General features: G+C 38.0%; 1 protein-coding gene across 2 annotated transcripts; it reads left to right on the plus strand.

Moving 5' to 3' along the window:
• Positions 1-33,639: 33,639 nt before the first annotated feature.
• Positions 33,640-58,905, plus strand: ECI2 (enoyl-CoA delta isomerase 2). Of its 2 annotated transcripts, XM_079302759.1 has the most exons (11): positions 33,654-33,794; positions 43,167-43,355; positions 47,049-47,211; positions 48,458-48,556; positions 50,224-50,415; positions 51,163-51,232; positions 52,579-52,681; positions 54,316-54,436; positions 56,523-56,612; positions 57,451-57,594; positions 58,432-58,905. In XM_079302759.1, exons 3-11 carry the CDS (start codon positions 47,089-47,091, stop codon positions 58,585-58,587), a joined length of 1,098 nt encoding a protein of 365 aa, XP_079158885.1. In that variant the 5' UTR covers positions 33,654-33,794; positions 43,167-43,355; positions 47,049-47,088; the 3' UTR covers positions 58,588-58,905. The 2 variants fall into 2 exon arrangements, with proteins under 2 accessions (XP_079158884.1, XP_079158885.1); XM_079302758.1 differs by lacking the exon at positions 43,167-43,355 and having other exon boundaries at positions 33,640-33,794.
• Positions 58,906-60,948: the final 2,043 nt, after the last annotated feature.

Raw genomic sequence — 60,948 nt, forward strand, 5'->3', positions numbered from 1 at the left:
TTTCTTTCCAAGCGAAACAAAGAACCAACAGCTCTTCTGCTCCTCTTTTCCCTGCTCCATATAAGTCTACATTTTCTTCCTATTCCCAGCTTTCGAGTGAAATTCATGGGCTTCAATGCCATTAATTCTACCTGCTTTTCCCATGCGTGTCCTTCTTGATCTGCAGTATTCCTCACTACTTTTCAAATCCTGATATAAGAGAGGTGAGGGTGTGTGGTGGGGGTGGGTGCTTTATTCAGCAGGGAAGGGTTAAAGCCATGAAAAACAAATTGGTGTTTTCTTCCCATGTTTGCTTGCCTTTGGGAAGTAGAGATCATGAGCAACCTTCTTCCTCTTTCCTCTGAGAATATTTCTTAGAAAATGTCATTATGAATCCCAGCATTGGTCAAAAGGATAAACAGAAGTTTGAGAATTTCCAGAAAGATTGTAAATAATGTAATGAAAGCAGTTTTATGCTGCTATATGAATCCACAGTGCACTCACTGCCTAAATAGTGAATGTATTTCTGGTCATTCTAACCCATAAATATTATAGAAGTATTAGACAAGGAATAGTAGATGACAGAAAAGATGATAAAAACATTGAAATGCTTTTCGCAGGGAGAGGCTGAGGCCATCCAATCCAGAAAAAAGTACAATCCAAGGAGATTAGTAGATAACTAAAGTATCTTGAGTGGCAAGCAGAGGAACTATTCACTGTTTCTCAGAAAAAGAAGAAAGCAAGAGGCTCCCAGTGAAAATTACCAAGCCTCAGGATTCAAAAATCACAAAGGGACTGCAGAACGAAGCAGTGGGACTCACTAACAGAGCATGCAATAAAGGTTGAAAGAAAAATGGTTAAAAAGGACTAGTTCACTGCATAGAAAGGTCTACTGAGTCCCATTAATTGTGACGGGATGAATGTAAGACACAAATCTAAAAATCCCTCATCAACTTTTGTTAGAAGATTGAAGGAAGACCATAGGAAAAGCATATTTACCTTGTTTGTTATGTTTCCCTAAACATCCATTACCAGACCTTCTTATAGGCTGAAGGTGACCTTTCAGCCTTATCTGATAGGCTCACATTTCTGCTTCCTTTCTTTCTTTCTTTCTTTCTTTCTTTCTTTCTTTCTTTCTTTCTTTCTTTCTTTCTTTCTTTCTTTCTTTCTTTCTTTCTTTCTTTCTTTCTTTCTTTCTTTCTTTCTTTCTTTCTTTCTTTCTTTCTTTCTTTCTTTCTTTCTTTCTTTCTTTCTTTCTTTCTTCTTTCTTTCTTTCTTTCTTTCTTTCTTTCTTTCTTTCTTTCTTTCTTTCTTTCTTTCTTTCTTTCTTTCTTTCTTTCTTTCTTTCTTTCTTTCTTTCTTTCTTTCTTTCTTTCTTTCTTTCTTTCTTTCTTTCTTTCTTTCTTTCTTTCTTTCTTTCTTTCTTTCTTTCTTTCTTTCTTTCTTTCTTTCTTTCTTTCTTTCTTTCTTTCTTTCTTTCTTTCTTTCTTTCTTTCTTTCTTTCTTTCTTTCTTTCTTTCTTTCTTTCTTTCTTTCTTTCTTTCTTTCTTTCTTTCTTTCTTTCTTTCTTTCTTTCTTTCTTTCTTTCTTTTCTTTCTTTTCCTTCCTTCCTTGAGCTTCCTTGAGCTTCCCAGAGGAAGGGATGCCAGTGGGACACTTTGGAGCAGAGCCCTTGCTCTCAGATGCTAACAAACACTCTGGCTCACGATATGTGAGTGATGAAACCCAGAATATAAAGGTCAGTGTCTCAGCTTTGCCTTTGGCCAGCTGCATGCCTCACCCAGTTATTATCCCAAAGCTTGAAATATTGTGTGTAACAGAGATTTACAAAAGAAAAAACACACATATGTAGCCAAGAAAATAGGGATTTCCTATCATGGGTGCCAGTATCTTGGGAGATTCCCAGTAGAAGACTAATTCAGGGATTTAGGTTGATAACCTAGACACAGATGTTTTTGTTACTTTGGTTTCACCCACTTCTCTGCCTAGGTTTTCAGCCTAGAAGATAACAACAATTTTGGAGCAGGTGTTTTTGTTATTATTTTCTTTTCTTTCCTTTCTCTTTTTAATCCTGCAAAGGTCTTATGTGGCCAAATATGTCAGATGCTTTGATAACAAAACCATAAAAATATCTGATCTTATACTACATATCTACAAATGGATCTGAAGTCCAGCTCTGACATTTCCAAATGGCTTTTGAGATTCCCAGTTTAATGCACATAGCCTTTTTTAAAAATAAAAGTGAAATCTAGCATGGTTCACTAAGAATACTTCTTTAGAAGCTAGAGGGTGGATTTGCCCCACTTCATAGCAAACCGTTCATACCAGATGGTTGCAATGTCAATGTAAGGACAAAGTCAATGCAGATTTTAGAAAATAGCAATGCTGTGGAAAAAGTGCTCCCTCTGGTTATTTTGCTGGAGAATTATTTGCTTACAGCAGAAGAGAAGTAGGGCAGAGGGCAGTTGGGTTTACCTGCATTGTTGTCACCGCTACAGTCAGGACGAGGGTTGTTTGTCAAACGGGATTTTTTTCCCCCATTTGCCCCAAGGGCACACGTTTCTGACACGGTGTGTTAGTTTTGTGAGGAGGTGAGGGCTCTTTCTCAGGGGCCGTGCATTTTCTGGATGCGGTGGTCAGGGGAAGGACACAAATTCATTTCCAGTGTGGGTTTCAATCACTCTTTTCACCTGCTACGCCATCCATGTTGTTTAGAGCAGAGACCCAAAATGACAGACGTGAGTGAGGCAGCGGCTGGAGCCAGCGCAGCCTCCTTCAAACCCCCCGATCCGACACAACAACAGTGCAGCGTGCTGGCAGCCCTGGAGGATTACAGCATCACCGCTGGCTGGCTCTTAACCCTTTGGAGCTCACAGCCAGCTATAGCCGGTGACAAACATCGACGACACCCAGCACCCGAAGGCAAAGCGTCTCTCCAGAGACAGGACCTTGAATAGCAGCACAATTGTACAGTACCTATTGACGGTGTGGCACCTGCAGTTCTACCTGCCTTAAAACAGTAACAAAACAGAAGTCTGTCTTCCAAAATGTTGTGAATTGAAAGAAAAACACATGAGCAGGTCATGCCAAGACATTGTGAGGAGATACCAGCAGTAACTTGAAAGGTTATCACTTCAGGAGGAGAGTTAGCATAAATTATTTGTGCATCCAGACGGAGAAGTAAAGTGGGCATGTTCTGGGCAATGCCATTTAGGCCAAGTCAGCAGATACAAAATATTTGAGTGCTCTGTGCTTGATTGCTGAGGAGACTTCACTAACTAGTGTTTGCTATGTTGAAAATAAAAAAGAATAGTGTCCAAGAGAAGTGCTGAACTGAAACCCAGAGAAGAATAATCTCAAAATACATCTTTAAGAGTGCGAGTAGCCTGGAGACTTTTACACCACAACCATGTCACGATTCCAGGTTGCCCTCCCAAGCTAATGGATATTAAAAAAGGGTATCATTATGGTCCCTCCTAGTTAATGGCAAGCACACCTCTGACTGCAATACTTTTGCAGTCCAGGGCAAACACAGATTGGCAGTGCTATGTCTACATTTTACAGGGGTTAACACACCTCCCTGTAATGACAGCTTATTGCAGGAATACTTTACTGGCAACCTGAGCAAGGACCAGGAAGATGAACTTTTGCCTATAACAAACCTGAGCTGCTTTTGACCTTGGCAGGTCAAGGCTGCACCCATAACAATCTGCGATTCATGATTAGGAAAAAAAATGGCTGTTTTCTGTGATAATCCATAAGGGATTTACAGACAACTAACATGAAATATCAGGACTATCCTACTGTCAGTCCTAGAACCTGTTTAGTTTCAGAACGTGAAATGTAATTTAACTGATACCTTTATTATTGTTTATTTGCCCATCATCCTCTTTCTACTTCCTTCAACACCATAATGTCTACATATCAGCTGGTCCTTTTAAGTCTGTCATTCAACATCTATCCCCTTCTTTCCCTTCCATCTCCTCTTCCTTCTTTATAGGAATAAGAACACAGTTCATTGCCCATGCCAGCTTTTTCTTTTTCTTTTTCTTTTTCTTTTTCTTTTTCTTTTTCTTTTTCTTTTTCTTTTTCTTTTTCTTTTTCTTTTTCTTTTTCTTTTTTCTTTTTCTTTTTTTTTTTTTTTTTTTCTTTTTTTTTTTTTTTTTTTTTTTTTTTTTCTTTTTTTTTTTTTTTTCTTTTTTCTTTTTCTTTTTCTTTTTCTTTTTCTTTTTCTTTTTCTTTTTCTTTTTCTTTTTCTTTTTCTTTTTCTTTTTCTTTTTCTTTACCTCTCATCTGAAACTACTAGTAAAGATGACACAAATGATGTTGGGTAATGCTGGTTTAACAACATCACAGTTCTAATTAGTCATAGGCCATCTGATGTCCAAGACTCTCTTGTTCTTCTGGGTTTCTTACATTTTTATTTGAAAAAGAAGACCTTTTCCCCAAACTCCTAAATGTACTAATCCACAAAGCATTCCAACAATAAGGAAATGAATATTTAATTACTTTAATTCTACTATCTTATTGAAAGCACAGCTTCACGCAAGTTCATTTTACATGCAGTGATATTGAGGCAGTCGGTTTCAGTCCCCAGGTCTTGTCACAAGTGCTGAAGCCAAGAATAGATCTGGGTGTAAGTTGCATTGTTCTGGTACATTGAAATTCTGATTGTGTCTAGTTAGCATTGTTCCTAACAAGTGAAAACCAAAGCTCATCCTGTCTCTCCTTTGAAAAAGAAAAAGAAAAAAAAAAAAAAAAAAGAAGAAAGAAAAGAGAAGGCTTTGCACATTTTTGTTGCAAACAAACTATATTGCAGTGCATGCAGAGCACAGCTACTGATTGTATATTTTGTCCAACCAAAATAGGTCAGTTAGGAAGCACTCCAAAGTTGCACAGAAGTTGGCATTTCTGATTATTCGGGCTGAACGATTCCAACGGGCCAGTTGTCAAGCACAATTTGCAAAGGCTCCTGGCACTCTGGCCAGGGGGGAGTTCCCCAATTTATGTTATAACACAGACAACAGTAGTAACATTTTAATCAGACAGTCAAGCCTGCTGAGAAGCTCTGTTATAATCCATTGTTATGCCCAAAAGGACTGCAGTTAGATATGGATGGGGAGTCTACAGTGGGCTGTGGTTCCTTAGTGCAGCCACTGTGGATGTCAATGCAAAATTAAAGAAAAGATGTTTCCCCTCTCCCTTGACACACACTACAGTAAGTGACTGTAGTAAATTATTCCTGCTGCACATTATTCTAAGCTATTTTAAGAGTTCTCTGCTCTTCAATTAGATCAGGGAATACCTTGTATGTTACCAGGGGAAGTCGCAATTAGGAAGCAGAGACAGAGGTCTTTAGCTGGAGGACTCACAAGACAAGGGTGAAATCCTGAGAGCTCAGTTTGGGCAATTAAATGCATGTAAGCATGAGTTCTTAATCTATACCAAACTTCTAAGACATATTAGTCAACACATTTATGCAGTCAAGGCTTTAAAATCAAAAGTGAAGTTTTTGATAGGCTGTAATGACAAAACACTCTGTCTTTTAAAGATACTAAGAAATGGAAGGGCAATAATATCAGCCTTCATCTCATGGCCCCCTTGAAGAAGCCTCAGTATAAAACCAAAAATACTCCAAGGAAAAGAGGAGGAGCAAGAAGAAAGAACCATAGGGCTATGGATTTTCAGAAAAAGAAGTCGTGTATTTAAGAAAAAAACAAACAACAAAACACTGTTCAAATCAAATTAAAAATATATAACACTGAAATTTAAATACCATAAGTACAATAGCTCCTAAGTTTATATTTTAATTACATGAACTAGTATCCTTCTTGAAACAATTATAGTATCCATAATTAAATTGTGAGTCTTTTACAGTAATATCAATTAGCTCTTTGAAAACCACATTATTAATTTATCAAGAAGGCAACTTGATAACATAGTGAAGACATTCAGTCTGTAACACTCACTGCTAGAGGGAACAGACTTCATTCAAAAGTAAATGGACAGTGAATCTCCACTAACTTCTGAGGAGCTGCACAGATTCACCCCTCTCAGGATGGGATTTGCATTCTTAACAGCAAAACTTTCTTCTTTATTTGTTTTTTTGCCTCTTTTCTATACATACAACCATGAAGAAAATCATATTGCTGCCGAGTATGATATGTAATGAGGCTGTACCATACTAGGTTTTTCTTTGGTGTAAAATGCATCTTGGTGTGTCTAGGAAGAAGATAAGGGCATAAAATTCGGATGGACAATGAGAACTGAAGTTAAAACAAAACAAAACACAACAAAACAAAAAAAAACACCCCTTATTCATTGAAAAGTACTTTAGATACTGTCAACAACGTTTCCAGATGATCCAGAAAAGAGAGGAATATAGGAAATACCTCTGGAAAGTATTTCTGAACAGGAAAGAGATGGTTGGGATAGATTATGTGTGTTTGACAGCAGCTACTCTTTGGAGTAATAAAGGAATATTAGGCTACTGTTTGATCTGTTGGTGGGTTTGGATGGCAGAGACCTGTCTGCACTCAATGTGGCAACTACTTTATAGGAAGGAAAATATACAAACCCTCTGAAGAAGAAGGATACAAATAGTGCAAAGGGAGAAGCATGAAAATCTTCCCCCAGTGCCACAGAATTATGCAGCTTCTTGCTAACCAAGCTATTGCATTGGCAACTGTGTTGAGATATAGATATAAATATATAGATATAGGTATAGATGTTAGTATTTTTCTCAGTTCTGTTTGTTCCATCTAACGAATTTCATGACTCTTTTCTGTTTCTTCTTTGAACCAAATTTCTAACATCATTTCCTCTATGCATTCTTGTAGAGATAATTCCTTCATCAGGGCCCCACAAATATCTTCCTGATTTTCGAAAGTGCCATCTGTATTTACATACATGTTTGTGGGTCAAAAACCAAGCTCCCAATCACTTCAGCATGTGCCTGCAATGACTTGCTAATGTCAGCATACACCCACTTTGCCATGCACAGAAAGTGTAACATAGAGCTCCATCTGCTGCTGGAGGGGCCTCTTGCTTGGATCATCATCACACAGATTCCTACCAATGTACATAGGAAAGAACAAACTTTGTGTCACTGAATGGTCTCTGGGAGCTCTACACAGTCTGCCATTCATGCAGACTTCCAGATGAGCCCTTCTGCTCTGTTCCCATGCCCAGGACACTTGAGCAACATTAAAAACACTGTAGATGAAACCAGTCTCTACCAAATGAAATGTTTGGAGTCACAGAATTGATGTTTTCTGCAGGGAAACAACTACATTACTGGAAAAATTCTCATTAATTTTAACAAAAAAATTCAGTGGTTTTTTTGGTGACAGAAGATTCACCTGAATCTTCTGTAACATGTTGTAGGAAAATGGTTCCCACTCTTCCAGATATCCTTGAAAGAAAGAAGGATTGCAGGCTGAAGTTAAAGTGGTAACCAGATATTAAAGACCCACAAAATATTACTGCAGAAGCATGAATAATACAGCAAGACAAAAATAGACTGAAATTTAAAATATAAAATTCAATTTAAAATTTTCTCACAGAAAATTGTCTTTCTTCACTAGGAATCATCTACTTCACAAGACTATTCCCTATTCTATTACAGATATCTGAAAATAAAATAAAATTATAAAAGCTGAAAGTACATATGTGAGAGCAAGGCTTTTGTACTCTAATTGGTCAAAGCAATATTACTGAGGAAACTAGACACAAATTTTCAAGGAGAACCAACTTTTTGCAGAACTTATCAAGAAGTGTGCTTTCTAAATGATAGTAATAATACAGAAATGCAGCATGCTTAGGTAGAAAATTGTTTCTCTTCTTTAAATTTGAAAATAATCACACTGTGGAGCAACAACTTCAATATAGCTGATAAAATTTGTTGCCATCCATGACAGCATTCCAGATAATCAGATAAACTTCAAATAGTTCTTGGTTTGGATGAAAACTACAATTTCTGGGAGGTTTGACCCTATATAGAATGTACAAAACTCTGCATCTTCAGCCCATATATTGAAAATTATGCATTTAAGCTATCTTGTTTTGCAGTTAAGTCCCCAAACATGACTTCTCACACAACAGGATCAGGAGGCTGTAAGACTGTGAAAGGCAGCACACAGCCAGACTCCATCACAGCAATCACAGGGGATTGCAACAGAAACTTGTGCAATACACCAAGAAGGGTGATAAAAAGAGGAGAAAGACCTACTAAGCTGAAATAAATGGGATAAGTACATAAATCAAATGCTCGTTGCCAAACCGTTTTTGACCAAATCCAGGAAAGATGGAAACAATTTTGCAAATGGCAAGCCTCCAAAACAGTGATACCTTACATATGGTTTCAGGGAATGTTGCCTTTGAAGTTAAAAGGCAGCCAAGTGTGAAATCTGTGATCAATATAGGAAGCAGAAGGAAAAAGCTAACCAGACACAAACAAAAATTCCTGGTGGCATTTTAATTCCACATACATTAGACAGCTCCCAGGAAAAAAGACCAATAACTGTATATGCTTTAAATAAACTGCATGCAAAATATGTTGTGTTCATCCTTAATAGTATACCTGCTTCCCTTATCAGTTAGGAACTCCTTCATTGCCATTATCTTTTGATTCTCTTAAGTGTTGAAAGGATGGGATTTTATAAAATTAAATAAATTTATTCTTCTTCGCTAACCAGTATTGCTGATATTTTTAAAGAACATTCAAGAGATTCTGGTAGCTACAAATATTTTCTCTTTAAGCATTTAGCAACTTTAGGAAGCATCATCAACAACTGGAAGAATGCATTAAATGTGGAATTAGAAAAAACTTTATACTATTCCCACTGAAATTTCTCATGTTGAAATATCGGCTGTATGATTTCAAGAAGGCCTGGCTCCCATTGATACAAATAATCCAGTTGGGGAAAGCTTGGTGGATTGTCTGAAACTGTCTAAAACAAATTTTTCCTCTGCAATGAGTTCCAGAGATGAAATATTCCCAGCTTTGACTAGAGACAAATCTAAGGAACAAATCCAGGCTCCAAAGATCAATTTTCCTCAAAATGTGGCAAACATTTCAGTTTCTTTTTCTGATTCATTTTCTAAAAATGAGATACAACATTTTTGAATATGGTGTATTCTAGCTAATACCTGTTGTGTTGCCATTTAAAATGGAAGTTCTTCAGCACCTCAACTGAACACGTTTAATATCCTGCCCATTTTTAAACAGGTGAACAGTGTTATTGATTTCAATAGTATCTCATGTGTCTTTTAACAAGACAGAGAACAGAAGAACACCTGACCTCCCAGGGCAAGCTCAAAACATACACAGTAGTCCTTTCCAATGTGCATTAAGCTCAGTAGGCATGGCAGGAGGCTGTCACTCCCCTTTGATGAAGAAAGATTTGCAAAGCTATAGTCTGGTCAGTCTTCTCTCAGTTCCTGAGAACAAAATACAGCAAATCTTCCTGTACATAATTTTTGAACAAATTGAAGGAGACAAAGGTGATGAGACTACTTGTTCAGTAAACAAGGGTATGAAAGTGGATACAATTTACCTTGCCTTTAGTAAGGCTCTTGACAAGGTCTCCCAGAGAATATTTTCATCCCATCTGGAAAGGTATGGCTCATGTACATGGAAAACTAGTTGGACTGCCAGCCTCAAAGAGCTCAAAATCAAAGAGTAGTCAGTTACTAGCAATGCTTCTAAGTGTTGATCTTGGTACTGGTATTGCTTAACATCTGTCTTAAGAAACAGCAGAGCTAGTGACTGTCTGCTACCAACACAAAGCTGGCAGTAGGAAGTGTCTTGGCCACAGAGCCTCAAGGCTCCATGGAGATGGACACCATCTGAGTATAATGCTCTTGTCTATGCCACTAGAAGGCATATACAATAATTTCATAAAGAAATATAAAAGCACACATCCAATGTGTAAAGCTTACTTCATCTGACCTCGATTTTATTTTCATCTGCATGTCACAGCAGGGAACTAAACTACTTTTTAGTTTTTTGAAAACCAGCAATATCTCTTGTGAGTGAGGTCTTGGGGAAGTATCGCAGCATGTTGAAGTACTTACAGCCACAAATTAGGAATTTTTTCTCATTTTCATAAAATAGCCTCCTTGATTTAAGACTAGAAATCCAGGATGGGATTTTTTTTATGGCTCGGCAGGCTCATCAAAAATGTTTCAGATCTCTCAAATTTATAACGTGCCATTTAATTTTCATGGATTTAATGCACTGCTTTGACAAGTTTCTATTGCAGAAGTAAATCCTGAATAAACTAGATGAAAATCATCACTTTTCCTTTATATTCCTTTCTCTGTTCTAGTCTTTTGGATAACTATAAGTGTCCTGAACATTTTCTAAATATGAATTGGCACTGTGCTGTGCAAGTCAGGGCATCATATTTAGTTTTTGTAACTTCTCTATTCTCAAGTGACCAAACACATTTGACTAAGAATGTATACTTTACATATGAAAATACATATGAAAATATGAATGATTTATTGCCATTTCTCCATTTATTTAAATATGTGAATAGTATCCTAAGATATCCTATCAAATGTTGATGGCAGCATTGGGAAGAAAATCTCTTTAGCAAAGTTCTTTTTTTTAAGAACTAGAAAACAATTAGGTTGGGAATACTAATCATTACTCTTAGGCAAGAATGAAGCATTTCTACAAAACCAAACAACCCCAAAAAGAGACTTCATGCCTCCTGCTAGTGTCTGGAATGACTGAATAAAAGTTATATGAGACATTCCTACATGACAGATGGTGTTGGGCATCCCTCTTGACACATACCCCTTCAGTCTCTGACTGCTGAAAGAGACTTACGAGGCCTTGTAGCCTATTAATTTGTCTAGTTCTGTTTGGTGGTGCAGGACCACTGCAGGTTTTGTTTGTTCTCTTTGTATCTGCCCTAAGCCTTCACAACAAACACATTGTGAACATTGGGTTAGCAACTCCTCTCTGCCACAAGTATCCAGGCAGGTGTATACAACTCATCAAAAAAACCTCCTTCATGTCAAATACAATCATCTACAATAACACTTACAACAAACATCTTTTGAGACTGATGGGAGACTACTATGGACAGCACTGTGGATGAGAAGTATGGCATTCATATCCAGTTTTAGGTCTGCTTGCTCACTTTGTATCACTTGTATGCGTTAATGTCCTTATTGATGAGAAAAACCTTGGACACAAACCATAAAGCATCTGCTGCTGGACTCTACTAGAATGGATCTCCCTTAAACTATAAAATAACAATCCCCCTAATTTTCCTATCATGTTTATATTTGAATTCGTTATTTCAGGAAGGAATTTAGTCTGACCTCTATTAATGCAAATAAAAGACTCCTGCAACTTACCACTAACAGCAAAAAACCAAAGCAAAAGAAAACTGCCCACAAAAAGCAATTATACCACCCTTATGATGTACTGAGTAATACATATACTGCAAACTAGAGATTACCAACCTTGTGCAATGAATTTCCAGATCCCTCCTAAGGACTGTAAAAAATAGGTGACAGTACCACTAACATCCATTGACATCAGAAGAAGTGTAATCAGGGCAAAATGAAGCACATCTAAGCAAGTGTACCTTGTCTTTTAAGAGCATGACTACATCTAAACCAGAAACAATGCACTGAACTTCTAATCCAAAGAAAGTATAATTTGTTCCTGATTTGCTCTTTTCTAAGTAAATATTAAGAAATACAAATGGTTAAACAACAATATACACAATAACACATACTAATATAACAGTTCTTGAGAGTTCCCCATAAATTATAACTATACATTTTTATCCATGTAAACAATATCTTATGACTTATTAAGTGAGGTTCCTTCAAAAGGAACACCTGGATTTCAGCTGGCAGAGAAAAATTTCCAACAAAACTGAGGAGTATCAAATTTTTGATCCTGTGGATTTATCTTTACAAAATACTCAACAGACTGACTGAAGTTCCCTCCTTATTAATGAACGTCAGGTTTTGCAACTATAGGTGGGAGATTTCTTTCAGCCTCTGAAGTTTGTTTTCAAAACAACACCCTCTCAAATTAGTCCTGCAGTTTACAAAACATTGGTACACTTGACTTTTAGTGACTTAAGTTCACCATTCCATTCTAAAAGGCATTCACTGTCAACTAGTGATTTGGGTGACAAAATAACATGCATTTGAAGTTTACCATACTTTAAACATGTTGCAGTTGACTTGAGGGAAGGTACAAATACTTAACATTTGCAATATTCCATTTCTTGATTATCAGAAAGGATGCAAGGGCACAAATTGGTTTGTTCATAAAACTATTCATACAAAATACAGTTTTTAGAGGTTTCAATAGCTGAGCTGAGTACAAGCTGTTCTATTTAGTGCAATCTTTCTGGAGGGCGAGTCAAAGAACTGGGGAAGCCAAAGAATTCTGCCTTAAACTGGCTTTAAAAATATTAATATTCCTGGAAAGCTAAACAATAATTTGATTGCAACCATGGGACAATCTACAATAAAGTCTTCTGGCTCTCACAGTCTTGGCCCTGATTACACTTCTACCAGCAGCAGTGATGTGTAATTCAACTAGAGACAGTATAAAATGACAGGTCAGACCACAATCATGCCCTTTGAGTACAGTATCAACCTCTCCACACTTTTATTTGAAAAAAAAGTTTATTCCTCTTGATTCATATTACACTTTTCTTCCTAGATATCCTGGCAGAAAATCCGTCTTTCTTTCTCCTTTACTTTTTTTTTTTTTCCTCCAGAGGTACATGGAAATTACATAGCACATGAAGAAGCTGCCAAGGACAGTTCAGCTCTAAGTGTCATAACAAGCATCATATCTCATGCATTTCTTAACCAGCCTCGATGTACTGCAAGAATGATCAAAAGATCTTTGGTATGTGCAAGTGAAGGACATGCCAATATACCATGTCAAAGCTACAGCAGGAGGAAGCTGGTATGGATGCAAAGACTTTACTTTCTGGGAAATATTTCAGCTTTGAACCTTACCAAAAACTCCCAGAAAGAGTTTCAAATCTTAGAAAACAAGACAGGAACTGAATACTTACATCTTTTGCTCCTCCTGAATCTCTCTGTGAGTGGTGTCCCTTCCAACCTTAACCAGACAGTGATTCTGTAGGATTTCCTTCCAAACTTGAGATGACTGGGTTACTACACATGAGACTGACTCCTTGTTTCTTCCTGCTGCCTTCTTCTACAGGCTGTAGAGTAGAACAAGAGCCCCCAGGAATCAGTAGGCCTGCAAAGCGCACAAGAATATGTTAGAGGCCAGGCTGCTGGGATTCCTGGCAGGCACACCAGAGAGCCATGATCAGTAACAAAAAGGAAACAGGGAAATGCCTGTGACCTCCATTACAGCACAGAGCACCTTCAGTCTTGGTAATGCTGTGTTACTGACTGGTAAAGTGAACATGAGTGTCCAGAGAAATACTGATTAAAACAAAATGCAAACTGTCTGAGCCCAGTCTTTTTGCCTCATCACCACTCAGAAAGCTGGATTGGATCCCTTACCCCATTGGTTCCTTTGTGCCTGTCAGACACAGCTCCATCATCAAATGGTACCTGATGTAAAAGTGGACGAATCCCACATTTAAGAACAGCATCAGTTTACATTGGGGGATTAAGGAGACATTCTTGTCATTCCAGGAAGTAGCAATGACTACTCTCATGAGAACAACCTTAACAATTTTACAGAAAAATGTCAGAGAAGAGTGAATAAATTAAGAAAGGACATTTTTAACTTCAGTCTGTAAAAACCTGAGCCAAAACCCACTCAAGACAGCAGGAAAACCTGGTGCAGAACCTCTGCTGGTGCAGCTACACAGCTAGTGTCTGTACTCTAGATGCAGCCTGCAGACAAGTGTGGCTCAAGGGACTAATTTGGAGATTGCTGCGCTGTTATCTGTGATATCAGCAAGCTACAGATACAGATGGATTTTGATATAGCATTTTTCTGCTACAGTAATCAGTTGACAAGAGCAGGTTTTTTTCCAGGAAACTTTAAGAGGATTCGGGAGAAAATAGGACTGTCCTTACATTGATCTATTTGCAACACATGTTCCACAGCTTTTTTAGCATCTCCTCCCACTATAGATCTTACTTATTCGTGTATCCAGCCTCATTTTACTGCATCTCAGATTCCTATAAAGTCTTTTGCATCTTCTTAACTTTCCTAATTCTAAAAAACAGCTTTCAGGAAAAATAAGGTTTTGGTCTGCTCACAAGGACTTTCCTACATGAAGAAAGATTTTAAAAGTACTTAAAGTCCTGCATATTTTATTTAAATAAAATGTTGAGCCACCCATAATGAGATCAGAGGTAGTCAGTTTTGTGCTGTGATTTACTTCTTTGTACAATGGCTGATATATATTGAGACAGGAAGGGCAAGTTTTTACTGCACCACTTACAGCAGCAGAGAGGCTTCAGGGCACGTATGAAGGGAGGGAGGGAAGGAAGGAAATTAAGAGGGAGGAGCACTGTTTTTTGAGATGGGAGGAGGATAATAAACCCTCATCTCCTTTAGCAGAGAAACACAGGATCATTCACAGGAACATCCTGAGTTAATGTGTTCAATTGCCCTGCTAAGGCATTTTTGCTAACCTCAAGGTTATCCTATTGACAGCTAATTTATGATCATCTGTTCATTGGGCAAGACTGGGAAGATGCACTGCCTCACTCCTATTTAAAACTGAGTGATTGCTGGTTGATAATAATGGCAGAAAAAAAATGTGTTTCATTCTTATTTAACAACCCTTTTATTTAATTAAATCCAGTACATGTGCTCTCCTTCCTTCCACCTCCAAAATCTTTAGACAAAACCATCATAGTCAAGACCTTCTTTTCACTTGCATTTTGTTAAAAATGTTGATTTGAAAAAAAAAATAGAATTTCCTTCAAATGTCACTGAAAGTTAAAAATAGAAAGGTATCAGAAAAGCCTTTTATAGTACAATCATAACAGTACCACATCACTGTTAAGCACCACAATTAAAATGATCCATTGTGACAGTGATGTGCTATATCTCTACATTTGGTCTTTCAGGAAGCAGGAAAAGAAATAGTGCAATTTTTGTTCTGTCTGTTTACCAGTTTTTCAAATAGAGTATTCATATACTTTCAGATGCTAAAGTATTCTTTCCTTTAGATATTGTGATATGGGTATTTTTAAGGACATTTTTGAGATGTTTAAGTAACATTATTACATAGCCAACAAATCTGCTAAGACAAGAAAAGGAAAGCTAAGACTGTAGGATACATAGTACTTGTAGCTGGATCCAAGAGCCACAGTTTGTTTGGAAGACTGTGGCCAGGATAGTTATGTTGCCTTTTGAGAATTAGGTAAGAGTTGCAGGTGTGAAATTACTTTTGATATTTAGATAATTAAATTAATTTAGGTGACAAATTAGTACTGACATTTATAAATGTGGATGCTGCTACAGTTCAGACTGAAAATGAAATGTGAAATGTGCTTCACCCTTTAAAGGTGAAGCATCTAAAGAAGCATTTCTGAACTATATGAATACTGTGTTTTCTTTACAGTGAAGGGTCATCAGAAGAGAACTGCTTTCTTCAAAAAACAATCCTGTTACCTAAAGCATAAATGATTATAAGGGTCCACAGTACACTACAATTTAAGTAAGTTAATCTTGATTTATATAATCTTTAATAAGATATTAATGAATACTCTGTTCCTTTAATCCATGTGAACTAAGATCAAGGAAAATTGTGAACTTAACGGAATTTTTAGATGCACTTATTAAGTAGATAAAAGGAAAAAGATTTACCATTGCACCAAATCTTGAATATGCAAAGAATTGCACTAATAAATACAAACCTAAGTTTAAGCCCTTACAGGTATTCAAAGTACTGTGTTAAAAACTGGAGACACCCATGGCCAGCTTCTAAGACCCATTCCTTTGAAGTTCCCCTCCAAGCTGACTTGGACATGGAATTATCTTTCTGTGACATGAACATTACCTACTCCAAAATATTTGGTCAATACTGCTTTGCAGAGAGGGCTTTGAGAAACTGCAACTTCTTTTCTAATAGTTCTTCCTCCTGCCAATACAGATGACACAAACTTGCATTCAACGAGATCAAGGTGTCTACCTCAGTAGGACACCAATGAAAAACTGATGTAGGGAAAAATTATCCCCAGGGGCTAAGAGCTTAATTACTACTTAAGCAGCACAGCAGTTCACAGAAGAGCATGGTCCCAATGTGTTGCACAAATCAACACTGAGTACCACCAGCATATGTAATAATGACATTTAATTCGGAAAGAAGGCAACAAGGATAAGAAACAACAAAAACCCCATAGCTATCTATAGTAAGGGAGACAAGGAGTGAAGAGTAATGATTTGTTTGCCAGGGCAGAGTAGGCTACTTTGTATCATTACATCTGAAACAGAACATTTAGAGAAAAAAAATAAATTCCTGATGTTAATTGTAGAGGTAGGAGTAACTGGAGTATAGGACAGTATAAAGACTGCAGAAGGTGTACTACTGGAAACACCCAAAAATTGACTGAAGAATTAATTGAAACCCTTAGAATTTTCAGTTTTTCTACTATCTAGACTGTAACACTGTGATCTGGACAGAAAAGTGCTGTGCAAGGCTGTTTGCTCTCAGTGACCTCCTTTTGCTTCATGTGGTGAGGACTGGCTTCCAAGGGGACTTGACCCATGATTTCCAAAACATATAAGCAAGGTTGGCCTATCTAGTCCCATTCTTATGGGTTGAGTTTTCTCAGGTGAACTCTCACTTGGCTGTCCAACACTATCTCTCCTATTTGAACACATCTCTTGGCACAAGGCTTGGGAAATGCTGATAAAGACAGAGGCATTTTTAAATCTTCTGCTACTAATTTACCGAAATTTCAGCCATGGGCCATTTTCATAATTTGTTCTTTTTTCTGTTAAACTAGCAGTAAACATGGTCTTGATGTTTATAGTCTGTTTCAGCTCTAGCTGAACTTTTGCTTCCCTTCTGCCACCCATACCATCGTGGGCAGCCTCTATACTCTTTCTATGTAGTCTGCTTCGGCCTCCTACATACATTCTTTTTGCCTTGGAATTGAGCCACATGTTCCCTATTTTGCCAAGTCATGATATGTACACTCATTTTCCTGAGTCCTGGCACGGACAATGTTTTGCTCCTTATGAGTAACATCTCGAGCTCTTTTGTTCTTTAGTGATACCTTCTATAGGATCTCACCCACCAGCTCCCTATGGATAAGCCAAAGTCTTCTCTACTGAAATTGAGTCTCCCTCTCCCTTGTTCTTTGCCTACCTCATCCCATTCAATCCTAAACATTGCTGCTCTATGGTCACTGGGGACAAGACTACCACTGGCCCTGATCAGAAATGACATAATCTCAGAACACAATATTCAAAGGGCTGAGATACTCAGTCCTACAACACCAGTAGTAAAGATCACTCCTGTAAGGCTGAAGTCCCAGGGCTCAGAATGCTTGCAGAGGAATGTTCACTCTGCAACAGAAAATATGTTCATTTTATTTTCCTTCCTCAAAAATAGAAGAAAAAGCAAAGGCTGTACAGTGTGCTTTTATGGATTTCATTATTTAGAGGAGCTTATATCAGCTCTTGTAAGATAGAGTTATCAATTCTGGCATGTCACATAAATATATTTATTCTTGATAGAGTAGGCACTGGAGGATTTGAAGCCATGCTCTTTTCCACTTCCCTTTAAATACTCAGCAATGACAACTGTACCAGTCTCCTATGAATTCACTGTCAGCTGTTTATTTCTTTATGCCTCACGGTCCTTCTCTACCCCGTTGTCTCTTAAATTGTAAGCTCTTTGTGGCAGGAAAGCTCTTTGTTCATTGTTTTGTGGTGGGATTTTCTGGACAGCACCCAGAACAACAAAGAATGAGGTTCCTAAGCCTTACCATAATACTAAGCAATATATGTTCATTTTTTCCCTATTTTTATGTCTTTATAGATGACATTTTAGACCATTTTTACCCAGCTCAGCTAGACTCCAGAAGCTGCTCCATTCACATCTTCACAGAGACAGTGGTTTCAGCCACAGTAAGCAGAAGATTAATCCAAACAACCTTCTTCAAATATATGTAACATAAGTTCTGCACAACATGTCATCTACAGATATAATCAGCTTTCTGAAGAGAGACAGAGGCCCAAAAAGACCATGTTACAGGCTGCTTTTGCCAGAGAAAGCAAACTGATCTTTGTTACATTGAGTGGTTTTGTTCAAAAATAACAGAAAAACATGAGAAAGAACATGATGTCACTCTTAATGACAGAGGAAGATGGCTCTTACTAATTTTCACTGAAGAATTGACTTACTTGTACTTCAGTTTTTACAGTAGGTGCTTGGATGCAGCAAAAGGTTACTTTTAATTTTTGAAAACTTTGGAACAGCAGACCACCAGTGTTTCATCATGCCTTCAGTGATACACAGTCATGTAGAACAAAGCTCACCCTTAAAAAAATTATACTCTCCACAAGTGTAGGTGCACAATTTCATGGATGATGAAGAAAGTAAAAACACTTTGTCTCTAAAGGCTTCAGTTCCTCTTTCCACAGGTTTTCACAAATTGTTTCTTCTACAATTATTTGGTAAGTTGAGCTCCTTCCAAAGCTTAACAAGTGCTAACTAAAATGCCATTACATTTAGTGGTATTTTAGAAGAGAAGCAGCAAAATAATTCTTGCCTCTGGAGATGAGACTACTCAGGTCACCAAAGAGGTGGTCCAGCAGTAATGACAATTCTCCTCATCCCAAATTCTTCAGTGTTTAAGAAAATGGTCTACAACTATGTAATCTATTAATGCATAAACACAACAGCCCAGGATTATAAGAACACTGATGAATGACTCTATGTTCTCATTTGTGCCTATATGTCACACCTGTTTTGTTGTGGGAGTACTTTGAATGGAACACCTTTTTGTTCCAGCAATAACTATTCTGAGAACGATTTGAATAAATTAGTCTTTCCTTTCACCTGTGTGAATTAATTTGCCAACACTTTTAAGCATCTTCAAATAAATAAGAAAAATGTCCTTTCAAGAGGTCTGACTTGCATAATATTTTGTACATGTGCATTTTTGTTGAATCTCTAATGCTCTGAAACCTGGATGTATTCCACATGACTGTCAAAAATTTAAACAATTCAGTCCTGTATTAAATATGTCTGTAATAAACTCCTAAAGAAAATTCACCACATTCACCTTACACCATGACATCCTATCAAAGATCTAAGAACTAAGAAATAAGTATTATATCTGCAAAGCAGCTGTAAAGCTCTTGCACCTTGCACATGCAAAACATTTAAGGTGTGCCTCTCAGAATTTATTTTCATAATTTAATATTTTGCTCCAAGGTCTGCTAGCTTTTCTGAGATGGTCATAGAAAACACTTTATTTGTGTTTATTTACATTATCTCTTTTTAATGCATATGAAAAAGAAATAGCTAGATAATTCGAGTTCATTTTTAGAGGATTTTGCAGACAGCAAAGGATTCTTGTGCATTATCTATCAAGGCTGGCTTTTCATGTTTTTTTTTGCACTGAGAATAGAGTCCCTCACATCTCAACTACCTTGTATTATTCCAACTATTTCAGTTAAGGACTCACAAGAGGAAAAAGACTAATGGACCAACCATTTTCTACCTCACCCCATCAGTCCTGGCTGTACTAGGACATCATGTGAGACAGAAGACTGTGCTGCCTTTTCACAGCCAAGATCAAGTTCCTTAGAGTGATAAAAATCACCTGTGGTGGCAAGTCTATTTATAAGGATGATCAGAGCTTATGCTGTACAGAATGGCTGTTCCAATGAGCAGTTTCTCTGAGGTGGTCACCTAAATTGGTAAAGTTGGTGTTTTTCCTGCTCCTAGTGGTACTGCAATTATTTCCATAATATTAACAAGTGATTGATGCTGTTTACAATAGTACTGAATGCAGGTTTGTAGGGTAAGTGTCAAAGGTATGGAAATAGAAACAAAGGAGCACCTAGTGCATGCCATTCTAAATTAGAACATGTAACATAAAATTCACACAGCTTCAGAAGATCCAGGTGTCCACCTAGTGTTCCTCCAAAGCATTAATTTATGGGACACTCTCCAAATAGCTGACAGAGCTTTAATCACATTTCAAATTCACATGTAGCCTGAACATCTGAAATAGACTTAAATAAAACAGATTCAATAAAGTGCTGCACCTCTGTTCTCAGCTAAAAGATGTTCAAATATCACTGTGTTGAAAGACCAATGCAGCTACAATTCCAGCTAACAATAAATTTCTAGGAAGTGATGAACTTAATGTGAAACAACAACACAGAGACAAGAAACAAAGGCTTCAAGGCACAAAGAAACCATGAAGGATTAATTACTTCACTGATACTGTCTTCCCGAAGTGGGCACTTCAGTGAACCAGCAGTACTTATGATGACATCTACCAAGAAAAATGTAATACCACCTTTCAGAATTATTCATTTTCACAGGCCATGTTTACTGAAGCATTCTTTGTTTACTCATGAGATTGGAGATTGTAGCTAGGAAACCTAACATCTTTGATGTTTCTTCTTGCTATAATGTCCATCATGACCGTATGAATAGAGGCATCTATAAAGGGGACTGGATGCTACAAGTGTAATTACTGACAGGGCCAGACAAGCTGAACAATCCAGGATATCTGTTTGTCTACAATATTCATACAATAACTTCATCAGCTAGACATCCAGTTGCCTATGTGCATTGAAATAAAAAATTTTGGCTCAGACTGTATTTCAAAGCCCTTTTGAAAATATTCTCTTAGTCCAGGTGATAAATAATGTTTCTTAAACTTCAGGGGTTTTTAAAGGGTTTAGTTTAATAAGAGGATAAGCATCACAGAATTGCTGACACCAGAGTACTTGTACATAGACATTTGGATAAACACAAGGTGACTGGACAATCTGAATTCATGCAGATGACAGAGGCTAGAGATTCAAAGAGATCAAAAGGATGCTTGGATCTTGTTCAAAATACTCAAGAACAACTGGATACATCCAGCAAGCGTAATCAGGCAGTTGTCAGCCTGTGAAACTAGCCCTACCAGGTGAATCAGCTTCCAGATCAGCCCAGAAAGAAAAGAAAAATGTTGTAGTAAAACACCTACTTTATCTTAAAGAAAAGGGCGCAGGAGTGTCAGGAAATAATGTTATCATCAAACAAGACAGTTTTATTTGGACCATGTTAAGTGTTGTTCTAATGTCCTTTTTATTGCTTCAAGAACTGCTCTCTTCCTCCCATAGCAGTCTCAATTTCTACAGACTGTGATTAAAGACTCAGAATGAAGCAACCTCAGGAAAAGGAGCAGCAAAGAATGCAAGTAGTGCTAAACCCAGCCCCTGGCCAGGATGGTATTATTGCTGGCCTAAGTTTGAGCTAAAGAACAAATATTGTTAATTGGTAAATTGCAGAGTTTGTGGAGAGGTCATTGGCAAATCAAAACAGAGCAAAAACCTAGAATTGATGTGGTAATCCATACATACTGGGGCACAGCAACAAAAAGTGCTGACAGGTACAACAGAGACTTACAAAAGTGTTGCTTTTAAGAACACACCTGCAGATCACAATATGATAGATAAATACTTTTTTTGTAGAGCTTAATCAATAAACTGCATTTTGCTAAATGCTTGACCAAAAAGGACAATTAATATATGATAAGCATAAACATGACAAAGGCATCTATAACACTTCTATAATACTTAAAGCAGTTCCTATGTTTTATGGCAGCCAAAGAACACCAGGAGGAAGCCTATTTCCTCAAATTATCTGTGAAGGAGAGACACATGCCTGTTAATTTGCTCTCAGTAGGTATAAAAACTTCTGAAGACATTCCATCAAGAGGAGTATAGGAATGAAATACAATCTAGAATGCCAGAAAAAGATGGAGCAAGGGAAAAGTGAAACCAAAGTTTAATAAAAATGTGTGCTTTGCAATACTTGCAAAGCAGTGATCAGCCTTTGCAGCATTCTTGTTTACAAATTGCATCAGCAGTGCAAAGGAAAAATGGAAACACTCTAGCCTTGGCAAGCATGTGAATTCTTCAGCAGGCCTCTTCTGGGCTTAAGAAAATCTGGAATTTCCTCAAATTTGCCTCATAATGTGTGGGAATTCTCATGGCATCTATATTGTTAGGTCATAGCATAGTTGAGGCTAGATCATTCAGTTCCAGCCTCCCTACCATGGGCAGGGACACCTCCTACTAGGCCAGGTTGCTCAGAGCCCCTCCAACCTGGCCTTGAATGCTTTCAGGGATGAGGCATCCACAAACTCTCTGAGCAACATGTTCCAGTGCCTCACACCCTCCTAGTAAAAAATTACTTCCTAATGTGTAATCTCCATGCAGCCTTTTTCAGTCTGAACCCATTTCACTACAAGTGTACCAACAGATGTAAGTGGAAGCCATTAGCAGTTCTGCTCCAGAAATTTTCCAGTTCAATCCAGACAGATCCTGCTCTGCAAAAGCCATCTATATCAGCTTGCACCCTATGCAAAAGTAAAGCTGGACTTGTGCAATTTCTGCAGTATTGGCCCATGGTAACAGTCTCAGACAACTGGCTGGGTTGCAGTAAACTACCTAGAACACACAGCTGTATTAGCTATAAACTGACACTTTTCAAATAAACAGTGAAGAAAAGGGTCCTAAAAATAATTTTAAGGTTGACTGGTGTAAAGCAAATTAGTAGGTTGTCTCAAGTTTACATTTAATTCTTTATAATGAACACCTAATGGCCTTAGTCCAAGAAGACAGCTACTGTGTTTATTTATAACACAATGGGTACATGTTATATTTCTTAAATTTGTTAAAAATCTTTAGTTACTAAAGAAGCATGGCTTAAGCATTACAGCTTGTGGTTGTCAGTAGGGATAAGGGTAATGATATTACAAATACACATTGATGCTGCTATGTTCCAGGTTGCCAAAGACTACTAAATCCTGGATGAACAGCTAAGCAGCATTAGAATTTATGCTTCAAATGTGACCAATTGCTAACATTTCTGACCTTACTTCATTTACTTATTGGGATTGCACTGCACCTTGCAATCTGAAAACTGTTCTATAGGAAAGTAAGCATCTACAACACTCTCGTTTATCTGTACTCAGCTTAATTACTCGACAGAGCATGAATCCTTCGATTAGGTTTGTTTCATTTGGGTTTTATATTGTATTTGATTATCTGTGCTGGTCCAGTACAGAGGATGCCACCTTAACATCTTCCTTGTCTTCGTTTTCCAGTGCTTTACCACGAGGAGGAGCTGTAGGGAGCCTTGTAACGAGATAGAAAGCTGAAAAGTTTATCTTGAACAAACCCACAGCAAGTAATTGCTCCACATTTGGCCACTGCTGGTACAAGCATTGCAGACAACTGCTCACAACAACTCTTATGATCAGGATAAAGTCTGCAGTAGACTCTTATCCTCTTAAATTATCCAATGTAATTTCTATTTTTAAAAAACCCAACAATTTTAAGTAACTAATAAATAGATTTAATTATTTTTCCTTGCTTTTACTCTTTCTCCCAAATTCAGGATGAATGAAATTAACCATTAGTGCAAGGATTCGTGCATAGCCACATGTGTGTCCTTGCAAAGGTCCCTTCTGTATGGGAGGTGGGATTTTTTTACAAGCAGGAAAGTCTACCAGAAGCTGAAATCTATATTTGAACTGGCTGAGTTCTCTCCAGAGAAGAAGGAAAAAATGAATTAGCATATATTACACTCTAGTGTCTTCTAAAAATTTAGTGTACACATTATTTATAAATCCCAAGGGGGAAATTAATAAAGAATTTCATTTGAAGCCTATAGAATTTTATGTCATTTCCCACTCAGTTTTACAGCAGCTTTACTATTTAGTTATATAGATGTAAAACACCAACAGCATACTGTGAACATGCTCTTCAAAGCAATAGTCATGACAAATATTTTACAAGCCAACCATGCTCTGAAATGTTTGAATTTTTATTCCTAATCCAGATTAATGGCACATTTCTTTATGAAGCATAAAATTTCCACAGTTTTTTCACCTGTTAACAGGATATATATATATATATAATAATGCCACTACATGCTTCTTCTTTTCATTCTATTTCTGTGTTTCATAATTTAGCCTTCTCTTTCATAGAATGAGATACTTGAAATTACTTCAGTCATTTCCTGGTATGTCTTCTCTCCCTGCCTTTTCTATCATTCTCTTTTTTTCCAGTTTATGAGCAGTAGAAAACATATCACTCTTCATGTCTATTCATCCTTTTGCTCCTCTGCTGCCTTCTGCTGTCTACCAGCATAACAACTGGTGCCAGTGACTGCTATGATCTGGACACCAACCTGCTAGGAATTAGAAAATAGCTTGGTACAATTTCATTGCATGTCTCTTTGGGATTGCATTTAACTTTGTAAAAGAAATTCCTATTTCCCAATTTAACATGTTAAAAAATATCATCCCAGCATATTCAGTCAGAGTTTTATTTCAATTGCAAGAACTTTACAATTTTGTTGTCAGTGATATAATAAACAGGATAATTTGGAGCATTGAGGTGTTCTACTGATAGCTTTCATCACTGAAAGCAATGAATCAGTGTCATTGCTGAGGGTCTCTAGGCCATCACAGGTATTGGAGCCACACATAAAAGGCTGCTGTCATGGCTATAACTGCTTACATCAGGTAATCTCTTCATAAAATAACACTATTTTCTTTGTGTACAGCCAAAACAGATCCGAAATAAACAACAGACATATTTAGACAAACTTGTTCAAATCTTCTGAGAGGTAAACTACACCTCTGCACCTTCCAAGTAGTAAATATTTTAATATTAAGGGAAATACTTGCAAAGCAAAGCACCCTCTACACATGGCTAAAAGCACTGGACAGTTAAAGGGTATTCATTGCATACTGGAGGAAGAGGACCATTATCTTATCCTTAGCCTTCTGTGTTTCCACCACAATAGAGAAAATAAAATTCTATCAACTTACTGCAGGAACACAAAATTCTTTGTCAGGCACAGTTTTCCTCTTTAAGCAGGAGGCTACACTTATGGCTCACAGGACTCACAGCACTGTTGGGATGCACAGATTAAGTGCATACATGCAGGAAAGAGGCATCATGTTTTTAAACAAACTTTACCTTGTTGTTCAAGAAAAAATTTTACTTATTGGTACAAAATGGCTGCCATTAAACAAAAGGATAATAACAACTTCTACTCTTGGCTATGTGAAATCCATTTTTAAGCAGCTTGGGTTTCTTTCTTGTGCAGAAACAGTCTTGATTATAATTTCAGCTACAATTCAAGGCCATTTACTGGTTATGCTCAGGTTTTCTCCATGGGAAATATAGGGCCTCATAGTTCCAGTTCATTCCATAATCAAGCCAGAGCCCAAGTTTTCACTTCATTCATAATCATAAGATTCCTGACTTCATTAGTGGTGATTCCATGCAACAGAATTGGAAAATGCCATTGTCTTCATTACAGGAACATAATTCAAAGGTTTTCTCTGTGAGTTTAGCAGCTAGGGATTTACATAAAAACAAAAACATTCTAAAATCTAATTGGGAAAAGGCATTTCTATAAACACTATCCTCTAAGAGATGCATCTCAGGCTATGTGGATCATAAGGATTAACCTGCCTTAGATAAATATTGAATGAAATTATTTAAAGCAACTAGTAACACAAGAGCAAGTCTGAGGCTGGATTGGTGGGGAGCAGGGGAGAGGCAGGAGAATAGAGACTGAGGGAATAATTTGTAAAAAGGAAACAAGAGGTAGTAAAGAAAATCTTACAAGAAGAAAAGAGATGTTTTCCTTAAGAAAAAACAAGGGACACTAGATTTTAAGTATCAGGATTTCAAAATTTTTACCAAAATTTTTTTACTTAAATTGACTTTCAAGTTACAGGACTCCTTAAGGGGTTTGTGGGGATATATGTGGGGGTGATTTCCCTTGGGAAAGTGCTCCTATTATTCTAATGATTAATAGATTCCTTTATAAGACCTGCTTATCAATCCAACTTAAAACAAAAATTATAACTTTAAAACAAATTAAATAAATCAGTCAGGTTAGTTCACATCATTTCAAAGTAATATACGTCTAGTATCAAAGCATCTAGGTAGCAGGTTAACTTCCTTAACCTCATAAGATTTATATGATATAGAGGCATTTTGATCCAATTCATACAGACGTGAACAAAGATGCAAGGAGTCAGCTCGGTTTTAATTGCTATTGAGCACAAAACTGATGTTATCACAGAATTATTACAGCTCAATACTTTGGCATATCTATTAAAGATAGAATGGATATAATGTAAAACTTTCTAGACTGAATTCATCTGACTTTTTATCATCTAGTCACTCAATATCATGATATCCTTATGCACATCTTTGCGATTGGCATGTGTCATTCCTTCTGTTTCTATTCCATCAAGAGTTGTTAGGGCAGTGGAAGAGGAAAGAGCAGAGCATGAAATATATTGCCCTGGTTACAACTGGGATAGAATTTATTTTCCTCCTTGGAACTGACACAATGCTGTGGTTTGGACTTAGGTTGAGACAAATTTTAATAGCACACTGATGTTTGTTGCTAAGTAGTGCTTACTCTAAGTTAAGGATTTCTCAGTTTCCCATGCTCTGCCAGGAAGGAGGTGTACAAGAAGCTGGGATGAAGGATGGCCTGGACAGCTGACCTGAGGTGACCAAAGAGATACTCCATACCACAGGCATCATGCTAAGTATATAAACTGGGGAAAATCGTCTGGGAGACAATCGCTGCTTGGAGCTGGATATTGGCCAGTGGGGCATGAGCAAATGTATTCTGCTCTGGTTTTACCTCTCTTTTTGTTTTCTCCCCTATCATCATCATCACTATTATTAGCCTCAGTTATTAAGCTGTTTTTACCTCAACTCAATGGTTTTACTTTTTTACCAATTCTCCTTGCCATCCCATCAGTTTCTCTGTGTGTATGCTGAGTAAGAGACTTTGTGTTACCTCGTTGCCAGTTGGGGTTAAACCAAGACATACACACTGACTAAAACTGACCACAATTTCAAAACTAAACTTGCCTAAAAGCAGAAAAAAATGCAAATAAGAATTACAAAGGGGAAATCCTCTGTGTTAGGGTAGCTTCCAAGAACATCATCAACACCCCATAAAATCACTAGCTCAAATTTGAGGAGGAATTACCAGCCTCTGACACCTGAGTTGTGCAAGCAGTTCAAGCAAAGCTCTGAGATGCACCTACACTGTACTCTTGTCAACAGATTTATATTGGCCTGGAGTCTGCTAGGACATCCAAGCCCTGGGCTGTGAGAGGAAATGAATTAGCAGGACCCAGTCTCCAAATTACTTTGGGTACAAGCAGAATGCCCTGCTGCAGTTAACTCCAAACCCAGCTGGGATTAATGCTAAAACTCCTTTGCTGACACTGGTCACCATGTGGAAAGGTGAAGCAATGAAGGAACTAAATATCACTAAACATAATGATGCAGTCCAAAAGTAAATACTTCAGCAATCCTGCCATGTCAGAGTGACTGTGTTCTGAGCTGTGTCAGCTCCATTATTTTTGTGGAGAGAGTAAATCAAAATGGGAAACTGGTCCAGCTAATGAGGTTTTTGCATGGGTTATTTTTTAACTGCATCAGTTCTCTGATCTGGTTCACTGAATGCCCACACAAATACTGGTGTCAGCACTGCACACGGGGCTGTGCAAGGGTGATCACAAACAAGCAAAAGCAGAGAATGCTTCTGCTTACAGTACATCAAGGCCCAGAGAATCCAACACATGAGAAAACGTTCACTACAAGAATTGTTTAATAGAGTACAAAGCTTGTGATGCAGTCTTTTGCTACTGGAAATATTAATAATTTCACTTTCTTCTGTCAACAAAAAAAAAATGTGTAGGGATCTAATATCTTCCCCTAGCTCTCTGTCAAATTTCATTTTAACATGCTAATTGATGCAGATCACTGTCACTTTATATTATGCTTCATAGAGGAGACAGGTAACAACCCCATTTGTACCTGCTTACAGGTATAGTGCTTCCTGCAAAATGGAACATTTTTAGGAATATAAACAGCCCAAGACAGAAAACATACAAATCCCTAAAGGCTATGACAGAAACCAAAACAAATCTCCCAGAGGCAGTGAATTAATGCCTTAATATCATAAGCTAATGTAACTGCTGCTGAAAAAAGCAATCCTGCTGCCTGTCAGGCCCCCTCACATCTCCCTCCTAGGCATCAGCACGAGCATGCATTCATGTGTGTGACAAAAAGGAAAAGTTGTTTGATCTGGGTCACAATTAACCATTATTCATTTACCTACTGGGTTTTGCCTGGTTAATTGTAACTCAGATCAATTCCCTGAGCTGGGTCAATGCACGGCTATGAAAACAGCCCTGTCAGCAGAAAACAAGGCCTGGGAGTGAGCTGGGAGGGACTGAGGAAAGTAGAAAAACTGCTCCTTTCAGTAGTGTGTTTGCTTATACTGGTTTAAAGTTTAAACTGTGAAATGATGGCCCAAAGTACTTTTTTTTTTCTTTTTTTTCTTTTTTTTTTTTTTTAATTTCAAGTGAAAGCAAAAAATAACCAGTTCTTTGACAAAAGGGTCTGATGAGCCCACAACCAACACCTGCATCACTTAAGGATTCAGGAAACTAAAAGGGACTCCAGAAGATTTTAATTCCTTTAATTAACAACAACTCTGCCATTTGTTGATTCATAAAAATAAATAAGACTCCTGATTGAATTCCAGGCAATGTTTCCTTACCAGGTGCTTTTAGTGTGAAAAACCACTGGAACCAAACAAATCATTTTAGATGCATTCAAACAGGATTTTCTCATTTCCTGCATTTGCAGATTAATTTTGAGGGCTAACTTGCCAAGATACTGACAAATGAGATATGACATGTAACCTTGCACAAATAGTTGTAGCACTTCAGAACAGGAGGATAAGAATGTATACATTCCACAGACTGTGAATAGGGGTTGCAAATCTTCAACATATTTGAAAACATACAAGTCTCTCAAGAGCTAAATACATAGATTTGCTGGTCACCATGTAAAGCTTCACAAAATATCTTTGAGATTGCTTTCCATGTTATTTCCTAAAATTAAAAAAAATAATAATTTGCAATTGCACTTTTGTTTCTGTTCTGCTTAAACATCTAGAATAATATTCCTACACAATTTCAATGTTCATTCAATTAACCAAGCAAGATGATGAGGAAAGCATAGCAATTTCTGAACACCAATACTCTGGCTAGACAGAAGAGGCCTCAAAACAAGATTGCCAAGTAGTTTATTTAAATCTGAACCTGTGACTTGTAAGAGTAGCTAAGTGCTGGTGATAAGAAGCACAAAAGTTATCATTATGATTACAGAGTAAACAGCCTTCTCCAGTGTCTGAATGCTGTAAGTAAATAGTGGATGACTAAAGTAAATAAGAATCTGCCCACATTCTACCTACAGAAAATTGTACTAGACCCTGCACAACAGGCACCTCTTGCAACTGTATTGTAAAGGGATCAGAAAGACACTACAGTGAAATTCTGGAAGAAAATATTGAGAGTCATTACAACACACAGAGAGAAGAACTAAGCAATAAAAAATATGTCACAGCTAACTTTATGGTACAGTTGAGGTAAGTCCTTCAATACCATTATAGTGCCTAACTACTTACAGTTGTTTGCAGACAGGAGGCTCAGCCCCTCAGATACTCTTTAGTGAAAATATTTCAGTGAGATAGGCCTAAACTTATAGTCCAGTACACAGGATCTTAACAAAAATTATTCGTATTGTCCAACCTTACTGAAAGCTGAGAGTTTTCAAGACATTCATAATTTGAGATAGAGGAGATTAGATTTTTATTAGATGAGGATAACCTGCAGCTAGATGGCATACATTAATTTAATTAATTAATTTCATACATTCATGGTAAAAGAACTGCAATGGTTTGGAGTAACAGGGATGCTTTTGGATGGAACATTAGGGCAAAGTGTGAGAAGACAGAGACAGCTCAAGTCATGCACCAGGTGATCAGTGGAGGTGACTACTGAGAATTGTGGACCAAGAACTTGGTATTTCAGATCCAAAGTAAGCACAATGCTGCAAAAAGGCTGTTCCTCCAGAATTAATGATTGCATGAGAATGAACCATCAATCCAGCCAAGAAAAGTGGAGTATAATTTGTTAGCTCCTGATTAAGTCTCATGTTTATATTTCTCTGTTGATAAAAACCTCTGTTTAGCTAAATAGGTCCAAGTCTAATTCCTTCTTGAGTGTCAGGAAGTGAGCATACCTTTCATGCTGAGTTAAAAACAGGGCCCACATAAACAGGAGGTTCTAAAGCCAGGCTTACAAAGACACCAGTGATTAATACCCTTTGCTAGTATTGTAGTTTTCTACACTGTAGCAGCAAAACTGTGAAAATCCTCTCTCCTGCATGTCTGAAACAGGTTGCTATCATCAATGCAAAAGTCATGCTAGTATCATCACAAAGTAAGTCTTGCAGGATTTATTGGACTGGTTTTCAAGGGGAAAACCATTTGTCATGGAAATCAAGTTCTGAATAATAAAGTACACAACACATCTGCTTTCTATATAAACACTTCCATCAAAGAGAGAACAGCTGCCTTGTCATGGTAAAGAATTGCAAATATTCAACTCCTTAACACTGAGTTCAGTCCAGCAACATTACAAAAAGCTTATTTTAGAAATTCTATGGAAAAACAATCAAACATCCAACACAAAGACTAAAGAAATTATTGCAAAGACGCAAGAATTATCATGACAGAAAAAAAAAAACAGGTGATCATGCTGGTCAGACTGTAGAATATTGCACAACTGAAGAAGAAGAAACTGATGCAAATTTCCTGAAGAAACTGGTGATATAAATGATAAAGTGATCTCCTCAACGTATCAAAATTAGCTTTGATTGTGTCAACACTGTTCCTCCCTTCCACCACACAGTTATGCAAAACACTTCTTGTTCAGGCTTGTATCAACACATCAGAGAGCCTGCAATTATTCTGAAACACACAGCACATAAGTATAGATTACAAAAGACAATCATTCTGCAAACAAAACATCAGGATCTCGTGGTCTGGAAACTTTGTGCATGATTTGGTGTTTCATAAGAAGGGCCCAGTGTTTTCTCTAGTGCATATATATGTGCCCATATATAAAGAGACAGAACATAAGTGCACAACATTGAGCCACACTGAAAGCTTTAAGGTTTGTGACCTTGCTTCCCCAAGATCACAATTCCAGGAATAAGAATACATTGCAAAGAAGAAACAGTTAAAAACAAGCTAAGAAAATAAACTGTATCTCATATGTAAGGAAAAGATAACACCTCCTATACGACAAAAAGAGATGTGATGAGATATTCATAAAATGGGGGAGTGGTTATGTTTCAGCTCACCTGAGCAGTGAGATGAATGTTAGGAAGTTGAGAGAAGAACTAGAGAAGAAAAATGAGAAAAGATAAAAGGAAGGAGGACACATGAAGGTTTCTAGAGACAGACACATGCAGCAAATTGCACTTTTGTAGACACAATACATGGATTGTGATCTGTATCTTAGAGAGGTGATGAGGAAAAGAAGTTGCTGAGATTACAATTTCTCTATACCCCTCTCTGTAAGCACAGAATACTGCTGGTGTCTGTATTTAATCCTATAGCATACAATCCATCTTTGAATGCAAAGATGCCTTTTTGCAGTCTTCAGGTAAAACTGAAAAATGTTCAGGCATTTTCAGAACTTCCAGTGTGACTTTGTTAAAAAGCCTGGCCTATTTAAACTGACATACATTCAGCATAAAGAAATTAAACAAAATTAAACTTCTAGGCAGCAGCAGAAAATGTGAAAATGAACTAAAAGAAGGAACATGAGAATTTTACCCAAGGATAAAAGTGCAGCTAGGAAAAAATCTTCATCTTACCATTAATAATAAAATGCTAGAGAGGGCATTGCCATGGGGGACTTGTTTGTCAAACAATAAATCTAAAGCAACTTACCAAATGAGGCCTCTAGGGAGCCCTCTCCAGATTCATTACTTTAGTGCTAGCAATACTACTACAGTCAACTTTCAATTTATATTCATTACATTACATTTCTGTAGTGATTTTTCTGGCCTTTACAAATAACAAGACTAAAAGTATTGTGTTCACAAGGTTTTGCTTTAAAAAAATGTGTTCATACAGTAAAACAAATGCTAGCATTTTAGAGCCAAATTCTCCTCTTATTCACAGAATAAGCCTTGATCATATATCTCAGAGCAAACTTAGCCCACAGTTTGTCTTTATGTGTTCAGAATACTGTCTCTAACAAGTCACATTCTTGTAAACCATGAGTTTTGCTTGGTTAGGGGAAAATAAGGATATAGAGCAACAGAAACATTTACTACAACACTTACAGGAGAGTGCTTTTAAAGTCTTCTGCAAATGTGAAATAATTTCACATCACAGTCTAGTATAGCAGAGATGGAAATTGCTACTGAGATGCCAAAACACAAATAAATGTCTGCTTTAAGTAGGTCTGCTAGGACTGTAACCCAGTAAAGGTTGTTTCTGAAATCGAGAAATACTAGACTTTTGCATCTGTAATCATGAGTAAAAGTCGTGTGCCAAGTTCAAAGAAGAACATCCGTACCTGAAACCCAAAGCTATGTTAGAAAAAGTCAGCTACATGTGATTTGTCCCAGTCACACATCATGACCTTTGCAGTATGAGGGGGAAAATGTGCCATCCTGGTTATTAGTTTTTAACAGTTAGATATTATTTGGAAAACTGTAATCAAACACTTCAGGAAGGAGAACCTTGAAGGTCATCAGCAACTTCAAATCATTTATCCTTGAGGAGAGTCTTAAATTTACTTTTGGGGAGGAAGGGGTAAAGCCCCAGGACTAAAAGGTGATTTTATTAGATATCTTTTGAAAGGAAACTGATGGAGCTGAGTACCTGAATTGCGAGGATCTTCAGAGAACCTAAGCAAACACAGAAACATTTCACAGAGCAGGTAACACTGGCAAGGGAAAATGAAATATACCTTCAGGAACTGAAAATGAAAAAGCAAAAGCTGGGCAATAAATAGCGATATGTTTTATGTTAGATGGGGCAGACACTGGTGTTTATTCTGCTCTTACACAGTGCCACATTTTTTGGGTGACTAGCCTGGGGAGGAGGAGACTCAAGGGTTTGCCTGAAGGGAGGTTGAATCCAGGTGGGATCGGTCTTTCGACCAGGCAACCAGTGACGGAATGAGAAGACATAGTCTCAAGCTGCACTAGGAAAGCTTCAGGTTCAACATTATGAAGATTTTTTTTCACGGAAAACGTGAAGACATTGGAATGGGCTGTCCAGAGAGGTGGCAGCGTCACCATCCCAGGAGGCCTTCAAGAAACAACTGCATAAAGTTCAGCTTAGGTGGTGCCATGGTTTAACTGGTGTTGGGTCACAGGTAGGGCTCGGTGATCTCAGAGGTATTTCCTAACCTATTTTCCTGCGATACCCGAACATAGCAGCGCCCTCCCACTACTACCACAGGGCCGAGCTCCGCGCGGCGCGGCCCCGCCCTCAGGCCGCCCTCTCCGCGGCCATGGGGGCGGCGATCCAGCCCCGGGCCGGGGCGGGCTGCTGACACCGGTCCGGCCCCGCCAGGGCGGGGTTTGCCGCCTGCTCCTCCCTCCCGCCTGCTTTTCCCCTAGTTATGGCGGCCCCGGCCCTGACCTTCGTCCGGAGGCTGTGCTGGCGGTCGCCCTGCGGAACAAGGTGAGCGCGGATCGCTTCAGGGCTGCCCGACGGGGCCCTCACGGGGCGGGCTGCCTGCGGTGGGGCCGGAGGGTGCCCGTCCTTCCGTCCGTCCGCGCCCGGGGGGTGCCCGTCCTTCCGTCCGTCCGTCCGTGCCGGGGTCTGGGCTGCCCAGGTGCTTCCCTGCCCGCGCCGCTGGATGAGCCGGGCTGGCGTTCCCGGGATCGCCCCGGCTTTAGTGCACCGGGCCGGGCGCCGCTCTCCTCCCAAAAACGGGGGAGGTCGCTTTCTGTTAAAGCCGGGGACCCCTCTGGCCGTACTACCGCTTTTACGTGTTTGAACACAGCGTGGGAAAGCTGTGTTTGATGCCTTCCTGAGGTGAATATTTCACCGGCAGAAATGTTGTTGGTTAGGCTGGGGGTGAGGTATCCAAAACCGTACTAAATGTGTAAAAGAGTGTCGTGTTTGGGCCTTTTCTTGTTTTCTGTGTTTTATTTTATCAGTCCCATAACTCATACAATCATAAATGGTTTGAGTTGGAAGTTAAAGTTGAGTTAAATTCGTGTAATTCCAGCTCCCCTGCCAGGGGCAGGGACACCTTCCACTGGACCGGGTTACTCAGAGCCAGCCTGGCCTTGACAAAACCAAGCTTTACTGTGTGCCCAGCTAATTAGGGCTTCTTGCTAAGACTGTTCTGGCTTTCCAAATAATCATGCAGTATCTTCTACACCTTTATTTATCACATATTTGCTTTAAGTAAAGTGTCATGCAGGAGCATGCGGTGCAGCAGCTGTGCACCCACAGGGATAGCTGGACAGTGGGAAGCAGAAGGAATGGCTTGAGTTGCAATTGCACTTGGAATTGTGTGATATACATTTTTATTGTTAATGGCTAAATTGGAAATTCCACTATAAAGTTGCTTGTAAAGTTGCTTGTCTATGAATAAGAATCACCAAGTATGTCAAGTCAGAGAATTTCCTCTTCCGATCAAAAATAGCTTAATACTCAAGAAAAAGCAAGGTGTGTTAAATATACTTGGTAAACAAATTCCTAAATAGAATAATGGAGCAGACATCATCATACTAATAGATTTAAGGATGTGTGATACTTTGATTGGTAACAACATTCAGATTTGACTGTTACAGTTCACACTTTGATAAGTGATGCTTTTACTCAAGTATCAAAGTATGTCTGTTAGGCATGAGTGCATCCTAACCAGAAGACTGTGAGACATCTATGCATTAAATTGTAATATTTTTCACTCAGAGCTTTGTAAGAAATTATTTGAAGTACATGAACATCCTAAGACAGAGGGAGAAACAAAGAGAATTATGTGACTTCTGCCCTCATTTCAAAAGAAGAGCTCTCTAGGCAAGTTTGCTCAGCTAAATAATAATAATTCAATTTATCTAAGTTGTTACAATGAGAGTGAGGGGAAGCAGTTTTAAATTGAGAAAACACGTTTGCCTGCTGATCATCGTTAGGTTGGTGGAGCCAGATATATTTAAAATGTATTCTGTATGAGACAGCAGTTCATAAATCAGTATTAATAAAGGGTTCATGTTTTTTGTATTTAATCAGATATAATAAAGAGAAATAGTGCAGTTTTCCTAATGCTGGAACACTAGAAAGTTGAACTTTAATTTCTGTATTAGCAGTATGCAAGCAGAATTTTATCAAAGACACTGGCAACATTGCTGTGCCACTGAATTTGGGAAGCATTTTTTGCAGTCTAATCTTGAAAAAAGGAGTCGTATCCTTGGAACACTGAAAGAGAAAGACTTGTACAAACATCAAGGCAAAATGCAAGATTTGCTCTTACTTTGTTTTGTTTTGTTACTTTTTCTAAGCAAGATGTTCATAATTCTTTCAGACATAGAATTGTAAATTCCACAGGCTCTTCTTGTCCTGCCCTGTTGAAATATACAGGATTTTGAGTTTAAGTTTGTCTGAGGAGAGGGGATGCTGACATAAATCCATATTCAGAAGAGTTTTACTGGGGCTGTATGCATTTGACAGTCTTTGCATTCAGATCTTTGAGGTTGGAAGTCCCTTTGCAATCAGTTCTTTGCCATGAAGCTTTCATAGGAGCACTATTAAGTGCTGGTATTTAAGTGAAGTGAGTTGAAAGCCAGTTAATTTTCTCTTACTCTGTTGGCTTCTCCTTGCTTCTGTAGCCTTGTTGGTCTCTCCCTGTGCCTGGAATACTTTCTGCTCACAGTAAGTCTCTACTACAGCATCTGGTTTTCAGTGCTTGGGAGGCAACACTCTTAAGAGTTTTTCAATTCCACCTGTCTCTTGAACAGCATTCCAAATCTCTTCTTGGCATCCCCTCATCATCTCATGACAAAACATCTGGATGTTTACAGCCCACCCATATGGCAGGAGCTCAGGTGTTCCAGCACAATACACAACAGTCCCTATTCAGTTTCTCAGGCTTTTTGTACTAATTGATCCTTCTCCATGAGTTGCTCAATCTTTACTGGGTATTGCAGTTGTATTTGTTGGATGTCATAGCAAGCACCCTTTAATAGATTTATGGCAAAGCAGGACATTATAACCCTTCCATCTTTTCCTTTACCTCTCTCTAACTAAAGACCTGTAGATCCACAGAAAAAGGCTATGGCTGTTTTCTGCCTTGCCTCCCACTGAGCCAGTCAGATGTAAAGTCCTGGGTCTTCAGGGCCCAGAGGCTTTGCTTTGCCATGAAACTGTGCTTTTATGAAGAAGTTGCTCCACTGAGAGCAGGGGAAGAACTGGTCTCTGGCAGCTGAGAGATTATTTCTTGCTTCATCAAGAGACTGTGCTCAGGAGCCTCCTTTGATTAGAAGCAGTTCAGTATTCCAGACCATTCCCTGAAAAGACTTCTTGATTGCTGTTAATGATGTTTCACCTGCATCACAGTTTTTTGTTTGCTTCTTTTTAATATGTGAGGAGCACATAAATGCGTTTTTCCACTGCTACAGATGTGCAGTAAAGTTTCCTGCACTTGAAAAGAACTCTGGATGTCAGCACACCCAGAGGACACGTAAGCCTTGCCTTGTGGAAAACCTCTTTGAGCCTACTGCCATCCTGGAGGTGACCAGTAAGTCTGGTGGTATCCCCTTTTCCATTCTCTTTTTTCCAGGTTTGGCAATGAGTACCTAATTGGCCTCAGAGAGAGTCTGCCTTGTATCCCTGTGGTAGGAAATGTCTAGTCCTTTCTGTCAATCCTATTCAGATAGTTGTGGTTGGTTATGGATGGACATACAAATTTTAGGAGCTTTGTTCTGATGTTCTCATGCTGGCTGAGCAAAAAGGGCACCACTGCTACTTCAGCCACTTTCCCCCCACGAGGCTCTGTCTGTATTGTAGCAGCTTTCCTTTTCTTTCCTACTGTCTGCTGTCATCCCTAATCCAATTCCCTTCACAAGGAGGAAGATTGGATTTTTGTAGTGTTGTTCAAAAGTAATAGATCAGACTATATTGTTAAAAACCCTGTTTGCAAACCCTCCTGAGTCTCCTAGGGGTCTATACCAAAACCTCTGGTGCTGACAGTAGAAGCTGCTTTAAGAAACTTCCCCCAGATGTAGGTGAGTAGGGTCTTGTTTCCCTCCTGGTCTCACTGAGGAACATCTGGAACATCTGTCTGCCAACTTCCCCACTCGCTAGCAGTTGAATGGGAATGCATCACGGCTCACTGAATGGGAAATGTTCACACACAAGGGTTGTGTCTTATTCACAGTACAAAACACAGACCCTGATCCTACACCAGGGAAGCCCTGTGGAGTATGTTTTTTATTCCCTGATGCTGTCTTACAGGATCTTGCATTTTGGTTTCTGACTCTCTGAGAGTTGTGCCTCTTAGTGCTGAATTTCAGGCTGCAGTAGTGTGCCTTGCTCAGCTCTTTGCTATTCCCTATCAACCAATGTCATTTTCTGTGACGAATTTCCATTTATCAGCTCTCCTTGGCTTGTGCTGGATCCTGTAGTGCTTTGCTGTGCTCCTCCTGCTTAAGATAACCATGATTATCTTTGCAAACTTCTCTTTGGTAGGTCAGATCTGTAGTTCTAGTTCGTGTTTGTGATCTGTGGGTCACAGATCCTTGCCTGGTCAGCAGAAAAGCAAGCAGGGCACGTATCTGCCTTGATTTTAAACCTATTTTTTCCCCTCAGCTTTTCTGTTTGGGTGCAATTCAGTTTAGGAAGTTTAGAGAACTCATTGTACTTTCCTTACCATTTAAGTAGTATTTTTTTTTTTTTGTTTTATATATTAAAGAAACCACCTTCTTTCCTTTCTTGAAACCTCGTGCCATTTGACTTTTGCAGTAAGTTTTTGCAAAATATTGATAAAATCAGATTCCCTTAGCATTTGTAAGGTAACTTTGTCTTTCAGAAAGGTTCTTCATACCACCAATGGATCTTGAATTTCTTTTTCTTTAAGGGCCAGGATTCTGAAACATAGCCATTGGAATAAACCAATCCACTGTGTTTTGAATATTTGGCTTAACTAGTCAAAGGAATGAACGACAAAATGAACAACTAAATGTCTTAATGGGAGGCTTTCTCTGCAAATACTCATGTTAATTGCAAGGGTTACTATATCTTATTTGCTTATGCTGGTTTACCAATAAAACTTAAAAGACAGAAGGTAGGGTTGAGATGATTGGATAGTTTTCCTGAAAAGTGTCTTGGTAAATTTACATCCTTATTTAAGCACACTCAAACTGTTTTGAATGAAAATACACACAGCAGTTAAAATTAACAAAATGTAGTCTAGAGCAGCAAGCTGTATGTAATTGAGTTGGATTTCACAGTTCATAGCTAATATCAAGCCAAGGTGTCTGGAAGTCATGAGGATGGATTGTTGTGGAACACAGCTTTCTGAGCAATCCCAGTTCTCTAGGACTCTCCTATGTGAGATGGTTCATGGTTCTTTTTAAGTTTCTTTCCATTATGATCATATCTCTTGTACTATCAGGACTGGATGCTGTGATCCAGATGTGGTCTTATCAGTGTTGAGTGGAAGAGATTTCATTCTTAATTATGAATAAAAACTCTTTATTGGGAATTAGAAATATTGTATGGGTTCTTTGCTGATTGTTTGGCCCTCCAAAAGAGTGGTTAATGTTTTTCTGGTAAGGTGTTCTGATAATATTTTTTCTGGTATAAGGTCTAGTGTAAGAGGTATGTAGCTTATAGCATGGCCAATAATTCTTGAATAATTTGGTCCTTAGAAGCTGACCATTAAACAGGGTAATTTTTTAAATTTCAAATATGCTGTCATTTCATACCATGATATATACATGTTTGCTTACTGCTTCAAACATATCAGTAAAGTCAGCCTGTTTCTGAAACAAAAGAATCCATTTGGGTTTGTGTTGATTTTCTTAATTGCCAGTACAATGCCAGATGAAAGACACTTTTATTCAGAAGAAGAATTTGCAATTTACATGGCTTGTCTGCCTCTTTCCCACATCAATAATTCTATATGATCTCTACAATGATAGCAGAAGCCAGTTTGATTCTGCCTGTGTTGCATCCCCACTTATAACTGGCACAAGTCAGCACAATCTTCTGACCTCTGTCTTGGGTGCTGCTTTAGGTGCAGCCTTCTAAATGCTATAATTTAAGTTTTTTACACTGCACTAATAAGACATGATGTGAAGTCTCTAGGTGTGTGTGTAATTTCCATTTCAGATTAGCAGATTTTTCTTGAGTAAATTTCTCCAGGTCTTTAAAGGCAACCTGTTGGTCCGATTGTGGATGCTGGAAATACTGACAAAACCATGAGCAGTGTGCTACTTTGTGTTTAGACGTGAAGTGTTTGATTCTAAGCCGTCTGAAAGAAAACCAGATTTGGGCAGGACAAGCCATTGGCAAATACTGCATTGTTACTGTTTTGTTCAGTATTCTTTTTGTCCACCCCTATTGTATCTAGGTGTGATGGATTCAGGAGAGAAAGTAAGCCTTGGACAAAATTTTAGTTTCCTTTCACTGATGCAGCTGTGCTAGTGGGAGTGTCAGTGGGTGTTCTGATGTGAGTGGGGAGCTGCAGGAGCTGCCTGTATCCTTGGCAAGAAACCTATGTTGGCCCTAAGCCATTAATATTAAAATATATGTTTTCTTGCTCTCCATAGAGCCAACAAGATTTGTCCCTGCAAGCCAAATCAAAATGGCTTTTTCCGTTCTCCATTAGCAGCTAAATGATTTTGAGTGTTTTCATAACTTTTTGTTGTTACCTTGAATAAGGATGTGTAGGAAATGTATTTGAGTTTGCTGCTCTCCAAATGCTGCAATAAACTGTGATTTTCAGCAAATGTCACATATATGAGTATTGCAGTTCTATATTTTTTCTGCTAATGTTCCCATTTTTAACTTTGAAATGTGTTTCAGAGGATATCTGTTTGTAAACCTTCCTGCTTTTAGAGATGTTTTGCATGGACTGAGCATACACAGGAGGTTCTCTCATGCCTTGGCCATTTACCATGTCCAGTCAACTTAAGTTTGCTGGAAAGAGAGTTCTTGTGGAGATTTTGGGAGATAATTCTAGTGTCACTCCCAGCAGCTGTGATGAGAGCATAAATAAAACAAAACTGTGCATGTGTAATGCACAAAGATCAGACCATTTAATATCTCAGTGAATGGTAATCTAGAGCTTTCATTCTTTGCTATTCTTTAATGTTGAAAAAGAAACTGTCGAGCACAGCTGAGCCACTTGCACTAAACAACAGTGATTCAGCACTTCAATTTGCCAACAGACACATAATTATCCTCTAGTTTTTATATGTCAAAACAATGTAGAAGTGTAAGATAGTAAAATCTGATAAGGATTTATACACCAAACTTGTGTTTAGAACAACTCTTGAAACATTCTAATGTTAAGGGGAAAATAATTTTACTTTAATTTCTTTCTGTTTGTTACAGGAGAAGGAAGTAAATTATAGAGCATTTGAACTGATGTTTTCAACCAGTTAGATACATTGGAAATATGAGAACACTAGGAACATTCTTATTGCCTAATAGCAATAAATTTTAGTTAGTGCTGTGGTATGGTGGGGTACTGTGCTATTGAAACAGGAAGAGATAGTTGTTTCCTTATATCTTGGGGATTTTTTTTTTTTTAGGAAGGCAGGAGTTCTCTCTACTGAATCATCAACTCTTTCATGGTGTTGCCATGGTTAATAAAACTTGGTATTTCCCCACTTTAAGCAGTATGGGGAAAGCTCTTATATTGCTGTATAAGTGCTTGGGCTATGTAAAAAATTTATGAGTCTTTAATGTTACATTATTATCTGTTTGGTTTCAGTAGACTATAATCAATGGTGTGATGAATGATTACTTGGGGAACCTGAAGATTAAAATTTTCTAATCATTTTTATGTTAACAGCATAGGCAATAGCTTCCTCTTGTCAGCAAAATAAAGTGAAGTACAACTTTAAATTTATTGCATGCAGAAAATAATGCAAGTGATAGGGAAAATGATAAATATTATTTTCCTGGTTACCAAGGAAGTGTGGTGCTGCTAATATTTTGCTCATTGTCATTATTTGATAATTAAACTTTCTTTTTTTTTTAATCTTGTTAGAGATTCTGATATGAATGCTTGAGGGAGGATGAGAGAAGCTGATGTGTCAGGTTAAATTTTCTTTTTCAGATGGTTCACTCAGTTTTCTCATGCTTACAGTTTAAATACAGGTTTCTATTCCCCTCACACTCATAATTTCCTAACAGTTGCTACAAATGCCAGTGGTGACAAGCTTTCCCACCAGCTGTGCTCCTGTGCCCCTTGATGGAGCTGAACTAATGATCCAAAGTTGCTATTCCTTCTCCAGATCCCTTTTCCCCTCCAGGGAGAAAAATCAGGATAGTTTAAAGGGAGGATCAAAGTGGAGAAGTGCTGCTGAAAGCAGGGAAATGGAGCCTGGAGCTGGTTGGAGTGGTGCTGTCCAGGCACCAGCAGGCAAGGACCACCCCAGTGACCTTGGCAGGGAGCACGTGTGGCTCCTTGCTGTGGATGGATGTGTCCCCAGCAGCAGGACAGGCAGCAAGGAGGTCTCCTTTGGTTGCTTTTCTCCTGTGTGGCTTCACAGCAGCCTCTAAGAGCAGCACTTGCTGGTACTGGGGCAGGTGAAGCTTTTGGGGTGCATTTTAGGCTCCTGAACCTTGTAGAAAGGTTGGAGGTCTGGCTGGCACCTGCAAATCAAGTGTGGGCTCGGCTGGGATGTGTGTGCTGTCCCTTTGCAGGGATTCAGGAGAGGCATGCCATCAGAAGTTTGTTTCAGGTTATAACCAAAGCACCTTGAAGTTTGTGGGAATTGATTGCTTTGTGTCATAACTAAAAAAAAAAACCAACAAAAGCCAGCCCATACAAATCTTTAAACAGCAGCAGCAGCAAACCAGTATTTCATTCCTTCTTATGATAGAAGGAACTTGAGCAGAAATAGTGCCACTTTATGATGCTGTAAAAACTTTGTGTGTGGGAAATGGTAAGGGGCGGTTACCATGCCCTTTACTGTTCTGCATGAGAAATGTGTGGAAAGAGCAATGGAAAAAAATACAGCACCTTGAGATAGAGATCATGGCAAAGAAGGGATTCTGTACACATGATCTGAAGTATTACACATAATGGACAAAAGATGATGTGGGATTCATCCAAGTGACAGTTTCATGTGCTTCTTGTTTCTGTCTAACAACACTTCCTGCTCTTTTTCTTGCTTGTCTCCCTAAAGCTACTTAAAATAATGTAAATTGAGCGTTTTCCATTTCTGTCAAGAGTTTTAAACCCATGTGTATCTAGCACCACCCTCTGCTTTTAATCCTAATAGGATTTTTAACTGCTTTTGTATGTGCTTTATTTCCTCGGGATCTACTAATGTTTAAAAGAAAACTTGTATAAGCAAATGGAAGATGGATTTCAGGTATATCCATCCCTTTCTTTTGTTGAGTCTGACTGATGTTTGATGTGCAAAGAGATCTTTTGACTTCTGTTGAATCTTTATGAGGAGACTGCTATGTTGCTTTAAAAGTTAGAAAGTGAGCAGTTAGTATTTTACAAAATATTGGAATTTTTAACTCTTTAAAAGTTCTTATGTGAGTGACAGAACTACAACAAAGTGAGAGGCCTACCTTTAGCAGCTTTGCAGTCTTTTTGTGAATAATTTCAATAAAGAGAAATTACTTTCAGTGTAATTGCAGCCCTAAATTTAAGAGGCATTTGAATGTTTACTGGCCTAAGAGACATTTAAGTGAACAGGTAGAGTGAATAGGAATGAGTGATGAGCCTCCAAGATATGCTGAACGACTGAATGGCAGCAAAGAGAGGTCAGAACCAAGGCAATAAATACGAAATAATTGTCAGCCTGGGTGTTTCAGGTTCAGACAGTGATGCCCCGGATTTATTTCTTTTTTCAGAGTGTACACCTTGCGGAGTCCCCAGTGACTGGTCTTGCAGGAGAGCGCAGGCATTTGTCATGGACTCAGACTGCACTGCCAAGTTGTGACTCCTCTTGCTTCTGTCTCTCTGGTGGGAGCTGGCTTTTTACCCAGCTGGGGGAGGTTGCCCAGCCCTCACCACTCCTCTGTGGGTCCACTACAGCAAAGGTAATTTGTAGCAGTGGGGCAGAGGCAGCTAATTGGCCACAGGGTGCAGAGCAATAAACAGGAAGCTTTGTGAAGGAAATGATTTTGCTTTGTTGTAGTGAGTAGATGAGGAAGAGAAATACAGAGGGGTTTTTGATTGCCTTTCCTAGGCTTCTTTTTCTGCTTGGATTAAAAGCTTGCATGTCAGGTTCCAGACTCTCTACCTGCCTTGCATGGTTTCCTCAAAGTCTTGTGTGGCCACTAAAGTGGGACATGGATTCGCTCAGGGAGTGACTAAGAAGGACTTGGTGTCACAGCAAGGGAGCAGCAGATGGAGGGAGCAAGTTGTTGCACACTGTACTGCAGCAGCCTCTGCTGTTCCTGTGTCATTGGCACTGTGGTGTGGCACCCCTGTGCAGTGCCAGAGGTGGCAGGGCTGCTGTGTGTGTCATCTCCTCACTCTGTGTGATCTACTTGGGATGGAGGAGCTTCCTTACTGTTCATGTGTGCCTCTGAAGAAGGAAGTCCTGCCCAAGATTAATTAAATTGTTAAATAACTCAATTTTTCCTTTGTGTTTTCATGCTTTGTTGTTCTTTTAATAGAGAAATCATAGTAATCAGCTTAGCCTTAGCGTGTTGAGAATTGATGAGCATGCCTGATGTGTAGGAAATGTCTTAGAGATCAGAAGGTAGAATGTGAATCATCAATGTCCTGCAGAGAATTGAGCTACAAGCAGCAAGGAAGAATGAAAGATAAAAGGCCTTTTCTTATAAACAGACTTTAATAAACACCGAGGTTGCACAATTCCTTATTGCAAATCAGTAGGTAAGGAGGAAAAGAAGAATGAAAGATAAAAGTATTTGAAGTGGATAGATAACAATTTTAACCAAACATTTAACTAAGAAGCAAAAAGTGAATATAACCAAACAGCAGAGTTCCTCTGAGCCACGAGTTACTGAAAGATCATTCTACTTTTCCCCAGCCAAGTTATTTTGATTCAGCTAATTGTTTTCTCATCCTCTTCTAACTTGTCTACTTTGCATCCATAATAAGGAAGAGAACTGTGACCTGCTAAAAGCAAAGAAACTCAAACCAAACCAACCTTAACCATAAATGTGTGTACATTCCTTCAGACCAGCTACTATGGCATCCTCCTGTCCCCAAGCTGCTCACTGTCAAATGTTGTTAATTTATGATCATTATCAGATTGTATAGAAAAGATTCTTAAAGCCTTTTTACGATACTGACCACAGCCTGGAGTGAAATCCATATTGTCAAACATGATGTTAACATGATGTCAAACATGATGTAAACCCAAATCTCCATTTTTAAACATGGGATCTACCTTGGCCACTGCCTAGACTGACAAGAAAATTTGTAGCAATACACAAATCATCTTGGGGACAGTAGCATTCCAGTAATTCCAAAAATGGCTAGCAAAATTGGAGGGGAAAAAAAGCCAAACCAAAACTAATAACTACTCTTTCTCCACTCTCATTTCTTCTTCCTGTAAATGTGACTTTAAAAACACGTTTGGGAATAGGAACTGAAAGTGTCATGTTCTGGACTTGAGGACAGAGTAATGAAAGAGATGCAGTGTTAAAAATCTTGTATCTGTTTCCATTTAGGTGCACTTTTTGCTGTTGAAGGTATTTTGTATTTTTTTGATGCTGAAAGTGGAGTCCATAAGATGGCTAAATAACCTCCTGACTATTTAAGAGATGAACTCATTAAACTCTGTCAGAGTCTTCTGAACACACCAACTTGAATGCTGGTTACAGTGAGAGCTGTTTACCCCTGTTTGTCTGGGTGCACTGCTATCTTAAAAAAGGTTTACAGGTGATGAGCTTAAGTAAAAGGACTTTCTGTTCCTGCAACCTTTTCTGATAGCCTGTTCCATTTTTTAATTGTTTAGATAGGTTTCTTGCTACTGGCAGAAGATTTTGAAGCAAATTTTTAAATCCTTTCACTTCAAAAGAAGTTCTGTGTGTAACAAAAACTATTCTTTCCATATCTGTCATTCAAACTTGGTATCTCCAAAATTTCAGAGCTTAGAATTTATTAAGAAAGGAGGGCTGTAATAGGGTATAAAACCAATTGGTCTTACAAATATTTTTACGTATCTATCTACATAAAATGAAAGAAATAAAATTTATGGGGAACAGTTTGCATTCTTCACACTTTCTGCCTGCAACTTTTGGGTTTTCATCAGAAAATAAATTTTCTTTAAGAAATAACAACAATGAGGATATTTTTGAGATAGGCAGTAGAACATCTTTTAAATTCTCCTCAGGCATGTATCATGATTTTTAAATTGTCCTGTAATTGAAATATTAACATTAAATTGATTAAGCATTCTGTCAGTCTCCATTTGAAATACTCATTATTTTTTCAAATAAGACTGATTATAAAATCTATCATATACATGATGTTCTAACATGACAGGTGTGTCTGTAAGTTAGAAGAGGGAAAGTTGGACCTTTTTTCTTTTTACTAGAATAGAGAAAGAAGGTTCATACGTAAACTGCAAACATTTAAAAAATAATAAAAATGCTTAACATATATTGCAATTTAACAAAAAAATATCCCCAGACTTTTGCCCTCATACATCAAAATTGTAAGGCTTGTTGGCTTTTGATTCCAAACTTTACTGAAGCAAGCCTGCTTTTATGAAGTATTATAGAATTGGGTTAGGTTTGCTACTTTTGGGGGAGCTTTTGATGGAACTGCCTTTTTCTGGTGGGAAGTGGTTCCACCAGAATATTTTGGCTGCCTTTTTTATTTTTTTTTTTTTCTCAAGTGTCTACAAGCTGGTGTACTGACAGTCCTATTCCAAAGGATGTTTTGAAATGAATCTTCACTTGTGATGCCCTGAAAGGAGAACCAGACTTTCAAATTTAAATACTTCTAGCTGGAAGCATGCACACTTGAAAAGATCATGAAGAGCAGACAGGCTGCATACTCTATTCAGGATGCATAAAGCTGCTAATCATAGAACCATTTAGGTTGGAAAGGGCCTTTGAGATCATCAAGTCCAACCATTAACCCAATGCTGCTAACTCCCATCAGTAAACCATGTTCCCAGATGCCACATAGACACATCTTTTAAGTACCCCCTGGCATGGCAGCTCCACTATTTCCATGGGCAGCGTCTTCCAATGCCTGACCACCCATCTGCCTGTTAGAAAGAATTTCTTTGCCAGTCTTAAACTTCCACTGGTGCTGGTCCCTCAGTTGTTACTTGTGAGAAGAGACTGATCCCCATATAGCCACAGCCTCATTTCAGGCAGACTGACAAGGTCACTCTGAGCATCCTTTTCTCCAGGCTAAAAATCCCAGCTCCCTCAGCTGCTCCTCCAAGGATTTGTGCTCCAGACCCTGCGCCAGCTTTGTTCCCTTCTTTGGACACATTCTAGCACCAAAATGTTTGTCTTGTATTGAGAGGGCCAGAACTGAATGCGTTATTCAAGGTGCTGAGTACAAGAAGATGAGATTTAAATAACTAATAAAAATTAATAACTTCCAGAGGTTAAAAGCGAACTTCTAAAGCAACTTTCTTGTGACTTTTAGTATCTTACTTGTTGTTGTTTTGATTAGTGTTGTATGTAATGTTTCACGTTTACTTTAAGTATCTTAAAAGGAGTATATTTATTTCTCCTCTAGTCTTTCACAAAAATCAAGTAATGAGATTTTTTTCCCCCACTTATTCCCAGGCCAACACAAGCTGTTTGTGTTCCAGCAATTCACCTGCACATGACTGCAGCCACCATGCAGGTCAGCCAGAAGGACTTCCAAAAGGCTCAGGAGCAGCTGAAGCTTTTGAAAAAGGATCCTGGGAATGAAACTAAGTTGAAACTCTATGGCCTGTTTAAACAGGTAGGCTTGGCTTGACTTCTGTTTGGGAAGGAGCATTTATAACCTGAGGGGATGGGCCTGTAAAATTTATTTAAAATGCAGGCTGTTCAAATGTATTGTGTGTTAACAGACTCTTCATTTTATGTGTTCAAATTGTTTTCCTGAAATGTCAGGCCCTTAAAATGTCTGAATTCTGAGAGAAGCTGAACCTGTTTTTCCATGCTTTGAGTAGAAACCTGTATTCAAAGAAATAGAGCAAAATTGCATTCATTGTGTGGTGCCTTCCATATAATAATACTGATTCAGCTTTGGAAAATGGCTTATGCCTAGGAAAAAAAGAATAGCCTGAATGCTTCCTCTTAAATTTCTTGTATCTACAGTCATCTGGGCCTATAATATAATGGTCTTGACATTTGAAAGTTGATTTCTGGGGTTTTTTCTTTTTTTTTTTTTTTTTTTTTTAAAGTTTTTTTTTTTTTAAGGTTTTTTTTGTTTATTTTGAATTCAGGGAACTGTTCCTCCACAGTTTGAAAGAAAGCTGTTCTTTACCACAGCACGATAGGAGATCTTTGCAGAAATAGCTTTATGTCTATAGCAGAGCTTGTATTGGTATTTTGGGAAGTATTTGTGAATCAGGATTGATTGCAGGGTCAGTACAGGCTGTGGCTTGTAATGTTGAGGAAGGCAATTGGTAATTCATTTATTAAAACCTTAAAGACAGCTGATGGTTCCAGGTAGCTTTATTGATTATTAATAGTGCCTCATAAATGTCTTCTTTCTTTCTTTCCTGTCTCCCACTTGAAATATTTCTTTCCAATAGCTTATTTTTCTTCAGGAAAACTGATCATAGAATACTTCGGGATAGTGCCCTTGCTCATAGCAGGCCCAGCTTTGAAGTAAGATCCAAATTAATAGATCCTATTCAATGGTCCCTTCACACAGCTAACAAGTCTTTAACATTCTTTGTAAGTATAAAATTTCCACAATTTTTGAGGCAGGAGAGCTTAACATGGATGAGTATATTGGAAACCAGTCTCTCATATTGGTTAGGTGCTTCTGGAAGCCCAATACAATATTAGAAATAGCAGACACTGAAAACCTCGTGGTATGTGAATTGTCAGCATGTTGTCCAACCAGTATTCCTTCTCTCTCAGAATTGAATTCTGTACCCTGATCACATAAGTATTCAGAACAGTCATCATTTTTTTCCACCAAATCATCTGAACTTTAATCAAAGGTTTAAATAAGTCTATTTCTCTCTTTTAAGGCTACTGAAGGTCCCTGCAATGCTCCAAAACCAGGTATGCTGGACTTCGTCAAGAAAGCCAAGTGGGATGCATGGAACTCTCTTGGCAATTTGTCTCAGGTGACAAAACCCTTAATTTCACACAGATACTTTGTAGATTACCTTGAAGTGCCTGGTTGATAAAAAAACTAAAAATATGACATAATAGTTGAGCATCTCTGCTTCAGCTATCAGAATGTTTCCTACTGTGTTCCTCAATCAATTCACTGCTTCAGTATTTGGAGATTTTTTTGTTTTTTTCTTAGTGTGTAAGCCTAGTTCTAGATTATTACTGCCAGCTTATATCTGTGTAAGAGATCTTCTGTGAAATAGTGAGTTTTTGCATTGTGGTGCAAAAGATGGATTGAGTTTCTCAGTTCTTACAACAAAACACAAATCTCTGAATTCAGCATATTTATACCTTTGCCATTTTAAAAAGTCTCTTATGCTGTTGAGCATAGAAGACTAGAAAAAATTGGTGCATTGAGAGCCTCTCTTCATTCTTTCTTTCTCAATATATCTTGATATTTTTAGTATCTTTCATAACCTTTAGAGAAGTCAAGTGAAGCAAGCAGGGAGAATAAAGATGCAGAGATACATAAGCATTCCTTTTTCATGCAAGCTTTAGTAAGTCTGCATAGAGCTGCCAGGGTTTCCTCAGCTGCTATTAAATGAAGGAAACAAGCTTTTCAAATCAGCTGTGTCAATGCTGCATTAGGCCTGATGCTCAGTAGTAGTTGCTGAGCTCAGTCAAAAAGATTCTTTAATGTAGGGGAGTGATTTTGTATTTTTCGGGGGTTTTTTTTTGTTTGTTTGTTTTTTTTTAAAGAAAACACAGTTGCATCGTTTCAGGATATAAGATATTGTTCTGCTTTGGGGTTTTGGGGTGCATTTTGATCTTTTGTTTAATTTGGGGTTTTAAGGTTATTTTTGAGATGGCCCTGCAGCTTTTAGGAGTAGTCAAGAAATACTTAAAGAAAAGAATCAGCTCCTCAGGTTAGAGTGGATAGACAATTTCATGTGCTACTCATTAGGGATTATAGAATTGTTCAAAGTATATTATCCTTACAAGCCAATAAGTTATAACAACCAAGTACTTGAAATTCTTTTAAATCACTGCTTACTTTAGAAATAGGGAGATAAGATTCTTTAGGCTTCTTTGTGTCGTGTTAGTTCTAAATGAAAATTATTGTCTTCAAGCAATTTTAAAGTGCCATAAGATCCATTTCAGTGCTCTTAATTTCAGCAACACATATTCTAAAGTAAAATTTTTTGTTGGAGGAATGTCTGACTGGAAAGCAGAAACATAGGATCCATAGAGATGTGTAAATGCTGGGAATATGACAGAGGTCTTTCTGGTAATCTTAATCATGGATGGGGGCACTTTTCCAGCAAAATAAATCATACCAGCATCTATGCACTTTTATTTTGTGAATCTATTGCTGCTGCCTTTTAAGGTGACTTGAAGTATGTTCTGCAGTGCTCAAATACAACATGCTCCCCTCCTCTCCTTCCTAGCTGGAATATATTATAATGAAAATTTTAATTTTCTTTTGTCCTGAAACAGTCAGCTTCTCTTCCCGCTCCTCCCAGGTACTCATTTTATTAGTCCTGTAACTGATTTAAATTTTAGATTTTCATAATCTTGTGTGTGTTATTTTCTTCCTACTTTTTTAAAAGATTTTTTTTCTTTTTTTCCCCTTTTTTATTTCCTTCCCTGTTTTTTAGTATCTTTTCTTTTATTGCAGGATGATGCCAGACAGAAATATGCAGAACTTGTCTCAAGTCTGGTCTCTGCAGAATCTGCTGGCCAGAAGAAAGAGGCTTCCCCAGAAGAGGGCAGACATGATGGCTATGAAACATTAATAGTTACTACCAAAAACAATATCACAAAGATAATGTTTAATCGACCTGATAGGAAAAATGCCATCAACCATCAGGTAAAGAAATGAACTTGGGAGTATTCATGAATTTTTTTCTGTCTGGACAAGCTACTTTAGAACTGACTAAAGTGTGGTGGTCTGAACTTTGTGAGGGATCCAACAACAACCTAAGGAATAAACATCCAGTACAAAATGAAATAATTCAGCTAAGATTTTACAGATTAGGCTTTTCTGCGTCTCTTGATTTCTTTCAAAATTAATATATACGATTGTAGTCTATACTAAATTAAAATGGCAAACTGCAGGAAGACTGGCCTGTATTTTGGATGCAAGATTTTGACTGCCATGTTGAGTATAACAAAGCATTTGTGCAGCCTTTGGCTCAGCACTGCTGTGTGTATATGTAGGTGATACTGTTTCCCACAGTTATCTTCATGAGTAAGTCCATCCTGTTGGAAGCATCACAACTGCAGAGATATCAGAGCAGGGTCTTCATTCCACTGCTGCTAGTTCTTTAGTGTGTTATTTTGTCCACTTAAACTACTATACCAGTGCTTGTTTTTCCAAAGGACCTTATTTTGTCCTTTAGATTTGCACTGCAAGTTTTGAATATTGCAAACATGTGTCTTTATGGTCAGAAGTATTTCACATGTAATACCAAACTTTCTATGCATGACCAATTTTTCAGTACTTAAAAGGATCGTAGCTAATCTGTCTTTTGAGTTCCTTGTTGTCAGCCTTAATCTCATTTTATATTCTTTTACAGCATCTCATTTTTACTTTGTTGATTTTCCTTTTATGCAGATGTACAGGGAAATTATCAAAGCGCTTGAGGAAGCTGGAAAAGATGATTCTACCATAGCAGTTATTACTGGTATGTTTTATATTATACCAAGGTATAGTACTGACAAGAAATACCTATCTGTGTCTAGACTAAGGTAAAATTAAATGAGGAAATTCTTTTCTCTATTATAGACCAAGTATTTTCTGAAGTGTTTTGGCAAATTTTCTTCAAGCTGGTGTTTTAAATTCTTAAGCAACCTTTTGTTACATCAAAACATCTTTCTATGCTGAGAAGAAGGATGTGATTACTCCTAAGGGCTTTACTACCTTTGAGTAGCTGCCTGTCTGGTCTGTTCTTATTGGAGAAAAGTGTCTTTTTAAGAAGTTAGTCAAAACTTGAGCTTTGGCTGGCAGCTAGGTAGTGTGACTTTAAGGTGAATTTGGGCTTACTCTGGGGTAATTGCTTGCAAATTCTTCTCCACTATCTGCTTTGCCAACACCTGGTTCCCATTCCCAGGTTGCTGGATTTCTTTTCTGTAGCAATGACTGTGCACCACAGCCCTTACAAGATAAAAAAGGCGATTCACACAACTGAAGCTGGAAAGTCTAACACATTATATAGCTGTGAGTCAACAGCAAACACCTCTGCAAAACCTTTCTGTTCCTTTTCACACAGAGAATAAGAGCTGTGCAGTGTAAATTAGGTCCCATCCTGTGAATGTCCTCATGGAGCAAAGGATGATTTAGGCAATTGAGTCATACAGTCAGCTTTTAAATGTTTCTTGCTTTTTGGTGGTGCCTCAAACTGACTTATACATTGAATACCAGTTTTATCTGTTTCTTACTGAAGAATCCATCTTCCAGTACAGTGATGTCAATGCAGTGCTGTCAGTCTTATTCTTAGACTGCTTTGCCTTTTTCTAAATAGATCACAAAAAATGTGCAAGTCTATCACATATTAAATAGGTTATTCTGTCTACTTTTTATTTCTTCATCAGTTTGAAGGTGGGTGAAGGGAGATGCATCAGCTTACATTTCCATTGTCCTGTTTAAAAAGAAGTTTCTTGCATCTAATTGTTTGAATGGTTGCAAATTGACAGAAAAAATGGAGAAAATATGCAGCAAAAGAAATAAAATCTTTTTTTCATCTAACAGTTACAGAAAAAAAGAAAATTAATTTTCCCCATCAAACATTTTTTTCTTTACATTCTTTAGCTTTTTATTGATTTTTTTTTTTTCCCAACAAATTGACAGTCAGAACTTACTTTTAAACCCTAGGTGTCCTTTAAGGTATTGTGTATACTTTGAGAAAATCCCTCTAATTACTTAATGATATTAGACATTCAGGATGAAATTCTTTTGTAAATGTAATAAATGAAAGCTTCTCTTTCCTACTCAGAAACCATTGGTGCATTTACTCCTATGTGTTCTCTGCAGGAAATGGAGACTACTATAGTAGTGGAAATGATCTGAATAATTTCACTAATGTCCAGCCTGGTGAAATGAAGAAGATGGCAAAAGATGGAGCAGTATTACTCAAGTAGAATATCTTGGTTTCATATATGCATGAGTTACTGTAATGAGAAAATATAATTTGCATTTGTTAGAAATTACGATTAGGCATTGTTAGAAAAAAAACAGCAGAGACCCAGTTATGCTACAATTCATCTATTTAGGTGACTGTGTCTTAGGGCTCACCATGTGCATAAATACAAAGATTGTGTGGGAGGAAGTGCTATTAATTTTATGAAACAAATAGATTAATTTAGAAGTCTTTTTAAGTACAGTGATGCTAAGGACTTGATTTCCTTCTTTAGTCCCCAAAGTACATACAGGTTTAATGACAAAAACATTGTTTTAACTGGGTATGAAAAAAATTGGGGGGTTTTTGATATCCAGCAGTGTCTCCACTAGCAGGAAATGCCAAAATACCTTCACTGGCAGACTTCTTTGAACAGAGACAGATGTAATGAGCTTGTTCAAAATTGCCCAGTAATTCTGGGATCTTGATTCTGCCTTTAAGTTTTAATTTACCTCTTAAATGAATTTATTTTCGAAGGCCAAGTCGATCAGGGATATCATCTCACATAAGGGTCTGTTTCTTTTTTTCCCTTACTTAAGCAGATTTTGTCTTCTCTTTTACTTCTGTATGTGTTAATTGCATCTGAGAGATGCTTGCAAATTGGATTGTTTCCTAAGGAACTTGTGACTGGTGGAAAAGCTAAAATACACATAAAATCGATGGTTTTGGGTTATGTTTTAAAGATGAACTGCAAGTCAAGTACTCAGTTTTGCAGCTTTTACTTAGGTGAGCTGTCTGTGGATCACAGTTGCCCCTCAAAGTGACAATGATGCAGTGTGAGCCTGTAGTGAAGATGTTACTCAGTGGTACTGGGCAAGTGTTCCAGCCTGTGGTGTTTTGTAGGGTGTTTGGCACAATGCAGTGTCTCATGTGCTTTATGGTGTTTGGCACAATGCAGGGTCTCATGTGCTTTATGGTCTTTAACCTTGCTCTTGTGAGAAGCCTGTGTTTGCTGGGCTGTTACTATTACACAGGCACAGTGCTTCACTACAACCAGTGCAAAGAGATGCCAGAGAAATGGAGTTCTTACTACACTCTTCTCTTTTGGAAAATGTTTTATTTTGAGAATGCATTTTGCACCTCTTGGATGGAGAAGCAGCTGTCAGATGAAACAAAATGCTGTTTCTCAAACCTGTACAAAAGAGCACTAGGGAATTCTGTGTTGTGGTAACATCACAGTGTTGGTGCCCATTGGGGTTTCACTGCAGAGCAATCTGTGAAGGGAATTGCTATCCCATGGGTGGAGTTGGGATGGATATGTAGGCAGAGACTTCTTGTCAGTGAGCTGTATTCAGCAACTGTAGCTGAAGAGGAAAACACTTCCATAACTTGATCACAGAAACTAGGAAAGCTCTGCTGACATGTACATGTTTGGTTCTTCGTAGTAAAAGAAATGCAGCTGTTTCAAGTAGTTCTTATTTTGTCAGAATTCATTTCTGAAAGACTCAAACCATATTTTATATAGTTTCTATCTAGCTCATGGGTTTTGTTATGCAGTGTCTAATGGTATGTTTTGCAATTTGTTTATATTGGATGAAAAACACTTGAGATGTCTCTTACATCTTGCATCTTCTGTTTTCCCTTCTCTCTAGAGAGTTTGTGGGTCATTTTATTGATTTCCCCAAACCACTGATTGCAGTGGTGAATGGCCCAGCTATTGGAATCTGTGTAACAGTCCTTGGTTTGTGTGACCTTGTCTATGCTTCTGACAGGGTAAGTACATTACATGGCCTATCCCAAGACAGTCTTAAAGTCTCTTTATGTATTAAATATTATTTGATTTGGGGTAATCTGAAAGAAAGGAACTCTTCAGAAAAGGCTAAAGGCTTTGTATATCACATCAAGGAAGACCTACTTATATTAATAACCAGCCCAGTGATGCATCTGCCAGTGGGTAATGTGCATGGAATTTCCCGTGCTGTAGTTATGCTTATCAAGTTACTGATACCAGCTTAGAGGCTCTTTTCTAGAAGTCCCTCTTCTAAGCTGGTGTGAAATTATGTTTTTAAGGTCCCTTTTAGGTCTGAAAGGGAGAGCAAAAGTTTATTGTGGAATGGAAGTTCAGTAGCTGGCTGAAGCAATTCATTACCGATCACTGATGAGTGTGTCACTCCTGGCATATGCTTGTATAATGTGCATGATTTATTCAGTCAATTATGGCCCATAGATCTCTTCTTTTACTAGAAAAATGTTGACTTCTCCCTCTTTCACCCCTCTCATCTGATCTTTTTTTTTGCTACAGGGTGAACCTATTTTTCTTCGTTCCTCAGTTTAAAGGACAGTCTATATTCATCCTCCCTTGGAATAACCTTAGCCATCAGTGTACAGAGCCTATTAGATATATCTCAGGTGTACCTTCTCCTCCCAGTCTTTCCCTTTTTTTGAGCTGAACAGCTGCCATTTGTTCAGCTTTTCCTCATGCAGCCTGCAGTCACATTCCTCCTTCCATTTGCTCTGTCTCTTTTTAAGTATAGTAGTACAAGCTGAACACGTCACTCCAGCTCATGTCTTACTGATGTGAAATGGAGCAGAAGAACTTCTCCACATTCTGCAGGCTGTATTTCCAATTTGATAGACCAATGTGTTACTTGATTTACATTCTTGTGATCTTATCTAATGCCTGGATCCCTTACTGCAAAGTTGCCAGTAAAACAGTTTTCTCTATTGTATATCTAATGCTACATACCAAGTTGTTCCTGACAAACTTTAACTTGTCCATCAGTAGTATCTTCTTACTCATACCTCTCAATTTTATTAAGACTATTTGGAAGTCTAGTCACTTGCCCTCAGCATATTATCTTCTTATAGGCATGAGTTAGTATAGATTTAGTTGAAGTTCAATCCAAATACACGTGAAATGTTTTGTCTTGTTAACATTATCCTTCTTTCTTGAATGGCTTGAAATTAATGTTTGAACTTCCTTTTACTGGTTGTATACATAATATTAGTAAATGCATCTTATTTTTGCCTTTTTTCTTTTTTAATTTCTGCATGCTTATATTAGTTGCATACTTATTGTCTGACATAGTTTTCACTTTCTGTATATTTGTGTTTAAAGTCCATGACAAGCTCCTTATTTAGAATCCACTAGTACCTTCCTACCTGCACTGGGACAGCTTTTGCTTGGAGCCCTTGGTGACAGTTCTTGGAGGATTTCTATAGGATCTAATCTAGCCTTTCTCTTAGATTATCCTTCATGACAGTTTTCCTATTACCTTCGAGTTTATTGTAGCCTTCTCAAAGTTGATTTTTTTTCTGTTCTAACACTGTTCAGTTCTAATTTATTATTATGGTATTATTTTGTATGACTCCTTGCTGAATTTCTGGCACAGGCTTTATAGATTTGCTTAAAATTTGATGAAGGAAGATTCAGTGACTTGAATTTTTCAGGAGAAGAATAGACTTGGTGTGCCTTCAGAAAGACAAAAATGCTTTTTGCCTCCTAAGTTATTTGGAATATGTATTTAATAACTTCTAAGGGAAATGTGCATGAACATCCTTTCTGTAAAGATTTTGCACATACACATTAGTTTCTGTAAGTGCTGTATTCAATTAATATGGCTTCATCAATAGGATTGTTGGATGTGGGCATGGAATGATACAGAGGTGCCTCTGGGGTGCATTGAGAGGATGAAGCAATATTACCAGAGAGTATTTGAAGGCTATTATGGTAATAGTTCAGATGTGTTTGATGAACTCTGTCTCAGTGGAAAATTTAAAATGAAAATTAAATCCTAATACTTAAAGTCCATGCTCTGATGCAACGTTCCCTTTATTTTGGTTTTGTTTTTTTCCCCAGGCTACGTTTCACAGCCCATTTAGTCAACTTGGGCAGAGCCCAGAAGGATGTTCCTCTTACCTGTTTCCAAAAATTATGGGCTTAGCCAAGGTAAGAATGTCTGCATTGCCTGTAGGATCATCTGACCTTTGTGTATTGGTATTCTCTGACCATGAGAGCAAGTGTGGTCTTCTGTCCATCTCTTAATTTCTGTCTATTCTAGAAATAAAACTAAATTACAGTAAAAAAAAAAAAAAGAGACAACAGAATCAAGGTTTTTTTCTCATAACAGCTTAAATCCTTTTTGCTTCTTTTGATATGCCACAGAAAAACTCTGGGTAGTTTTAAATACTGATCTGACATTTCATTAATATAATGTAATTAATATAATATTGTGCATTAATATAATGTATTTTTTGAGCAGGGTTTCAATCTATAAAGAGCAGAGCAAGTGCTTCATAGACGTCCAAGTACCAAGAGTAGTCTGTTCAGTGAGACTCAGCCTAACCAGAACATGTTCTAGAAATCTTGGAGTCATTGCAAAACACAAACAAACACATTTATGAAGAAGGAATTTCAGATTGAAATTCTTGAAACTCTGCTCAAAAAGACGTGTACGGTCCTAGTGAAGAGTGGGAACTGTAGGCCAGTCCCAAGTGATGAAGACCAGGGGTTGATTCTGGGTGTGCATCTTGCTTAACCTCTTTATTGTAGCCTGGATGATGAGACTGAGTACCCTGCTGGAGCAGAGCCTTTGAAGTAGACAGCATCTGAAAGTTTCTTAATAACAATAATAGTAACAATAGTCATCTATTCTGTGTTCTTTTCAGAGGGCAGGTATTAACAAGCAAGAGGGTAAAATGTATGTGATGTGGAAGCGTGCAGCTTCCCTGTCAGATAATTCAAGTCTTGTGTCTTGCTGAATCACACTTTTTTTTTTTTAATATAGGCAAGTGAGATGTTGCTTTTCAATAAAAAGCTGACTGCAGCAGAAGCCTGTGCCCAGGGACTTGTGACTGAAGTCTTCCCTGACAACAGTTTTCAGAAGGAAGTTTGGGCAAGATTAGAAGCTTATGCAAGCCTCCCCAAAAATGTCAGTATTTTAAATTTTTCTCCACCTTGTTAGCCTGTAGCATTCTCAATTCTTCTGCCAAATCTATCGTGTCACTTGGTTTCACTTCATCCTTAATCGAAATAATGAGGCTCAATATATTTTCCTTCAAGCACAGATCTGTCCCTCTGCTGCTAGGAAACAGATCCTTCTTTTCTAGTCTGTCTGCATCTAAGAGAGTCCACTGTCCAAGGAGATGCAGTGGCTGAAAAGCCTTACAAATTAACTGATTAATCCACCTGCAGTGGTGTGTGGATGCAGTGTCTCTGCGTGCCTTGGTAGCTTCTCTTAGGTTTTTATTTTGGCAGTAGTTTATATTTAAGAATCTTATCACTGGTTCTGCAGTATTATTATAGTGTGTGCACACTGGGTACTCAAGATGACACTGGGTGGCTTTAATTTTTGCTGAACTCAGTTTTCCTGCTCCCTAGTTTAGGATTTGGAAGATTGCTGACGTCATGGTGGTCTTGTGTTACCTTGGACAGGAGGATACAGCTGTGCCAGCTGCTGATAATGCAGGTGGCATTTGACACTGCAGACAGTTGAATGGGTTTTGTTTCTTTTGCCCATTTACTCTGATTATGAGCACTTAGGGGATTGCTGGTTTACTTCCCAGGAGCCTTCTCTACCTTATTAGCAGTATGGGGAATTAAATGCAATAAATACTTCAAGTGAAAAGATTGACTAAAAACTAAGAAATCTGTTAATGCAGATGTTAATACAGTTGGGTTAGGATTCCAGTGTGGGTTTTGTATTATTTTCTGAAGCATTAAAGTATAGAAAACTTACCTTCCTAATGTTCCTCTCTTTCTCCTCCAGTCCTTGGCAGTGTCCAAGCAGCTTTTACGAAGCATGGAAAAGGAGAAGCTGCATGCAGTCAATAGCAGAGAGTGTGAAGTACTGACGGAGAGGTGGTTGTCTGATGAATGTGTAAATGCTATTGTCAGCTTCTTCCAGAAGAAATCAAAACTCTGATCTTCACCAGGAGAGTAATTTGCCATCTGGCAGTAGCCTAATCTGCTCTCATCATTAATAAACTTCCTCTTTAAATAGTATTTCTTATACCTTTTCATGTGGTATATCTCTGTTCTGAATAACAGGTTAAACCTGGTACCCAAAACTGTTATGTGCCTTGGATCCATTGTGAATATTTAGGTTGGGGAAAAAGGTTAATTATTCTGTAGGTGTCAGTGATGTTTATGAATAATACTAAAGCAGATTCTTCCAATAGAAGCAGGAGATTCTGTAGCACTCTATTTTGATAGCTCTGAAATAAATATCTTATGAATAATACTTTTTATTTGTCTGTGGGAAAATAAATGCTGTATTAATAAAAAAAATAAATGGAAATATTTAATTACTGTTGTGGTGATTCTTATTCTTTATGTGATACATCCTGACTGAGAGGCCAAGTAGTTTTTGGGAGCCCTGTTAATTCACAGAATTCACATATGTATTAACCTACAAAAAGGCATTCACTTGACAAAACAAAAGATGTTTGTTTTGAGCTTTGTGGGTCTAATCTCCAATGTATTTTTCCATTAATTGCTCCATATGACTCCTTTTCTATGGAAAAGTGTGATGTGTTTGCCTTCCTGATGGAGAAATGAAGCCCATCATAGCCTGTTGATGGATGAAATAGCAGAAACAGGGATGCCTTGATCAGTAGGTGCCAGCATTCCTCTTACAGCAATGGGAGACCAACTACTGCTCTCTGTGAGTAATGAGAATAAATCAACAATACCTCTAGGGAATGGAACTCCTGTGTGGTTTTGGTTAACTTTTGGAAAACTTAAATCACTGCCTCAGATCACTTAGGAAGTTCATAACTTTTATGTTCACTAAATGTTTGTTTTGAATTAGCATTTTTAGTAATTTATACACATTTTTATAAGTGTCTGGTATTAGAACAATGATGAATCTCTTAAGACAATTTCTATTTACTCCATACAACAAGGCAGCAACTTTGGATAATTTCTTCTGAAATACAATCACTTATTAATTGTATCTATTATAATTAGATTGTGAGAATTAAATGAGTGTTCCTGAATGTTCCCTTCCAAGGTATCACTGTGGGATGATGCCCATTTTCCTAATGGGGGTGCAATGCACAATAGGATTCAGGTCCTGCTTAGCACAATTACACACACACACCCATTATCTGCCTGTGTTTGTATGGAATCACAGGCAAATAATCAAATGGACCACATAAATACCAGAGGCAAGATACCTGCACCAAATTGCAGAAAATAAGGTGTTCCAAGCTTACACTGATTAGACTTGCAACATTTATTGATTATATTCGTTATAGTTACTGCTAATGCAAGACCTGTTTGGCTAAAAGCACATTTCAGACCAACCAGTTAGAAATCCAAAGTCTGTCAGAACCTACAAAACTCTGCCTATGAGCAATATCCTCAGTATTTTCAGGCCACATTATGAACCTAGCTTTTGTGTTTCTAATATTAAATTTGCAGTGAATATCCATAACAACTGTGTTGAAGTGTCTCTGCCTTGTTCCAGCTGGATGTGAACACTTCCATGAAGGTAATGTAATAGATCTTTGGTCTGAACAAGGACATAAAAAGTTTCCAAACAGGTTAGAGTTTATGATGCAAAACTAAACCATGGTCATTGTTAAAAGGTTTCCTGCACCTAGAAACTTTCCTAGGTACTTACAGACAATTATGCATGTTATATAATCCTGCAGAAATCAAGAAAAGTGTTTCCACTTGCAAGATTTTTTTTGAAGATTGTTTTTCTTTGATTTGCAAGTGAGCAATCATTGAAATAGACTCTATTGCTTATAACATATATGTAATGTAAGTATCAATTGGTAACAATACATTTTAGCCATAAGTAGGTGGAGTAGGTTTACAATGCAACCTGTAAAACCTGAGGAGGACCTTTGTCCCTTCCTGAAATCCCCATCTTGTTCATACAGACCCAACACCTGAGGTATGTTAAAAGCCAAAGTTCAGCTCACTGCAACTGAGTTACATGCTTGTGGGAGGTTACAATTTTCTTCTAAAAGATCAAAGGAAAAAGGCAAATCAATAATTTCTGAGAAGTGTTTTCACATACCCTGTATCTCAAATTGGTTTTCTTTTTTTGCAGGACTCTTGTGGACATTTTGCTGAATTTGAGGTTATCTGAACATCAGTGTAGCATAACAGAGGTGAACTTGGCCAAATAAATTAAGTATCCTGTTTTATTTCATATTTCTTGTGCTTATTGTGAAACAAATTTCTGCTATTCAAATAGAATTTCCTTTACTTTAGCTAACAAAAGTATCAAAAAGCATGAATGTTTTATGCCTGGAAGAAGACAATAAAG

The sequence above is a fragment of the Erithacus rubecula genome (genome assembly GCF_903797595.1).
Source record: "Erithacus rubecula genome assembly, chromosome: 3".
Taxonomy (NCBI): Eukaryota; Metazoa; Chordata; class Aves; order Passeriformes; family Muscicapidae; genus Erithacus; species Erithacus rubecula.

What these genes read in the sequence shown, in the direction of transcription:
- ECI2 (XM_079302758.1), top strand. Translation starts at nt 33,733, where the DNA reads ATGGCGGCCCCGGCCCTGACCTTCGTCCGGAGGCTGTGCTGGCGGTCG. An exon ending in TCTATGGCCTGTTTAAACAG is followed by an intron (nt 47,212 to 48,457) that starts GTAGGCTTGGCT and finishes CTCTCTTTTAAG; the next exon opens with GCTACTGAAGGTCCCTGCAA. An exon ending in AAATTATGGGCTTAGCCAAG is followed by an intron (nt 56,613 to 57,450) that starts GTAAGAATGTCT and finishes TTTTTAATATAG; the next exon opens with GCAAGTGAGATGTTGCTTTT.